Source organism: Argopecten irradians, chromosome 1 (genome assembly GCF_041381155.1).
Source record: "Argopecten irradians isolate NY chromosome 1, Ai_NY, whole genome shotgun sequence".
NCBI classification, from domain to species: domain Eukaryota; kingdom Metazoa; phylum Mollusca; class Bivalvia; order Pectinida; family Pectinidae; genus Argopecten; species Argopecten irradians.
In genome coordinates, this window is record NC_091134.1 from 11542860 (window position 1) to 11602846 (window position 59987).

General features: G+C 34.7%; 2 protein-coding genes across 3 annotated transcripts; one reads left to right on the top strand and one right to left on the bottom strand.

Moving 5' to 3' along the window:
* The first annotated feature begins 21280 nt into the window (after positions 1-21280).
* LOC138317612 (uncharacterized) lies at positions 21281-44682 on the top strand. The gene is made up of 17 exons (XM_069259400.1): positions 21281-21502; positions 23600-25367; positions 26485-26700; positions 33778-33983; positions 34972-35062; positions 35298-35388; positions 35708-36063; positions 36619-36804; positions 37514-37607; positions 38345-38443; positions 38810-38990; positions 39533-39612; positions 39959-40057; positions 41969-42104; positions 42425-42617; positions 43247-43392; positions 43706-44682. The coding sequence occupies exons 2-17, from the start codon at positions 23618-23620 to the stop codon at positions 43817-43819; spliced, it is 4038 nt and encodes a 1345-aa protein (XP_069115501.1). The 5' UTR covers positions 21281-21502; positions 23600-23617; the 3' UTR covers positions 43820-44682.
* Positions 44683-45811: 1129 nt separating this feature from the next.
* Positions 45812-58947, bottom strand: LOC138317620 (glutathione S-transferase kappa 1-like). Of its 2 annotated transcripts, XM_069259419.1 has the most exons (9): positions 58860-58947; positions 55129-55210; positions 54664-54767; positions 53642-53770; positions 51992-52027; positions 48961-49077; positions 48408-48501; positions 46513-46585; positions 45812-46482 (listed from the first exon to the last, which is right to left on the bottom strand). In XM_069259419.1, exons 1-8 carry the CDS (start codon positions 58932-58934, stop codon positions 46536-46538), a joined length of 687 nt encoding a protein of 228 aa, XP_069115520.1. In that variant the 5' UTR covers positions 58935-58947; the 3' UTR covers positions 45812-46482; positions 46513-46535. The 2 variants fall into 2 exon arrangements, with proteins under 2 accessions (XP_069115520.1, XP_069115514.1); XM_069259413.1 differs by having other exon boundaries at positions 45812-46585.
* Positions 58948-59987: the final 1040 nt, after the last annotated feature.

Sequence of the window (59987 nt, forward strand, 5' to 3'; positions counted from 1 at the left end):
TTATAAGTCCTCTCTAACATTACTAATTATGTCCTCTCTAACATTACTAATTATGCCCTCTCTAGGGTCAATGCCCTGTTTATTATAAAAAATTATCAACCGTACTACTCCTAAATACTATTGGAGGGATTTTAGCAAAAATCTTTGTACCAATCATCCTTATACAGTATGTAGATGTGCGTTAAATCTGTTTTGGAACATGATAACTCAACGTTTTTTGCTCACCTGCCCGTAGGGTAAAAGTGAGCTTATGCCGTGGTGCGGCGTTGTCGTCTGTCCATCTAGCATCAACATTTCCCTTTAAACACCTTCTTCTCCAGAAGTAGGAGACCTGATATTACAGCATGCTGGGATGAATTCAGAGCTACAAAGTTTGTTCATTCAAGGTCACAGGAGTCAATTAAGCTAAAATACTTATATGTCTTCTTGTCAATTACCAAGAGGCCTAAAGACCCGATATTGGGCCTGTTACATGCTGGGATGAAGGGCGATCAATTTTATTTTACCTTTTATGTCGCCTGCAACACAGGGACTTGTAACGTAGGTTGTGAGAAAGTCTGTTGTGTATACATGTGTGAACTATATACTATATAAAAGGACAAGGGAACCAACGACTCGCTTGGAAGAGGTACACCTGCCATCTATCTCAAAGTCGCCTGTATTCCGTCAAACATATAAATATGTACTACATATATAATACCAAATACATTCTGAAATAAATTTTCGACATGGAAAAACACAACTTCAATCACGATATAATATATTAACATACCTTTATTTTCACTATGAACGTGGAAAATGCAGTCAGATTTCCTCGCTGTCGTTTTGCTTGTCCACTGAAATCTAGTTAAAACACGTTTGAGTGGATATTGTGTACCCCATACCCGGACCCGAACTGGAAACCCCATATATACACGGTGCCTGTATACTAAAAGCTACAATATTAATGTGGTAACGGTAAAGTAAAGATTAGAGTCTCGACTTAAGTTAGATTCTTCAATTAAAATGATACGTGTAATTTCAAATAAAGGTACTTCTAAGAACCTTAACCATGAAACTTAATTTATACAGAGTCTGGGTACAGAATTTCAGTGCAGTAGACGGGTAAGGGCGAGTACACTAAAAATGGTACCCATCATCAATTACAATTATGGCGGATTATACGAACAAGAGTCGAGTGCTGGATACTAAAAACAGTGTGATTTCTCGCTTAGTTGTTGGATTGGATTAATGAAAGCGTTATCGGAAGACAGCCTATTTGTTATTTGCAATGGGAAAATATCACCAGAAAGTGAAATGAATGCATACAAAATTTTGTTACAAGGGAATATGAGTGCCTTGACCTAGATTTCACTGGACAGGCATAACGACAGTGAGGATATCTGACTGCATTTTCCACGTTCATATGATGAAATAAAGGTATGTTACTAATATATTATTTCTTTGTACCAATGTCTAAAGTTGTGTTTTTCCGTATCGAAAATTTATTTAAGAATATATTTAGTATTAAATATATGTACATATTTATCCATGTTTGACGGAATACCGTAGGCGACTTTTGTAAACAAGAAGTAGGCCATAATGTACCTCTGGGATCCAAGCGAGCCGTTGTTTTCCCTTGTCCTTGTATATAGTATATATAGGCCTAGTACACATGTATACACAACAGACTTTCTCAGTTACAACCTACGGTCAACATAGTCCCTGTGGCCTGCAACGCATATTTGGTAAATATTGCTTTATATCAATGAATCTAGATCTCGGATTGCTTTGATACTGGTAAAAATCCGTTAATATTTGCAAGAGTTACGGGACTTTAAAATAGCGAAACAGATAATTTCTTGGTTTCCATGCGATAACTAATATTTATTATCTGATTTCCACAAAATTTTGTATATTGCATTATACCAATGAAATATCTGATTGCTTTGATACTTATCAAAATCCGTCAATATTTGCAAGAGTTACAGGACCTTAAAATCGTCAAAACAAATAATATCAGTTTTCCGCTCAATAACTTTTGTATTTATTGTCCAATTTCAACCAAATTATGTACATACTGCTATATATCACTGAGATCTTTGATGGGTTTGGTTCTGGTCAAAATCCGTCAATATTTGCAAAAGTTACCAGACTTTATACTTTCACCTAGTTATTAACAATATTTTTAACTGTAAATCACTATTTTTATTATGTTTTAAACTGCTGCGCAGGCAACACATCCACATCCGTGGAGCTCTTGTTTGTTGTTTACTGGTGTGTAAATTTCATTGGTTGGACTGATATTTTAAATGACGCGTGCTAGCGACGTGTTGAAATATCTGTACAACAAATGCAGTTTACACTCCAGTAAACAACAAAAAATAATAAATCATTCCTTATATTTACATTTCAACCTACTGTTTCTTTTAAATTTAATGTTCTAATAAAATAAAACTATGTTTTTTTTGTCAACATTATACTATACTATAACAGCCAGTCAATTGATGGAATCCAGGAACAGCTGGCTCCAATTTGGCGGCAAATGTTGTCAAGTTGAGAAAGAACACAAAATGTAGTTCCATTATAACAGAGTATCTTTTTAATTCTATTGATGCAATATTTCTCAAATACTTTATTTTCTGAAATATAATTTAAGATATCAATTACATTCAAATTGTTTAATTGAAGAATTACAAATACATAAACAATATAGGCCAAATCTGATGCGCATTAACACTACTTGTGGAATTCAGTGTTCTGGTGTATGAATTCTTGCACGACAACGACTGCGTTTACACAAGTGATTTCCCAGTTGGTCATCCTCGATACTCTAGGGGTTCCGATCACTTACGATCTCTACACCCCTGGACTATCTCATCGTAAAACTGGAGGCAACAGAACAGAACAGGTAATTTAGTCCTTTGATGTACATCAAAAGAGCCGTATAACGGTACACTGTGGTTGACTGTGTGGCTTTGAAGTTGGGAGTCGCTCTCTCTGTAGTCTTCAAAGGAAATCTTTGCTGGTCTGTGATTGGTCAAATATTTTCAGCTGAGCTGCCTTCAATTTCACTATGAGATAGTCCAGGGGTGTAGAGATCGTAAGTGATCGGAACCCCTGGAGTATAGAGGATGCCAGTTGGTAAGCTTATATAGCAAAGAAAAAAGGGAAATGTAAATATCATCTTTTAAAACAACAAAGAGGCAGAGACACCTGACATTAGGCCTGTGACATGCTGGGATGAAGGACTACAATGTTTGTTCAAATGAATGACCTTGACCTTCATTGAAATTTACAGGGGTCAAATAGGCTAAAGTCTTTAAACGACTTCTTGTGAATAACCTTGAGACCTAAAGACCTGATATTAGGCCTGTGACATGCTGGGATAAGTAGGCTACCAAGTATGTTCAAATGAATGAAGGTCACAGGGGTCAAATTGGCTAAAATCTATAAACAACATCTTGTTGCCAAGAGGACTAAAAACCTGATATTGGGCCTGTGACATGTTGGGATTAAGGGCTGCCAAGTTTGTTAAAGGATTTGTGCAGCCAAAATTTTTTTTTTGATAATACGTCAGGATATTGCTTTGGATGAATGAAAAATCAAGTCCCACCCAACGAATCGTCTAGCTTTTAGCGCTATCGGTTGGTTTTGGTCGTGATTTACGGGTAGTGTCGACTACGGTTCAGAGATAATGAGCTAGGCGGTCACGTGGTCTTATGATGTCAGAGTAGTCCGCGGCTACACAAGGTAAGCCTAGTACTATACATTTATACAGCATATATACGTATACGTTAGATCTACAATTTGAGTTTTTCGAGTAAATGGTTATTCTAGCTTTATGATGTAGATATTTTCAGTTTCAAAACATTCCATTTACACCATTTCAAACATTCAAACAAGTATATATCTAACTTTAGATTAGATAATCAGTCCACTTTGATAACGATATCAAAATGATGTTCGGATCAGTCTGGACTGAGATTTAGATAGAATATTAATATTATGTAAATTTCTGTGTAATAAAAAACAGTATAATGTAACACTATCTTTTTACGAGTAAAATCACAAAAATAAGCATGAATATATCTATAATGCGTGTTTTTATTTCAAACTTCTGCTATAACGATGCAAACACGGCATAGTTTTTGAGTAAAAATAAAATGTGGACGGTTGTCAGTTATGTGATATTGGAGTAGCAGTACAGGGCCCGGCACCCATAAAAACATCTATACTCCAGACACAGATATTATTACTCAAGTATATTGATTTGAATGGTCAGCGAAAACAAGCGGTCAAGGTGAGTGGTCACGGTTGTACCACTCTCCTCAGTGTAATCTGTAATTTCTCGAATTTTTCGATGCGCATCATCGTTACAAATTTGCATGTAGCATTAGTAAGTTATTATGAAGCAAATGTGATGTTCTAATGACTTTTATTTGCATAGTATAAAGGCGAAATTTGACTTTACAAAATGTGAGTGATACGTATATATACAGACATTGAAGAGTGACCAGTGAAGCGTTAAACCTGTCGACCGTACTGAACTGTACTCTCGCTGTCAGTGTACAGGTAAATCGTGTATACAAGAGATATTATGGACCTCTGTAGTACTTTTCTAATATGGCTAAGAATAAAGAACTTTTTGCAAAATCTGTCTGATTTCAACGAAGAATTAGACGAATCAAGTATGACGTCAACTCAAATCGACAAAAACGTTCACACCTTGATAACCGAAATAGCCGGAGGACGCGACAAAAAGAAATTCAAAGAAAAAGTTCGATCTGTTTATAAAAATCAGCCAGATAGCTTATCCTATGTAAGACAAATCGTTATACGACAAGGCATTGGTAAGGAAGCCTGAAACACCTTCAGGTACACTCTTTTAAAAGGACAAATGCGGGGAAATTCTTCAGCAGTTGAAAAATATCTCGAAGATATCTACACGTTGTTCAAACTATTTAGACGGAACTGTTTGAAATAGGAGAAGTTCGTAACTTACTAACCTACAAAAGACAGGCATCGTTCAATTTGTGAAACCATGATTCTGTACTTAATGTAAGTACCTCAGTAGATGGAGTATTGAGTCAATCGCCGAACGCGCAAGTTGTAAACGACGATATACACAAATACACACACGGAGAAAGTAGTATTACAACAGAACATGGAATACAGACATTCGCTGATTTAGCAATTTACATTATTGTCGGCATGAGAGGTGAAATAATGGATCAGCTCAGTGAATATAGACAATGCAAATCGACACCTCATACGCGAGCTGCGCGACGAAATACGTGGTCTACGTGAGACAATTAGGGTTAAGGATAAGGACGATAAACGCTTTGGAACGAAGGATGGAATTTGTACAAAATACTATTGACCAAAAAGATGGAACACGGCGATAAAGGTACGTACGCAGAGGTCACTGCCAGCAAACAAACAAGTAAGGACAGATGCCTCCAAATCGAAACACAACTATGGCTATCAGTCAACATGGAACAAATTCGCCAACGAAAGAACCGTCAGTTTGTCTGAATAGAGGCAGTTCAGCCGATGAACCGTCGCGCTATAGTAACAGTAAGAGCAACAGTAATAGTGAAAATGGTGTGATCAGACAGAGCCGAGATAATCAATGTAAAAAAGTTGATAGTGAACACCGCAATTGCCCAACAGAATCAGTCTTTCTGAGGAGAAAAAGACAGTCCGCTTACGAGTTTCGCGGCGTGCGTCGTAAAGCTAGAAGCAAATCGACTCTTAATGTCACGCATTACTGCAGATGGCTCAACAGATGAAGTTGAGAATTCAGTGAAGGCATACGCGGCGGAAGGAGGGGTTAAAGTGACTATGATGCGAGTAATAAAGTTTTGGAACACAGACGATCCAAACGTATACAGCACGTATAAATGTATCCGAAGATAGTTTTGAAACGGCATTGGATCCTTACTTTTGGCCCGAGGGCGTTCTCGTACGCGAATGGGAGGATCGTGTCGACAACCGATATGGAAGCCGCGAAGGTGAATGGTCGAGAAGGAAAAATCGCCGATTTGACAATCAATATTCATGGTGAGATAAAGTATTGTTACATTGGTGTGGTTCTTATTTATCTCTCACCGTGAAGCTTCTTACGTGGAACACCTCGTGGGGTAATGTATGGAGCCTCCATTGCTCGCTGATATTTTGAGAGATACAGACATTGCTGTTATTACCGAGCACTGGTTACTTCCAGAAACAGCCTCACTTTCTCGATACTATTGACAGTAATTTTGAATCTTTCGGACGCAGCGATACACGAATTCCTATCGAATTGGAACTGAGGACGCATCCGCGAGGGTTTGGTGGAATTGCGATACTGTGGAACAAATGTTTGAAGGTATCTCCTCTTCTTAATGAAGGAAACGATCGCATTTATAGGCGCGTCGATACAACTCGATGGACAAATCGTTTGTATATGTGTTTGGTGTTTTGATGCCGTCAACTAACTTATCGATGGTTTTATATCGAGAAACTCTTCAGACTTTAAAAATGATGTTTATACCAGTTATATAGTGAACAAGGGCAAGTTATAATTCTTGGAGACTTTAATGGACACATATCTGAACGCTTCGGTAAAAAGAATATGCGCGAAACCAACGACAGAGGAGCACTCATTGAAACTTTCATCACTGAGAATTATCTCGTATCGGTCAACTCACAAGAATGGTCGAAGGGGCGGCAATGTAACGTACGTTTCATGGGATGGATTGAATAGTTCACTGATTGACCATATTTTAATAGAAGCACAATACATCGACAATGTAACACAATGTGTTATACACGACGATCATTTTCTAAACGCGTCAGATCATCTTTCCTGTGTCCTTTGAACTCCGATGCGCAATACGAAACAAGCCTCGAAAACACTTCGACTACGGCAATACATTGGGGGAAAATATCACTCAGAACAGAAAAATCGTTTACACTGAGAAAGTCTCGCAGTCGATCAAAAAGGTTATCAATAATTACGAGAAAAACTGTAATGAGCTTGACAGTTTCCGTACACGGGACATTGTCTGTGTTATCAATGATGCATCGAAAAACGCTGCCAGTTTAAGCGATATCGTAAATACTTAAAACCCTACTGGAATTTTGGAAGTGTCAGACAATATCACAGGAACATGAGGCAATTCCGTAGAGCTTGGGATAGAGAATGGTCGTCCCAGCGGTATGGAACACATACAGTGTACAAAGACTACAAGTAATTCTAAAAAATATTTTCGTAACGCATTAAAAAGAAGCAAGAGAACTTTACGAACAACAGCAGCTCGATAAGCTACAGGAGCGGCCGAAATCGATGTCGGCACATTCTACAAGGTCGGAGTGCGCGCACGTAGATGTTCAGATAAAAAAGGTTCAGGACTAAAAGTTGAATGATAAAATTATTCGTGACTCCGATGAACTGAGGGAATGTGTGGTGTGAGCATTACAGGCAACTAGCTCTACCATCTGAGGAAAATGACTTTTGATGATATTTCATAAGATCAGGAGGGTACAAATGGATATTCAGAACATGGTTGTAAATAGCTATGAGAATGAAGATGGCATTTGTGGTCGCTCAATAACTTTAAGAGAAGCTGAAAGCAGCAGTCAGAAGTATGCAAAATGGTAAAAGCCGCAGGCCACGACGGCATAGTAATCGAACATTATCCGTATATGGCGGCAAAAAGCCTACTAGAAGCGATTGTTATGTTGTTTAACCAAATACTAATCAAAGAGGAATATCCCGAACATCTTTTAAAAAGGCATAGTTATAAAACACTATTCAAAGGCGAAATAAAGATAAACTGAACAAAAACAACTACAGAGACATTACATTAACATGCGCGGTTCTACAGAAGTTATTTGAAAAAAATCTTTCACTTTAACAACGCATATCAGCTCGTTGTGCCGAAATTCAGTTTTCCACATAAATTACAACAAGGATTCACAGTACAGGAATGTGGCAGTATCATGGCCGCATTCACGGTAAAGGAATCAATCTGTCATTACATATCGAAAATGGGTCCAACGTATTCGCAGCTTTTCCTGGAACAATGCCAAAGCATTTAATAGTGTATGGATAGACGGTGCTCTTACTACACGAAAGTGTACAACTTAGTGTTTCAATGGAAAATTCTGGAGAAGTATTAAACAATTCCTTTTCAAAACGTAACATCACGCGTATTAATTTGACGGTTAAACGAGCGACGACACCCATAATCCTGTCAAGCAAAGGGGTCTGGTCAAGGGCAGAACATTTGTCCAGCCTGGGATGTTTCTCGTTATGTATAAAATGATCTTGCGCGTGACCTTGATGACCGCAAAATTTGGCCAAGCATATTCAGAGACATTACACGTTCCTTTGTGTTTTGTTAGCCGAACGCCAACACGCATTCGTATTTGGCAGGGTATATTTGCAAATCTACAAGCTCAACTTAATATCGTTAACGTCTTATGCAAAACCTGGAGGCTAAACTATAACTCTTAGCAAATCTTCGCTGATGCAATTTTCTCAACAAGAAACGAAAATGCCAGTTACCCCAACAGCAGCTGTGCTCACTTGTTGGAGGCGGCAATAAATTAGAATGGACTCAACTCGAAAGTTCGCGGGGAATTAACTATTGTTCTGCACCTTAAAGCTGACGTGGCATAGTAAACGCGTTTACCAAGGTCTTAGACGAACCTCAACAGATTTAATAAGTGTAGGTATTTATCTGAGCGGGTTTAAACCCACTAAAAAGTTGGCAAATCTCATTAAGGCATATTATCAAACAGTAATGCTCTATGGATGTGACTTTTGGGCGGATATACTACGCTGAAAATCGAATGATGTATAATTGAATACAACAATACGGTACGCTGCGCGAAGATGCCAAAGCTTTGAGAAAACATCACCCTCAGCTATAACTGCCAGGGCTATAGATCTACCTGACGATATATGGTCGGATGTGGAAGTTAGGAAACTGTATCTATGGAACAAGCTGTGTCGTGCTACATTGTAAGTCGTCTTTTGTTTGGAAAACTCTCTTTATTATTCGTTTATGTACATTTATGTTTACGCCACAAAAACTTAGAAACGTCAGCTTTATCGTGGATATCCTCGACACAATGGTGAAATTTAGCATTGAAGCCTTCTTCTTTGACTTTGTTATCTCCGGTGAATTTTATAGAGAATTTCAGTGGAAATCGTTCATTAAAAACGCAGTGACAAATTTTTACTTTGATATATGGTCGGAAAAATGTAAAAATCGTCCTAATTTATCATATTATAAGGCAGTTCACCATTTTCTCGGACCAAATCCCTTATGGGATTTAACACTGAAATTTCCAAAAAATACGTGGAAAATCTGTGAATTGGTCAAACTTTCGTACCGGGTTGAGCTTAACGATGCAATTTGCAAACTGTGCAACAAACGAGTGGACAATGACGTAAAACATTTCTTAGTTGAGTGTCCATCACTGTACAAAAGCAGGGACAACTTATATGAACAAATTGTAAACTGTATTAGCGTAGAGAAATACGTTAGTTTTGACACATTAGAGCCAGATGAAAAGTGTTCATTCCGGATTCCGAATGGCAAGAAATATGATCGTTGCTTTTTTTGATTCAATGACTTTAAAAACGTCCGTTTTGCAGTTAAATTGAAATGTTAAAACAAAAATATTTTCATTAACTTTAAAGCCCAAATTATTGGATCTATTCTGTCATAAGACAGATATAATTTCTTTTCCATACTACACATGCTTCATCAGCTGACGTTATGTGTTTTTACTTGTATTTCATTACCTTAATACCCTTTGAAGAACGGCGTTGACTCATTTCTTTGTAAGGACTGCAATGTCAAGGAAATGAAAAAACCTTCTTCCACCATTTCAATGTTCAAATTAGGAAAAACCAACAATGCTTTAAAGAATTTGAAATAAAAAATAAACTCATTTACTGACATGCGCATCTCCTAGCATCAGTGATCAGTATTTACAATTTATTTTTATCAATAAATTAATTTTTCATGGCTCCTCATATTAATTGATCTATAAAGCAAAGTGATTTTATCTGTAAGAATTCAATTTAGTCTGGCTATTTGACTTACCTATCTACTGCTGCCCATGCGCTTGTGTAGCTCAAAACACAGTCAGACGGACAATACTGTTGCCACCATGTTGATTCCATTACATTTGCTACATTTCCTATGAAAATTGAGCAAATAATTCTCATAAATGTGTTTCCCTATATAAACCATGGTAAATTTGACCATCTCCCCTGGGAAAAATCCCGAGACCACAGGGCCATGAAATTTGTAGAGGACCTTGAGACTTTTCAATCTATGAAGAGTAATTCTGACGAACAAATTGATATACAGTCGAATCTGTCTTAAGCGACCACTCAAGGGAAATTGAAAAGTGGTCTCTTATTAGAGAGTGGTCTCTTAATAGAGTAGCTCAGGTTTAGGAGGATATGTAGTTACATTATGTGGTTTTATGATTTAAAATATGAGTTGTCATTCACCCTTCACATATAAATATAATGCATTTATTAAAATATTTTAAAATAAATGTATTTTCTTTTAATTTAAACAAATCTCAAAAAATCATTTCAGTAATAATGTGGTTCTCAGTGAGTTTTATAGCAAACAATGTATTTTGTGTGGTAGGTGCACGTGGTATTAAGATCATAAGTATATGGCATTATTTAATTTATTGTAAATATTCATGTTTCATTTATTTCAATTATTTTATATCAGTTTTGTTTTTAATTATTCATGGTATTAAAAAGAATATTTTTTCTGATATCATGCTACAAAATAAATGGGAATTTGTATGATTCTAAGGACTTTTTGTACTAATAACCAGTAGTATCTAGGCATTTTCCTACGGAACCTACCGAAGCATAATGAGTTAGTTCCTACATATATGGACCTATATATATATCTATATATATGTAGGTCCCAATTTAGCACATAAACCCATGCATGCACATCATTTTCCTTAGTATGTGTACTAGTACTATGTGTACTAGTACATGTATTAGATTCCCAAAAAGCTAAGTGGCTACGCGGAAGCTTAACCATTTGTTTGGAAAGAATTTGGAAATAAAACAATGATATGATAGTATTGCAGCAATTTCAAGTGGTGGAAATGAAAACCATGATCCGCGAGGGATTTTCCGCATAATGGTACAAAACACGCTTCTTTGTAGTCAAACGTATAGTAAAACAAGTCACGTGCTTATACCTCATTCATGCCATTGGCCGAAATAAATATGGAATTGTATTATGGGTAACTAGTGATCACATGAGTGTGTGTTTACTTCCAAATATAGTGATTTCTCTGACCTGGTATTTAGTATATATAATTTGGCCTTTTGACGAAGATCTTATTTTCTCTGTGTTATATGTATCTGTTCTGAAACCTAAAGTAGGTAATAATATAAATAAATATAAACTTTGAATTCTTCGAATTTAGCCGGAAGTAGCCGATCTTCGCTGATCCTAGATTAGACGGTTAGACCTATTGAATTGGTCAATTCGCATTATATCATTTATTTACAAAACGTGGAAATATAAGTTTTATAGCTCATTTCAGTTCAATATTTTTACTAAAATAGTACATATGTGCAAGTCAAAATAATATGTATGCAATATTAATAACATTTTGGAGTCTAAATATTTTCAAATAAATCATTTTTTCCGAAGAAATGGCAAGCAAACTATCACCATATTTGGAAGTAAACACACAATCACGTGATCACTAGTTACCCATAATACAATTGTATATTCCGGCCAATGGCATGAATGAGGTATCAGCACGTGACTTTTTTTTTACTACGTTTTTACTACAAAAAAGATAGATGCAGATTTATCCCGAGTTTGGAGCTAAAACCGCGTCCCAGGAGGATTTTTTAGTCCAAAGGTTGAATCTGGCCATTTACTGTTTATCCTGCAACCATTATGACATTCAAAACGAAAGCAAATTGCCAGTTATTTACTTGGTTTCGCTCGAAGCGAGACGCTTCTTTGATGCGCGGGAAAAGATTCATTCACTATGTACTACTTTTTACTACCGTAGGAAATATATAAGCGCATTCGCAAACATTACTTAACGAAGATATTTTTATTTTGTTGAGGTTATGAGGGTATGATGATAATAGAGCACGTGTAAATTATGTAACCCCGGCTGCCGGGGTTACATAAAATTTACACGAGCTCCATTATCATTATACCCTCATAACCTCAACAAAATAAAAAATATATTCCTTATATTTACAGTTTTTCACGTAAATGAATATTATTTACTCTCCTGACAGTAGCATGTCTTTTATTAAAATACCCATATTTTTTTGCTTTCCAGTCATCGTCAACGAATTCGATTGAACAGCTGATTGGAATCGAATCATTCATATGTGCCCACCAAAAGTGGGGTCATGACCCAACGTTGCTAAGCCATCGACTATTCCCGTAACAATAGAATCGTCGCGCGTGTTGTGTTATCATTATACACTGATAATGATAATACTAGAAAGCATGGTTATTGAGTCCATGTCAGTGTAAACTGTAAATATAAGTATTTATATTCAGTGTGTAATATCATTGAAATAATGTGACAACACTGAAAAAAACAATAATTACCCATCAAAGAGTTAGTATACGGTACATACCTTTACTATGAACCAAGAAAAAGACGGTACCGTCATACGAGATTTTCGATATCGTAAAAATGACGTCATTCCGGTGATTGTGGCATCACTTTTTAGCGGGACTGAATGACGTTTCATTCACCGTAAGGTTAAAGATCGGGGTCAAGTTAGAAAACGTTCCGTCAGATGTGGAACAAATTCACGTAATCGTATTGACGGATAAAGCATTTCGTATTGACGGATAAAGCACAAGTTTATCCGGCAGTAGTTATCCGTCAGTATGTGGGACAATTGCAGGATAAATCGTTATCTCTACACTTTACACATTCAGGCATACCGTTCTCCTATATAGGACGGTGGTTGTGGGTATTTAGATTGAGGATAGGTATGGCACCATACCTGCGTTTTTGTGTCGCCCCCTACTGAGAAATGCAAATAAATACACGTAAAGGTAATCTCGTTCTCGTTTTCACATTTTACATTCTTATGCTAGAGGTCATGGTGTTATTTTTTAGAATGAAAGCTAGTGTTAATAGGAAGAAAATTATCATATGGTTAAACTCTAGGAAAGTAATTTGCTAAAACAGTAAATTGAGAACGATGAAGCGTCACAGAAAACCCTCTTTATAAGTAGACGTGAACATGCCTGGACAATATAGTAACAGGACTCTCTTATACACATAAAAAGACAAGAAGTAAATTACCCAGAAATGTGTTTTTAATTGTACATTGTAAGGACGAAAATACTAAACATGTTTGTTTGTTCGTCCTATAACAGCCAAGGTCTTGTAAGGACCGCCTCCCATGTATGCGGTTTTCTCTCTTCCATACACAATCCTCAGAATAGCGCGAGTTACTTCCCCTGAGGAATGTGGAATTTAAATGTCTACTTTATATTCTGTTTTCCTAAAAATATATTCTGTTATCTTACATTATTTTTTTCTCTTTCTATCTCTCATAATTTCTCACTTTCCTTTAATGAATACTTTATATACATTGAATACTATTAACAAAAATACTTCTCTGGTATATCACTGTATAGTGATGCCATTTACTCTCTGTACACGTCTATACATGTCTAGCAAGTAACAATATGTTATATGTGTTTACATTTAAGTGTATGGATGAATAAAATTAAATACTAATCCAGAAAGTGTGAAAGTGAAAATTTAAGTGCGTGGATGAATACAATTGATTACATATGCCTCCTCCATCCCCCCTCCTAATTTCTTGCGTATAACAAACGTCCTTGGAATGGAGGTACACGTGTATTCTACTACAACTCTAACGAACCCTTACTTATAACAGATAACACAAACAAATAACTGAATTGCAACCGGGGCGACCAACCCGTTACTGTTTTATTACACACCACTTTCTTATCAACAATTCTCGTACCTGTACAGTATATATGTATACAATATTATTCAAAAATCAATAAACTGTTTATGAACAGAATAACCTTAGAAATAGAGATCTAAATAGTCTCTGCTTAAATATACCCTACAAAATATAAATGTACACGTAACTTTTGTTATACGCATACCGCTTATCGTATATAGCCATAATAGCACTAGAATCTATGTGCTAAATTTTATTTAGAAATGGGATAAGGGTTTATTCAAATACACGTAAATTTACCAATAGTATATCATTTGCTTGAAATATGTTTCAAATGCAAGATAATTAGCCGATGTGAAAATACTTTGACACCTTTGAGTACCTTAACCAGATACCTGCTATTTTCTGTGTATAAAATACGTATAGCCAGTATATGTTTCCAATTTGATAATGGTTTCCACAAATAATCCGCATTTCCCTGGTGAAAACAAGTATAGCTCGTGGGCAATAGGTTATAATGAGCTAGTGTGAAAGTGATCATTGATTACGCTCGACACCATTTTTTACAATCAAGATAAACCAGTCAGATAACAAGAGTATTTTTTTCTGTTTAACTAAACTTTAATCTGTTTAACTAAACTTAAATCTGTTTAACTAAACTTAAACAATACTAAGGAAGATACATATTTTCTATAAAGGATTTTGAATGAGGAAAATTGCTTGCAAAGCTGCGAATTAGTAGCCACAGTTTAGAAATCGAGACCGGTAGGGTAAGAAAGATTCCCCGTTCTCTACGGTTATAAATGCAAATTTTGTAACGGCATTGAGGATGAAACCCACTTCTTTTTTAAGTGTTCCGTTAACTCTACAGTGAGAACAATTTTCTTTTAATAATTAATAGACATAAAGGTGTTCTTAACCATACATCTAACAGATTTTAAAAATTTGATCAGACTTTTGTATTCTTATGATCTACAATTTCTACAGGATTTATACCTCTTTGTAAAAAGTACTTTGAACTGAGGAAAGCTGGTTTGGTAAATGTCTAAGTTGTTGTTTTAATCCACTGACAGACAGATTCTTTATTTCCTCAATATTGAGATTACATGTCTTACACGAATGAAATTTTATAACATTAACTCGATTGAATCAAAGATAACATGGTAACTGGTGCATAAGTTACATATTTTGTGATAAACAATGCAGGGTATGTACATAGTCAATTGTCAGTTTAGTTGACATTTCAGATAAAGCGTAACTTTATAAGAAGAAAATAAACTTCATAAAGCATAAGCTCTACGTATCGGGCAACTCCGATGATGCAGCTTTCCCACTCGTCATTTTCTATTTCCATGCAAAGTCTACTACCCAGAAGAAACAAATATTGATCATCATCTTAGAGTAAGACATATTTTACATAGTCACTCACCTTTAACGTATTTACAACATGTTCTAACAATACATTCCTGGATTTCTATAAAAATAGACACTGCATCAGAAAGTGCTTAGCAATGTTATCAGTTTCTTTTCGACAAAATTTACATATGACACTATAAAGGAAAATCAACCGCCCTTCAACTTTTAGAGGTTCTGGATGACATCACAGAAGTACTGGACCATGGTACAGCGATACCGCTTATTATTTAGCAGAACTTGTATCGGTAAATAGTTTGGGTCCCTTTGATCTCCCACAAAGCTAGGCGACGATCAGTTTGCAAAACGTTTCAGATTGGCTGACCAATCAGGGTCCAGTATCAGTGTGAATGTAACAGTTTGATCGACCACTAGTTTGGAAAGCAGGCGGGGCCACTGTTCGTCGCTATTTTTTTTTTTTTTTTTTTTTTTGTTCATTTCATAGTTTGTACTAAAGAAGCAGATAATTGCACGATACCAGAAAAAAAGAATGATTTGATTTGCTGATTTTTTTCCTCTCTTATTTCTGTCTACATATAACCTAGATTTTAATCCATTTGACAATGCGTTTGAAAACTGAAATCTGTAATCAAACAGGAACGATATGTAAATGTATATAAACATTTTCTTAGGTGATCTCAAAGTAAGAATTTCTGAAGCTTTGCATGAAATATCATTGGCAGGCATGCAACATTATTATCGAAATATAAAAAAAAAACTGTTAGAGAATGTTAATATTCCAACATGTTCAACTTTTGAATATTCTGAGAGTTCCACATTTAAACTGAACGCAGAGTTTAGCGAATATGAACATTTAGATAGTATCTAAACAATTGCAAAGCAAATTGATAAAGAAATAGACTATAGGATTTTTACCGGCAAGCATTGACCCCGCCTACTAGCAAAACTTCTAGTCAATCACAGTGTTACACACACGCCGAGACTGTTCCCTGATTGGTCAGCCAATCAGAAACGTTTTGCAAACTAATCGTCGCCGAGCTTTGTGGGAGATCAAAGGCACAGGGGGCCAACTATAAATTTTTTTCAAAAAATACGAGATTTGAAAAATTATTAAAAAATCGGGATATTTACTATAAAACAGAGAAAGGGACGACAGTCGCCATATTGGATTTTTTACCCCCACCTCGATTATGACTTGTGACATCGAAAGCAACGTCCTAGTGAAGAGCGATTAGAGTGACTTCCCCTGCAATGTCATTCAATGGGTTTAGTCAGAGATATTCCGATACGTTTTAATATTCAAAATTTTCCGCGAAAACACACGTATCGGAATTTCTCTGATTTAAACCCTGGAGACCAAAGGGACCCAAACTATTTACCGATACAAGTTTTGCTAAATAATAAGCGGTATGGCTGTAATAGTATATATGTTATCTACCTGGACTTTCAAAAAGCGTTCGATAGTGTTCCCCACGAAAGACTTTAAAAAAGGTAGAAAATATTGGTATCAGTGGGACACTGCTGAAATGGATAAAAGCTTTCTTATCGGACAGAAATTTAAAGCAAATGGTAATCTTAAATGGATCGGCCTCCGATTGGGTCAAGGTCAAGAGTGGAGTTCCCCATGGCAGCATACTGGACCCGGTACTTTTTCTAATATATATTTATGACTTACCTGGGGAGGTCTCTTCAAACATCAAACTATTTGCTGATGATAGCAAGATCTATGGAGAAGGCAATACAGAAGGTGATGCCATTGTGATTTAACTGATCTTTCAGAATGTCCAAAAGTTGGCAGCTACAATTTAATGCTGCAAAATGCAAGTCATTACATTTTGGACCTGGAAATCAAGAGAGCCTATACAAGATGAAAGAAGGACATATGGAAAAAATTGGTTTGCATACAGCTGAGTGTGATAAAAAGGCCAACAAAATGTCAGGAATAAAAAGAAGGACCTTCACCTGTAGTAACCAGCAAATGTTTGTGTCTTTGATATTAATGCAAAAGAAATATCTGGTAGTGTATTATGGCTTCATATAAAAGTAGTTATTGACTTATTTTAGGTTAAAGATGCCCCATCGCTGACAAAAAGTATTTTTCACTCAATAAAAAAAGTGCAGACGGATAAGTATTTTTCTTCAGTTACAAAAGTTACTTACTTTACACTGTTACCACCTTTGAAGAGTTTGAGCTTCTAATTTTACTTCAATAATAATTAATAATTAATTGCAATTGCATACCGAAAAAAATCCGTGGCACTATATCCTATATGGAATGAAGTACTGATTTCGAATGCATCAAAGGCAAAATCAATTATTTTATATTATTTTTGTGTTAATTAGACATATATATACATGAATAAACACCAATTATTGTTCAAATGATGAATATCATTTATGCTCTGTCGACGGTTGAGCATCTTTAATATTACGTAAACCATGTAATCAAAAGAAGAAAGAAAAAGGAACTTTCTGTCACAAAATATCTCTTAAAGCTGACAATGCAAGTTAAAAAATATATATTTGAATAAAAAAATTAATGAAGTAGTGAAAAACAACCAAAACTTTGACAAAACATATTAAACGTATTTAGGTTTAGTCAATGTGTCCGTTGATGATAATGCAATCCAGTACATCGCCGAAGGGTGACGTAGTTACATTGTAGATCTGTTCAGACCTACACAGGACTTGAATACGTGAACGAGATTTTATGAGACGATAAACAACCGGATAAAGTTATGGACATCGACATAAATCTGTCCTCGGTTTCGTCAACTTGGCACATGTTTTACTTGTGTTGTCTCAATGTAAATGAAATCTATTGTATCGTACATATTGATTGATATGGACATCTTCTTACTATCAATAGTATTTGTCGTATTCATAGATTATTCACAGTTGTATCTAATGTTTGGATTTCATTGTTTTATTTTTCAAAAGGCTTATCTCATTCTGGCTCTAAAACTGACGTTCGGATTTGCTTTCCATTACTCGATTTCTTTTTAAAATCATACGATTTCAGTTCTAAATGCATGATAACTGGATTATTCGGTATAAAACATACTATGATTAATAACAAAATAACTGGTAAAGCTAACAAGTCGGTTGGTTTTATCTACTATCTTCTGAGGAAGCGTTGTCGACGCGTCCTGTTTAATCAGGGACGGTTGCTATGTTTTGGATTCTAATTTACAAAACAGTGTCGTTATTGATAACAAAACGACAGAAGAACGGAATGATTAAAATTAAAAAACCTACTGATGCAAGACACGGAAACGCTATGATTTATATATATATATATTATATATTTAAAATTTGAATGTTGTTTGATGATCAAATTCATCTGACAGCATAGTAACTACTAACACAAAAGTGTTGCACACGTACCAAATCACACAACATGATTCACCTTCACACACGTGCACACCCCACTTACACCCACACATTTACTCACAACATGGGAAACATGATGATTTTAACACCAATTTGGAGTAATCATTGTCTAAGAGTTATCTCTCATTATTGGCACATAATATTCAGAAATCTTCACACACCTACATTCATTCAGACATTTGCCATTTAGAAAGGACAGAGTAGAACGGATTGTATAATAGGGTGTGGATTACATATAGGTTTTCATGATAGAAAAATTGTAATGTATTTATTGTAATGTATCCATTGTAATGTATTTATTGTAATGTATTTATTGTTATGTACTTGGCTGCCAGGATTTGAATATATTATCATTTTTAAATCATTGCATAATTAAAAGAGTTCACACATCAAGTTAAATAAAAAAGGTGCCATTCATCTGTTTTGAAATTTTGTTTTCAAAATTGCATTTTGACCGTTTGATATATATGTGTGTATCTATGAGTGTTATGGTATGGTTATATACTTTATCAATGCGTTGATATTCAATGTTTTATGGACATTCTGTAAAATATACCGTTAAATGATTAAAACTATAGACTATCACCTGATGCATTGATGTTGTTATTGATAAGACCAAGAAATCAATATTGCTTGTTTACTATAAAAGGATTATATTAAAATTGCAAATTTTGTACTTTTTGATATTCCCACATTACAGAAACGCAATAAGCCAAGCTGCAATACCATACTTAAATAATTTGGAATTTGTGATCAGATCGATACTGGAAATGTATTGAAGTTTTGTGTTTTTTGTTATGATAAAAGGAATGGTAATATGTGTTTTCCCTCGTCTTCATTTCATTAAAAGTTCTTGCTATTTCAATTTACCAGTAGGTTCAATTTCTCTTTAATAAAAAATATTGTCTAAAAATTTAGAATTGTTCCTAGTATGTGAAATATGTAAAGATAATACAATAACTGTTTATAGTAATCTGGCGAATGACCTGAAGTGTAAAACAATTTATCCCATAACTATGCATGTTTCAAAATGAAAAAAAAAAAAAAAAAAAAATCTTAATAAAATTATTTGTCTAAGTTGTGTTCCTTCAAAATCTTTGATTTAATATCCAAAATCACTTTTTTAACGTCATGATATTTCAATGATTAAAATTTTTATTTTATATATTCAAATACTTCAACTTTATTACAAAAACGTTTAATAAGCAATAATCTTTTAAGGGGATTACTGGTGACAAATAGATGAAAATATGATGATTATAAAAAATTTGTATCTATATACCACTTATATACATGTTGTACAATTTCTTCTAATTATTCCACTTAAATATATACATATTGTACAATTTCTTCTGAAATAAAACCTTTTTTTTTCGAAAAAAAAAAATCAAAATTTTATTTTTTATTTTTACCCACCTCACTGTGTAAACACCAACTGTGTCTATCCTTGGCTATCTCCATCCCCTTTTGATATAATTCCTAGCGCATTTTCTTTAGATTACATTCATAAACAGGTAGATGATTCGACTCTCTATTAGGACAGTAAACTTGTATATATATATACACAAGAATCAACTCGGTATAAAGATATTATTAAAAGTTATAGTATTTAACGAGTGACTGTTATTTGTCATGTTTAATAAGGCACATGAGCGTGAGCACTAAAACTCGTGTCAAAATGTACAAATGAACTATAACTCGAATTTGATAAACATTATAAACAACAGTCACTCGTTGGTGAACTTATACACGTGTAATCGTGAAACCACGTGATAAACGGTACATATTATCAAACACTGCTCTGTTAACAAATACGGTGAATGGTGTCAAGATACATTTGTAAATAGAGAAAACGTCGTGTGAAATAAGTCCAGGTGACCGATTAAGCACATGTATCAGTAACGATAGGCATTTCACATTGATATCAAATGTATTTCTTCTATCACCTGACTTGGGGTGAAGTATTAATATAGATTTGTTAGCTTGAATGCATATTAAAGTTGTATTTCTTGTAATTTTCGCCATCACAAACTCTCACAAATCATGTATAACAGTGTGTGAAAAAATATGCCAAAAATACAACAAGTCACAGACCATACAACTTTAACGCTGTAATGTAACATTTATTTTATTAAGGTTTATGACATTTATATGTTTATATGTAGAAAGTAATCTAAAGATAAATGCAGAACTGGTATTAATTGGTTCAGAAGTGTTACTGTGTGACAATAAGGAGAAATTTCTCAAAATTTTCTGCAGACAATAATTATTTATTCATATTTTGAAAATAATACATCAAAAGTTAGAAAATATCACAACAAAACACGAATCAGACTTCACATCAGACACACATCTTACTGTTTGTGTTAAGTTATAAGTTTGAATGATGCAAAGCGACCGAATTCGAAACCAAATCTTCAAAACATTTTTATTAATATGGGAGTGTGAGAAAGGCGAACACATTTAGCTGCGATAGCTACCTGGTCGTATCTACGGGTTTCAAGTTGTTATCTATTTGTTTGGTGACGTTTGAGATACGATTATAGGCAGGGCCGTATCGCGCCATATACTCACAACACAGCACGCTACTTAAGTATTACTCTACGGACATCCATCTTTGGACATCCATCGAGAGGTCATCATCTGGCTTCTGATACAGGTGCTCTGGACCTGTTAAATATCACACATATCATAAGCAGGGGGATATACCTAATACAGACACCGACTCTTAACCACGTGGAGTGAACTGGTGACGTAACACAGGTAAGGTTATTGTTTCTCATCATGTTTCATAAAATTTCAACATTTCAAAAATCTGTAAACTTTTGGAATCCGCTATATCGTGTCTGTATCATGTATATAATGTGCAATTTGTGGAATTGCCTCGCGCTGATAAGATCTATGGTCTATTGATTGGATATTTTCTGCTACAATTTACAAAATGTCCAAGAATGTCGAGACCCACCCAACCCATGTTAATATTGTGTAATTATACATCGCACGTAGACTTTCAGAAAATTCACATGAAGATGCTGATATTCTGACTTCTCCTAGGTATAGTTTTCTTTCCATGAAGATAAGCAGAAATGTGCAGTATTGAGACAGAGTAACATTACAAAATTTGATCCAATCACCTGTTTAATGTGTAAATAATGTCATGTAATTTATTCTCTATCTAAGCGATTTTATACAGATGATATTGTGACGACAGTTTTGATCCTTCCGTGTCAGATAATTTATATGAAACATTCAACAAATTTAAATACAGTGGACCCCCGATAATCCGGACGCCGATAGTCCGGAAAACTCACAATCCGGACGGAAATGCATTTGCGTTTCGTTTCTCCTATTGTCACCAGGATTGACTGTTAATACATCGGATCATGTAAGTTATTGTTGTTTGATCTGAACACTGGTGCGTTTTGCCGTGTAATTTTATAACAAGGCCAAAGAAAAAATTTTAATTTTAATTAAATTCAATTTTAATTTTAATTTTCAATATAAACACACGCGTATTTGTCAATGTGCATTGGGGTTTCTTGTATGTATGCTTTGGTCTTAAAATAATTGATTTTTTCTTGTGTGTTTTATGCCATCTATGTGATATCTGTTAGGAGATTAATATAAGTCACCAAGGTTTCATACATGAACTTAGATTAGTTCATTTTTATCAATTTTTTATTGATAAACTTTGTCTTCCAAAGCTTGACCTGACAAACATGTATTTATATTTTGCGTGATCTATTTAATATATTAGATACCAGTCAAGGCCAGTTACAAATTGTCTGAGCTATTTGAAGCAATTTGTCAAATAATACCTATGACAAACACTAGACTTCTTTTGTTTGTAGATTTTATACACACAAATAAAAAATAAAAAAAATAAAAAAACTAATTTGGCGGTCATTTGAAAGGCGAGTTTCTTACATCAAATACTGGTTAGAAACACGTTTTTTTATCTTCTCAAACTCAAGCGATGAAATGAGAATATAATTCTCTCTTATGTAGATAAAAACTATTTGAAATCGAACTAAATTATATTAAAGAGCAATACAGTATTACATTTTCCGCCCGTTGTCAGTATGATGTGACCGGGTGGGGTGTGTTGCTTGGTGTCTTCGGCGGCATGCTTCAGTGATATAGCACTATAAAAAGGGCAACAGTTCCACTATACAAGAAGACAACACGAACATACCGCAGTCTCCCAGTACACTCACCTCGCACAACATACACGCAACACACCGCATACATGGGAGGCCGTCCTTACATGACCATAGCTGTTAATAGGACGTTAATAAATCAAACAAACAAACAAACAAAAAGTATTACATTTGATTTTCAAATAAAATATGTTCAAACTAAACAGAATTACAACACCACAGGCTCCAATTAAGCTTTATTTTGACCAATCAGGGCATTGATTTCGTTATCATGACAGTAAAGTGTTTCCAAACTATTACTATCTTATTCGGCATACCCTATACCTCATATGTACCAATGCTTTACTCTATACAATGCATCCTACAGGTATGCACAAGCCGCAAAATATTAGCGATGGATGACACACATTAGAATCTCTTAATAAATGAATCATGAAGAATTCAATAGGGTTAATGATTATTGTAAAATGATATGTTTTAAGAATCTGGGATATTCGACGGAAAAAAAATTACTGTAACGTTAGTATTCATACGTATATAAGAACGCACTGAAAACAATATATGTGACTGTGCAATATCTTTAACGTTGGCGATATCACTCCTGCAGAAAATGTTTTCCGATGTAGTAAGACCCTCATTCTTGTTAAAAAATACGTAAACCCATTCACTATTCTACCACACATTTTGTTTTGTATTAAAGGTTGATGTCGATGATACAATGAAGATCGCCGTGGGACTAACTGTCATCCTTGGGACTTTGCTTCTTATGAATGGAAGCTCAGTGTCCGGCCAAGTTGGTGGTCTTTCGCCGGATATACTCAAGACATTAAACGATTCTCAGGTTGTTCTCCTGTTAGCTGACACACTCTTACAGAACCCGATATTGCTCCACAAGCTTGAACCCATTCCGTTTTCTATTGGACCTGTAATGAGCGAGATCTCAAAGTTGCAGCCACCGGTGTCTAGTGCTCTCGTACCGTGGGTCCTAGATAGTTTGCCTACGTGGCTGAACAATCCACACTTTTTGAAGGGAGTAAAATCTTTAGTAAAGAATATCAATGAAGTGAACACTACAGATTTATTGGCTACCAGGAATTATACCATATTGATGTACGGCATAGTGGCTCGCACCAACTATACCAATGTCATTGGAGATTTTCTGTTAGAAGAAGGGACCTTTGGTCTTGAGCCACATATCGCGGCAAAGATTGTACCGTGGGTCCTCGAAAACATTGCTGGATTCCTAAGTCACGACGGTCCTGCCGCAGCGAAGATTCTTGTGGACGAACTAAATGCCATGAATCTAACGGGACTAGAAAAGGCGGATCCTGCTACAGCAGTTACTGAGATGATACATCGACTAAACTTCAGCGATATGTTGGGTAAACTCTACCAACTTTCGTCAATAAAGGGAATCGCTCATAGTGCTTTCCGGCTTATAGGTCTCGATCCCGTACTTGGAGATACATTGTTACCGGAAGTGATTAATGGATTTGTAGAAATTGCCAATTTAACCCTGCAACAAATAAACCAACTAAACCTTACTGCTATGGCCGATTTGTACCACAAGAATATAACAGATCCGGATTTATTAAAGACAATCAATTATCTGGACATTTTAAAATCGACTTTTCTTTCTAAACTAGGACCTGTCGTGTTGACGTATGTTCGCAATAACTCAGAGGGGTTATTGAAACTGTTTGTGGAAGAATTGAACCTAGTATCAAGGAAAAATGTGGTCTTTTTCATATTCAACAAACCAACTTTAGCCAATTTATTGCTGAAATTCGATTGGGGAGAATTTTTGACAAAGTTTTTAGAAAGGTTCGGGAAACCAGTATTCGACCTTGTAGGTTTAAATCCTATAATTGGGAAAGTTTTGGCACCGGTCATCGCAAAGGATATCCCAAATATCTTAAAGTTCACCATACAAGACCTGAATAGGATAGACGTGACTCTGGTTCAGAATCCCCCTAATGGGACAACTCCACTTGTGGTTATCGTAAAAGAACTTGATATAACCAATATTCTTCACGAATTTATCAAGCTGAAAGGACTAGAGTGGGATGACGTCATGGGGTTAAATACTGCTACGGCTCTAATGTTGTTAGACTGGACATCAGTGAGAGTTATAGGATTCCTAAAGAACGAGACATACGATCTATTTAGCAGATTTGTGGAGGAGGTAAAACTAGTAAATACATCCGGACTTAATCCGTCCAACCCAGAGGAATATGCTGGAGGAATTATGAGTAGACTTGCCTGGAGCAGTCTACTAGCCGATATAATCGGGGAACAAAAGGACCTGCTATTCTCACTCCTAAATCTCAACTCCCTACAGAACTTGGACACTGGATTGGTTTCCCGTATCATGCAGCCAGTGCTCGGAGTATTACCTAATGTACTTACGGTCGTCTCTGACTCATTGGCAGACGCTAACTTTACCAGTATACCAACTAACGCAAGTGGTAGGTATTAAACAACACAATATGGCTAAATTATCGATATTCATTGTAATTGGCAAAAGACATTTATTCAAAGAGCAGAGTTTCACTTACAGCCAAAGACCAAACAATCAAAGCCTACTCTTATACGTTATCTTTTATTTTGTTATTAGAATTTCCAATTTGGCGACAACAGGTATTAATAACCGTAGTGTAACAAGTTGAGACTAGCATTTATGTTCGACCAGGTAATTCCTATAGTAATGATATCAGTAGCCTACCTTGCAATGGTCCAATACTTGCTTTGATCCAGAAATAAAACATTTCACAAAGCACAGGTACAAAAAACGATAGACCCTAGTTCAAGAAGAAATAGTGGATAATACTAAAATGAGTTTCGGTCAACGTAGCTCAATAATGGTTAAAACCTTGTATAACCTTCTCTATTATGTCTGAAAGGTTTCAGATAGTTCTATTTGTGCTATAATTCTTATTATAAAAAAATCGAAAATTTTCCTTGTAAAACATGTCAACATTAGTTAAGAATAACGTTAACCCTTCCAAACAGCTGCTGCAGATTCTCAGAATGCTGAGCAAATCGGTCTTTCATAGAACTTCAAAGTGCTTCGGTGACATTCAACAGTATTGATGATGTATTGTGATCTGCTAGACGATTTTTAGTGTCATATATACCAACAAGAAACACATGAATTCTATTAATATTTTTTAATATCGCTAGCCGGTTTTTAAGCGGGTCAAAATATTCGCAATTGCAACGTTTCACAATCAACGGTATGTTCATCGTTAGGGCAAAAATATCATCTCCGCGAAAATAACAGCCAATATGATATCATGTTTAGAGATGCCAACAGTTTTCAGTTTTTGAAACGATTCCAGACTGCCAACAAAATATTTTTTAAAACTACACTGTATATACAAAAAAAATATACAGTACATATTTTGAAATGCAAGTACTTTATATAACTCATAACATATTAGAATAACACCAAGTGCTCACAGTATTATTTCTTTGCCATTAATGCGTAAATATTACAGTAGTTTTACACATAGAATAAAAGGAATAAAAAATCGTCAGCATCTGATATGGCGTATAAAATGTCCTTTTATATATTATTTGTAGTCATGGATATTGTTCGCCAAGTAAATATTCAAACGTTATGGCGTGACGTCATCAAGATGATTCTTCCACCAGTGACTGCTCCTAGTCCAAATCCAAAGTACAACTTAAGAAAAGCTGTCTTAAAAAGCACCCAGGTGCAAGAATTCCCTCCAATGTGTGGACCTGATTCTCGCGAGTTCCTGATGAATGCAATCAGCGAGACATGGGCAATGGAAAGTAAGTACTACTACCATGCAACTGTACTAAGACATCAGGTCATCGTTAAAAAGTAAGATTTTATCTATCATAATTATTAAAAACAACTACTATTGAATTAAAACGATATAAGTAAAGTTTTCTTTTGTAATAATGAATGGTGTCCAATCTTAACTAATAGCTGTAAACACGGACATTGTGGTTCGCGTACAATACTAGGTATTCGACAGAAGATAGACCTTACCTGTACCTGTCCAGAATTTTACCTGTCCGGTATGTTACCTGTCCATAATGTTACCTGTCCGGAATGTTCCCTGTAAGGAACTTGGACAGCTACAGGAGCATACATGTATTTGATTTTAAAGATGCTGAACCGCCGACAGCTCAATTAAACGATACTCATCATTTGAACAATAACTGATGTTTAATCGTGCGTGTGTATATATATATATATGTATCTCATTAATTCAAGAATACATGTAAAATAATTCAATTTGCATTTGGTACATGCGAAATCAGTAGGGCATAGTGTCATGGATTTTTTTTCGGGACGCAATTCATTAATTTCAATATTTTTTTATTATGAAGTAAAATCACTAGCTGAAACTTTTTAATGGTGGTAATGATGTAATGTAAATGACTTTTGTAACTGCAGAAAAATACCCATTAGTCTGCTAATGTTTTTTTTTTAAATATGTAATACCATTCGACAGTGGTGTAGCACTGGTAAAGTGAGGCAAACGATGCATTGATATCGCTAGCAGATAATAGCATATAGAAATATATTTTTTTGAAAATAAACATAAATAAAATAGGTTAAGAGATAAAAATATTGAGATCACTCGGAGATGCATCTGCACCAAAAATGTAGTTTTGATTGAAGCAGAATAGGAGGCGCGGAGGCGGGCTATGTTACGGAAGAATCTGCTAGAACAACACCTTTTATAAGAAATTTTCCAGTCAGGATCAATTAAAAACAATAGATATACTTTTTTTATCTATTTGAGACCAAATTCATTATAATTTGCATCGCTTAGTCGTATGTATGAACAAGCGCAACAATTAGACAAAGTAAAAAGTAGCAAACAGAAATTAGAAATCAAATGAATGTTTGACTTGAATAAAGTCGTGTTTCTCATGCACAATATTTTTGAATCAAAATGACCATTTTTTAAACATTTATCTAGAAGACACTATTGGTATTGATAAAGCAAAAGTATCATCGATCCTCGTCACATATTACAGTGGCTTTAACTAGATAATAATACAACTCAGGCTAGCTTCAGATCCTTTGAAATCTTTTTCAAGTTTTGCAATGAAAATTAATAAAATGAATGAAGCATTCAGAGCGCTGACAAAGATTTTCTATAAATAGCAACAATGACCTTGAACCAACAACCATGACAACCTCTTGTTAAAGATATCTACGATTAACATGTATGAGAAACGGGAAATATACATTCGTATAGTCAGACAGACAGACAGACAGACAGACAGACAGACAAATAAACAAACACATATTATAAAATGCAGCCGATGTGACCTGCAGGGGTCTGGTTTCTCATATAAGTTTAGGAATACATAATGAAGAAAGACACAAAAGTAATATATCTAAACAGTCCAATATAGGGCATCAACGTGACATTACTGATAATCTAATTTATTATTTCCATGTTATTTATTATTCATATAAAGATTTATTTGAATATGTGCTCAGTATTGGACATTTTGTTTGAATGTGTCGCCAGTATTGAACATTTTGTTTGAATATATGCTCAGTATTGGACATTTTGTTTGAATGTGTCGCCAGTATTGAACATTTTGTTTGAATGTGTCGCCAGTATTGAACATTTTGTTTGAATATGTGCTCAGTATTGAACATTTTGTTTGAATGTGTCCATATTGAACATTTTGTTTGAATATGTGCTCAGTGTTGAACATTTTGTTTGAATATGTGCTCAGTATTGAACATTTTGTTTGAATGTGTCCCCAGTATTGAACATTTTGTTTGAATATGTGCTCAGTGTTGAACATTTTGTTTGAATATGTGCTCAGTATTGAACATTTTGTTTGAATTTGTCCCCAGTATTGAACACTTTGTTTGAATATATCCCCAGTATTGAATATTTTGTTTGAATGTGTCTCCAGTATTGACCATTTTGTTTGGATATGTCCCTAGTACTGAACATTTTGAAATAGATACTGAAAAGAAACCTTTTCGCTATTTGAGTATATGGTTTATCAAACATCATATCTAAATTAGTACAAACAGATATACGGTTAGTTATACTACAACTATAGTTATACTAGTTCGATTTTAAAACGCTCTTATTGTTTTACTTTCAATCAAATATTGAATGTTTTCATTAAAAACAAGACATTCGGCCATGAGGCTTCACCCATTTGATAATAAGAAAATATCTAAATACCATTTATGTTTTAGGATACTTTAAGGGAGATTAATTGACCTATATTCACATTGTTGTTCAGTTACTAAAAAGTCGTTTAGATATGATATGATATAAATACTCCCATTATCATTTCGACCTGGTTTAAAATCATGACAAGATATCAGCGGTTATGAACTGATAGCCTCGCTACACTGTATGACAAGGATAGTTATCATATTTGTTTATCGATATTTCATCTGCAGTGGAAATCAAATAGCATGAACTCTCCCAAAATCATTGTTACAAGTAATATAGGTTGTTAGATATAGAAGGATTAGGACCTAAATAGCATTGGTCGGTCATCTATGTAAAATCAATGTCAGCTGCCAACATCAGTCATACAGACAGTTGTAACAGGTCCCTGTAAACTCTTAAACAGGTTGGCGATGAAAATAAATGATCTGAAATCATTACATATAACTAAACCAGGGATAATTCTAACAATACCGATTGGTATGCCGAACACATGAACCACACTAGTCATCATATTCTTACTTTTATTGTTCATCGTTTACATATTAAATGTAGCAGATAACATATATTGTAAACCAAGACATTACTTTACTAGAAAGTGATATTTTATCTATTGACTCTTATGATAAGAGAATCTTGTAATATACAACGTATTGGATTCATCAGCAGTTTTAATCAATAGAAGCAATTTGAGCAATGAACAACAATAGTATGTCTCTTCTATATACAAGATGTCAAAAAATGATCAACTATCAAAATTGTTGTTAAAAAGTAGTTAAAATCAATATCGATGAAACCATCTCGATAAGTCTCATAATGATATTAAAACGGTATAAAGCTAGTATATTAATAATCCAAAATAAAAGGCCAAATTAAATTCGAAGTAAAATCAAAAATCATTTCTATGGATTTCTCAAATTCGATTGATGACGTTTTCGGTGTAAGATTTATTATTGAAAATAGAACACTGGTTTAAACGGAGAATGTAATAACGGTACCTGTACAGGGGTCAAACCGAGATCGTTTATCACGATAACATTAATCTATTGTTTATTATCAGTTTGGTTTGATAAGCTTTAACATTTAAGATAACATCGACGAACAACAAAGCAGAAATATTGGTTTGACAAGTAACACGAAGGAAAATAAGTCAAATACTTCATGCAGTTCCGGATGTAGTGTGATAAACTACTTGTTGACCATTGTTCCCGTGAAATCGACCGCCACCAAGTACCTTACCCAAAATGCCATTTTTACTGTTATCTTAAATCTCCAAATTCAATCTTATGAGATTTCAAACCAAAAACACTTGAACTTAGTAAGAAAATTCCGTCACCTTTGTCTATTTTCTTTATTGATGCAAAATCATCTTCATCAAATTTAACTTCCACACGAATCATCCAACTTCACTAAAATCATAAATTTGTAGCCACAAAAATACTAGAACAAGGTAAAACAGTTGTACATATTTTTCTGAGTGATGTAAAGAGTAACTGTGTGTCAAATTAATAGAATAAGATTAACATCTATTAACTTAAAGCACATTTTTTTCAAAACTCTGAATTCTACCACCCAAATATCAGAACTGGTTAAATATTATTCGTAATCTGTATTCAAATGTTCTGATGCTACAAAGAAAAACAAAGTTGAAAATCAATTGTGATTAAGGTATTAGTTGTGTACATGAACATGACAATGTTGATAAAAGTGTGTATGCATCGGAGCTAACATTAGGTATTACAGTTGACACGTTAATTGCTGTGTAGCTTGCTTATTTTGACGAAATATGCGAAAAATAGGGTACAATCATGGTATAATTGCATATATTTAAACTTTTCGTGTCGGATGTTTGAACAATATGAAACATCTGTTAAAACATTTCCAATCACGCGCATTAAGGCGTGATGCGTATCCTTCAACCTTAGGTGAACTTAAAACAACAATGGGCAAACATTAAACATCCTTGAGACATTTGAAGATAGGAAACAAACAAATCTTATGCATTGTCTGCAGAAATACAGTGATACAGACGGACAGGAATGTTGACGTTTATTTCTTCGACAACAACCCATTAAATCCCAATAGTCTACATCCATTCAATCTCAGATATATGAACAATATGAAAAATCTTTTTAAAAAATTTCCAATCACGCGCATTAAGGCGTGATGCGTATCCTTCAACCTTAGGTGAACTTGAAACTACAATGGGTAAACATTAGACATCCTTGAGACATTTGAAGATAGGAAACAAACAAACCTTATGCATTGTCTACAGAAATACAGTGATACAGACGGACAGGAATGTTGACGTTTATTTCTTCGACAAATACCCATTATATCTCAACAGTCTACACCCATGAAATATACTGTTTTATAGTAATTAAACATAAGTGCCACGTATCACAATTGTAACATGTAGAAACCAATCTGGATTGTTATCCACTGAACAAAGATAGCAGTGGGCCTGTGGTGAGATTACATTATCCAGGATAGGTTAAAGCACACTGCCCTATGCAAACGTCTGATTGAATTATTGAATGTTATAAGTTGTTTACCCGTTGGGTTGCCAAAGTGTTAATTCGGTACCCGAAAACGACACACTCTATTGAAAAAGTAGCTTTAAACTGTTACATCTAAATAGTGATTTTCTGGCTGTGTCGCGTGTTCCAATATATTAAATGAGTACGACTTATGTCGCGCCCAATAACTTCATAGAAAAAGTTCGTTATTTAGCCACAAAGACATGTAAATACTCGGATTTGGTATATTGAAGCCCTATGGATGTGATGAATCACAGTCACTTATGACGTTATACACAAAACCTTAAGCAAGAGCCAGAAGACATTTAATATGATTCTCATCAATAACTAAATGAGGTTTGCATTTTTCGAGAAGACACCACATACAGAAATATGTAAACAGATTGACATAATTTATTTGATGAATGACAAACTTTGCTGATTCCAAAATATTTTTTCTAAAAACCAAGAACAACAAATTGCCAACAATTGTCGAATGCCAACGATATTTCATTCCGTATGTATTACATAGTACATACAAGCCTAAGAGAATTTACAATTTAAGAAAAATATCTGATAGCGACGAATTACCTAACAGTAATTAAATCTCCAAATTTAATAGGCGTCGTCAAGATTTGAATTTGTACAAAAACCGCATCCAAAATTTATTTACTGATGGGAAATGAACTCTATTAAAAACCTTGCACGGAGACCCTTTTAAAAGAATGTTTCTGATATAGCATCAATCACTTTTTTGTTGACAACATATTTTGGTAACAAGGGCTTCCAGATATACAAACGTTGGTGAAATTTTTATTGGAATTTTTAAAAATGTGTCTTAATTTTATCAAAACTAACAAAAGGATTGCTAGCTAGGTTGCTTGCGATGAGGTAAGATTTAAAGGCAATATATTTTGGTATCTGTATGTTATCAGGGGTTGAGTTGTACCGAGGCACAGGTACTCCGTCAATGTTATGTAATTCTGCAGAAGGTCACCTTTACAAGCGTGTGAACCAAGTGCTCAATCATTAAAAAGCATTATACATGCTTCAATTTAAAGTTCCAAAAGAATAAAATTAAATAAAGAAAGAAAGTTTACGAAAACAAGCTTATCATTGCTGGAACATTTCATATATAAATATATTGATATCAGGGTACTTTCCTGAACCTTGCATCATGGTACTAATTCGATATTTTCCCTTATTTAAAGTTAACGACTTTTAATGAAACCACCGACTTTGATATGGCACCATACGTTTTTTTAAAGATAACCTATTGTAGTATTGATCATTTCAAATAGAATTTCCTTTTCTAAATAGAAACTACCATGGATTCACTAACTTATGGTGTCTACATATTTGATCTAATCTCGTTTAACAAGCTGCCATGCTTTTCATGTGAGGTGTCGACTGTTAGATAAGACATTGAAAAGATATACAGATTGGGGGGGTTGTTGTGTTGTTTTTTCAATTATTAACGGCGTTAAAGAAATGAAATGCTGTTCGCTTTGTTGTACTATGTCAGGCTCCCTCGGTGCTTCTAAAAATCCATGGTGATTATATTGTTATACCTAGATTCAGAGCCTCGTTTCCAAGCATGACTCATGTTAGAATCTATATGTCGAGGACAAGCACGCATCTTATGCTCCTCGTCAATTTGTCTTCGTTGGAATCGAAATTCTGTTTCTATTTACGTATATTTAATCGTTTGTGGTTACCAAAGAGTTGGATTATAATTATCTTATAGTCTCTATTTTTTGGTGCCGGGTGCTTATTATTGTCATCACCAGATACTTTACATGGCCGAGTGACTTGTGTTTGGTCTGTGTCTCTGGTAGCATGCTTCAGTGAGAAAACACTACAAAAAAGAACAAGAGCTCCACGATTACAAAGTCACAACACAAACATACCGCTGTCTCCCAAAACACGCACACACTATATACACGCAACACACCGCATACATGGGAGGCCGTCCTTAAATGACACTGGCTTGTTGATATGACGTTAATCTCAGCAACCAAACAACCAACATAGTAATACAAGTCTCGCGGGATCTCGGGTTCTACAATCACTGTGACGTACCTTTGAACAGCTGGATGATGTTGGTAAACAGGACAGGAGAAAACAATTTACGCACGGTAACTTGGTTTTTTCAGTGTTGGACGCCGCAGGTAAACCAACGCCTGGACTACTGAAGGGAAGTCTACATATGATGGGGAATTATGACGAGTGTGTGGCCATTAAAGCCAACCTCTTTACAGAAGATAATACGACACGTACTTTTGGGGGCCGCTACTGCCGAGTGGCTTTTGATTTACCCAAGTCACTTCTGGTGTCCTTGGTACCAAGTCTGGAGAATCAGGTAAATGTTAGATACAGGGAATGTGGCACATAGACGTAAAGCACGATATATTTTATCAATTTTCAACCTGATTAACGTGAGTATTTCAATTGAATGGTCTGGAAACAAACAATAAACTTAAAAAAACACATAGACTTCATTTTCCAGGCGGAAAGATCGTAGAGGAAGATGTCCTATCTCAACTCTAAACTGGTCATGCACAATAGAACACCTTTTATTGCACTGTGTGAATTTTAAAGTCATCAGAGATAAATACTTCCATGTGTGCGACATTCTAACTCTTTTTCATGGTGGGGAATTCGATTATATCTTTATTTATCTAAATTAAATAGGCTTATATCATAAGCTATGCATTTTAGTATTATATCATCTTTGTTTTCGTCTTACCTTGTGTAATATGATCGTTATTTTACTATTATTTGTATACACACTTGTATACTTTTTACCATAAAGTGTGTTTTAAAAGTAACCATTTTTTATATCAAAGTTCGGATCTAAATGACCATGGCTTTCGACGGGCCATTTAACAAAAACAAACAAACAAATATGTCTATCCTCAATTCAGAAGTATTTGTTAACTGTTAAAAATAACATATCGATGAATTAATGTTATTATCTTATTTTGATTCTTTGTTAATTTTAAGGCATCCCCAATGTAAAAATGAAGCTGAATTTTGTAGATGAACATGCTCTAAGACTAATTAATATAATATAGTTCTATAAACACCCACACAATCGATAACTAGTTAAGATAACATCCATATGCAGTGATATTAATAACACTATTATATGTATTCTTTGTATGTAATATATGTCAAGTAAAGTGCATTGTACAGTGCATCAGTTACATGTACTAAAATGTAAATTTTGTTTTAGCTCCAAACATTTCGTGTTTATTATTAAATTTTGTTCTCATACATAATTCCATAATATTGCTAAAGAGAAAGCGAGTTTTTGATTAATATTGATATACTTGCTATTACACCAGAAACTGTACGGCATGAAAACTACTTTGAGTCTGGGCGTCTGTCTGCCCGACAGCTGTTCCTCAGGAGATGTCGTAGATTTCTTCGAAACTGGTACGTAGTTTTTTTTTTTTTTTTTTATCATAATATCACTTATTGCTAACATGAGATTATTCTAGCCGTTATTTTGGAGTTCTGCAGGACTAAACATATGTAATATGGACTTAGTACCAATATCAATAAGAGTAGATGTAGTACAGTAATGTATACTACATGTAGTAAACAGGACTTATACGATAAATAGTTCATCCAAAAGTGGGAACCCTCATTGTGCGGTACATACTTACAGGTGTAGCAGCAGGACTCGGGTTAACCCCCTTGAGTGTAACATGTGACGAATCACTAGATCTCGCCAGCGATCAAGACGCCATACTAGTTTTGTAAGCATTTTTTTTTTGAGATTATTTTTGAAAGATGTCAATAAATTGATTGATGAGTCGTATTTGACGATTGATTAAATTCCATATTAATAGAATAATTTTGTCGATATACTGATTCAATATTTCAGAATGATGAAAGAACATTGTACTATCGATATTGTTTTATTGCTATTTTAAGTTACACAATTCATTAAGCCTTTTGCAGTATCGTCAGCTGTGTTTGGTTAATGAAAATAAAACCAACATCTGTTATTTATCGCCACAGAATGATTCTTGCCTGTCAAAATCACAGAGGAATTTTGTCTTTTAATTTTCGCAGAGCGATTACAGCAGCCATAATACTGCTCGTCATCATAGCATCCGTTACACATATCTGTAAATGGGGTCGACGAGAGTCACGTGACCACATGAGCGGGCCACATAATTATGAGGACTACCACAATGCGGGATTTGTTGACGCTTATGAGTCGCTGCCAGATCCTGCCGACTCAGAAACAGACTCAAAGGCGACAGCAACAAGCACCACGACGACTACATCCTTCAGCAATGGTTCCACAAAAGGCCTGGTTTCTGAATCATCCAACATTAAGGCTACGCCAGAATCGTTAGGAAATGGGATTTCTAAGTCTAACAGATTCGATGACGTTAGCAACCCAAAATTTGAGAAGAAACCAGGTAAACTAATATCCGATTGGTAGTATTCAATTTAGAAGAAAAGTGCAATGATTTTGCTTGTTCAGAAAACTTATGTATTTTCTGTCTATTTTCTTTTGGACCTTAAAACGAAACGCAGACCTAAATGTATGGGTGAATGTGAGGCTGCAATGCCGTGTATATTATAATTTTTCATAATCGTCTCTTGTGCTAGGAGGATGAAAGTAATAACTTAGGCGAAGCGACATTGCCACTGCACTTACTATTTGGAATAATCATTGCACATATATATTAAAATGTTGTAATATCAGATGGTGATATAGTCATCAATGATAATCGAGAAGTGTGATTACCTACGTTACATATAGCACGTCAAAGATATGGAGACCTGTAGCACAATTTTATTACAAAGGTTTCAACTAGATATAAAATGGGATTCTGATAGAAATTAATTTAGCTGTTGAATGAAACTTTAAGAAGATATTTATGTATAATGTTTTAGGATTAATCAATATATCGATTTTGAGCAAGAAAAAACACTATGCATGATCTGTATAATATATGTTTGATTGACAGATCTCGGCAAGCGAATCGTGTTGAGTTTCTCTGCAATACAGAGTATCAGACAGCTAATGACGTACAGACGTCAGTCCGACGCTATTGATTGTATACACGGTATCCGTACTTTAAGTATCTTGTGGATCATGTTGGGCAACACCTATATCTACAATATTCTACCCATCACTGACAGCCCTCTGGCGGGTAAGTAATGTAATCGTCAAAGGCCGTCCTCTGGCGGGTAAGTAATGTAACCGTCAAAGGCCGTCCTCTGGCGGGTAAGTAATGTAACCGTCAAAGACAGTCCTCTGGCGGGTAAGTAATGTAACCGTCAAAGGCCGTCCTCAGGCGGTAAGTAATGTAACCGTCAAAGATCGTCCTTTGGCGGGTAAGTAATGTAACCGTCAAAGGCCGTCCTCTGGCGGGTAAGTAATGTAACCGTCAAAGGTCGTCTCTGGCGGGTAATATGTGTAACCGTCAAAGGCCATCCTCTGGCTGGTAAGTGATGTAACCGTCAAAGGCCGTCCTCTGGCGGGTAAATATTGTAACTGTCAAAGGCCATCCTCTGGCTTGTAAGTAATGTAACCGTCAAAGGCCGTCCTTTGACGGGTAACGTCAAAGGCCGTCCTTTGACGGGTAAATATTGTAACCGGCAAAGACAGTCCTTTGGCGGGTAAATATTTTAATCGTCAAAGGCCGTCCTTTGGCGGGTAAATATTGTAACCGTCAAAGACAGTTCTTTGACAGGTAACTTTTTTAACTGTTACATCCTACAATATATTTGACGATGATATCAATGTCTCCTCTAGATTACGTACATAATCGTCTATCACCAACGAACCTATTTCGAGAACTTATAAAAGCATAAATATCTGTCCAAACCACAGTTTTACAGAATTCTGATGTGTTTCAGTGGATATGCTTGACACTTTGGATATCATGAAAAGGTTCACCTTCCAAGCTGTCATGGGCGCACATTACGGTGTGGATACCTTCCTCATGATCAGGTAGACCATAAACTGATCCCGTCTACAGATGTAGATGTGCGCTTTATTGTAATAGACTTTAAACAATGATGGCAGAATTCTAGCAGATAACAGCGAGTACTAATTATTTTGCTCAATTAAGATTCATTAAGCAAAATGATTTTAAGTCTGAGATGAATAAGATGAATTATATGTTTTAAACCTTCACAATATTGAATTGCTGAAATATGAACAAAAATGCACATTTGTAGTTTTTATTTTAATTAATAAAAAACCCAAAATAGCGAACACATGTAAATATTTACATTTTCATTGCAGTCCAACTATGTAACCTTACTAAGCGCAGTTTGCATTCATAAAGCCTATGAACCACCGCCGCTTATCATGACGTCATTATTATTGTGACGTCATAATTGTCGTACCAGCAATCACGGTTCCGTTCTTGTGATAACGAAAGATGTATTCATTATAGATGCAAAACCCTTTTGGAATTCATTATAAAATAGTAACCAAATATAAATATAAGCATTGAACGTCTTTCAGTTGTCATTTATAGCCAATATGAATGCCAACTGAACAGAACCATATTCAACATGGAGCCCTAACGCGCCTAATGTTGAATTTGTCTCTGTTCAGATGTCATTCATATGCTCTTTTTGAATGCCAACTGAAAAAACAACGTTTAGTGCTTAAATGTATGCGCATAAGAATGACAGTACGTTTGACTACAGACCACTATATCCTCTGTTTGTTTCCAGCGGGTGTCTCATCACATACAGTATGATGTCAAGATTCGCCAAGTTCGGAAAATTCAAGTGGAAAACTTTGCTAAGTATCGTATTTCAGCGATACATCAGGTAGTCACTAAACATCTTAATTTACTGGTCGGTGCTATACTATGACATCATTACTTTGTTGTTGATAGTGTAAATATTTAAGGATTCTAAAGTATAAATTGATTGTTCCTTATTGGTACTCTAATTACGCATGATAAAATTTCAAATAGAAGCAAGTTGATAAAAATGCAATTGTATGATTATCTCAGGTGATAAATTAATGATAAATAAAGTTTACTTAAATACTTAAATAAATTAGTTTCTCAGTATTTGTTTTCGTGTCTTTATCCAAAACACAACAGGAAAGAAAACTACTTAAAGTTATGGTCTAGGTCATGGTCTTTAACATATCCTTTTATGATATAATCAAATGGCGTTTTGTTGCAGATTGACGCCAGCCTACATTATGGTACTAGTCATCTTTGTGTATTGGTACCGTTATCTCGGTACAGGACCCAGCTGGCCTGACAAAATCATGGTTGCCGAGAAGTGCCGAACAGACTGGTGGCACCATCTTCTTTACATCAATAACCTTGTTGGTGTCCATGGAAACGACGCCTTCCATCAGGTAGGATGATGTAAACAATATTTTGTTTATTATTGTAACTACATGTATATCAAGCTTTGTATTATGTCAAAAACGTTGCTCTTATAATGATTTTAATGGTAATATAAAATAGCATTACAATAACAATTGATTCGGTATTAATCTGTTGAATTTGATCACAGGTGTCCTGTTCTATATTTAAAATTATCTACATATATAGCGTCTGGAATAGAGACCTTTAATGAAACGATTAAGATAAGTGTAATCTTACGAGATTTGGTTTAAAAACAAAGAAAATTAGAGACAAATTTTTAAAAAGCCCACACGAATCTAAGATACTTTTTTATAACTTTTATATATGATATTTAAAAAAGCCCAGTTAGTTGTTAGTGCTCTCTTATAAAAGATATGAATATTTCTATCAATGCAAACGACCGGCGGCTAACGATAGCAGATCATAACGTTACAGCAAATGGTAACACGTCAAATTGCTGTAAGTGTTTATAGTGTCTTATTGTAAACCTTTATCTCTATAATGCTCATTTTATTATTGTGTATTTCAGTGCATGACTTGGTCCTTTTTCCTAGCCTTACTAATGCAGTTTTACTTGATAACACCAATATTACTTCTCATGGCAACTTTGTAAGTACAGCGATGTAATTGATACGATTTAGTTTAGTAAATATTTTACCTAGTGGGTTTACGGCGGGTGTCATAGTAATTCCTCTGGAATACTTAACCTCTTTGTTGTTTTCAAGTTAAACAAACAAATCAAGTTATACATTTTATTTCGTTCATAATTTCGTTTTCATGTCGTTAATAATTTTGTAAGTGTCTTTATACACACCAAAATGCGACCAGAAGGGAAATTACATGTAAAAAAAAAAGACAAATTATGCTCAATTTAGGTATATCACATACATTTCCATATATATGTACTAACGTTGACTGATTTTAAAGTTTAAATAAAAAACAACTTGATGTACAGTTCGTTTCGCCTGGCCGGGACAGTTTTGATCCTGTTAATGGCAGCTGGTATCACCTCCGCGGGAGTGAAAGAATATGAATATGGAGGGGATCTTTTATCGTAAGTAAAACAAGAATATGGAGGGGACCTTTTATCGTAAGAAAAACAAGAATATGGAGGGGATCTTTTATCGTAAGTACAGCAAGAATATGGAGGGGACATTTATCAAAAGTAAGAAGGGGATCGTTATTGTAATTAAAACAAGAATATGGAGGGGACATTTATCAAAAGTAAGAAGGGGATCGTAATTGTAATTAAAACAAGAATATGGAGGGGACATTTATCAAAAGTAAGAAGGGGATCGTAATTGTAATTAAAACAAGAATATGGAGGGGACATTTATCAAAAGTAAGAAGGGGATCGTAATTGTAATTAAAACAAGAATATGGAGGGACATTTATCAAAAGTAAGAAGGCGATCGTAATTGTAATTAAAACAAGAATATGGAGGGGACATTTATCAAAAGTAAGAAGGGGATCGTTATTGTAATTAAAACAAGAATATGGTGGGGACATTTATCAAAAGTAAGAAGGGGATCGTTATTGTAATTAAAACAAGAATATGGAGGGGACATTTATCAAAAGTAAGAAGGGGATCGTAATTGTAATTAAAACAAGAATATGGAGGGGACATTTATCAAAAGTAAGAAGGGGATCGTTATTGTAATTAAAACAAGAATATGGAGGGGACATTTATCAAAAGTAAGAAGGGGATCGTAATTGTAATTAATACAAGAATATGGAGGGGACATTTATCAAAAGTAAGAAGGGGATCGTTATTGTAATTAAAACAAGAATATGGAGGGGACATTTATCAAAAGTAAGAAGGGGATCGTAATTGTAATTAAAACAAGAATATGGAGGGGACATTTATCAAAAGTAAGAAGGGGATCGTTATTGTAATTAAAACAAGAATATGGAGGGGACATTTATCAAAAGTAAGAAGGGGATCGTTATTGTAATTAAAACAAGAATATGGAGGGGACATTTATCAAAAGTAAGAAGGGGATCGTTATTGTAATTAAAACAAGAATATGGTGGGGACATTTATCAAAAGTAAGAAGGGGATCGTAATTGTAATTAAAACAAGAATATGGAGGGGATCTTTATCGTAATTAAAACAAGAATATGGAGGGATCTTTATTGTAGGTAAAACAAGAATATGAAGGTGTCTTTATTGTAGGTAACTGAAATAATTATATAAAGATAATCTTTAAATATCATAAGTAACTGAAAAACGATTTAGGAGGGAATCTTTATTATAAGTACATGTAACTCTAACAAGAGTATCGCGGGATCTTTATTGTAAGTACCTGAAATATGAATATGGAGGAGTAAGAAAATGGAGTGGATATGCATGTTTTTTTTGCTACATCTAATTACTAAGAAGACCTGGATATAGAAAAGATAGTATAAGATACTGAAAATGCTTATGTAGTGAGTGGATAGACTATGGTAAGTCACTAAAGTATAAATATGGAAGCGAATATGGAAGTTGTCATATTTTACAGAACCAAAACGATATCTATTGTGAGTTACTGAAGTGCATGTACCACACCGAAACTAGCAGATGTTTAGGGGATGTTGTGTTGTGAGTTACTGAATTACCACACCGAAACTAGCAGATGTTGAGGGGATGTTGTGTTGTGAGTTACTGAATTACCACACCGAAACTAGCAGATGTTGAAGGGATGTTGTGTTGTGAGTTACTGAATTACCACACCGAAACTAGCAGATGTTGAGGGGATGTTTTGTTGTGAAACTAGCAGATGTTGAGGGGATGTTTTGTTGTGAGTTACTGAAGTACCACACCGAATCCGTATAGTACTAGCATTGTCAGATATCATGTGGGCTTAAACATAAATGCTTATCTTTTAATCTTTGTTATTGAAGCACCACATAGTAAAGTACGATGTCGGAATGACTTAAAGTGAATGTAGTATTTTCAGAAGTCTGATTGCTTTCCTTCCAGGATGATCGACGATAACGGAGACTACTGGAATAACGTATTTATCGCCCCCTGGTGTCGAGTCTCGTCATACTGTATAGGAATGATGCTGGGTCTAGCCCTACTCAAGTTCAAAGAAAGAAAAAGAAAGCTGCCGTTGGTATGCAATTTTCAATTTGTTTTATAAAGCAATGCCTTTTTGTCCAATTGAAGGAGTCCACTTTAGGTACATCTATCAGGTGGCCAGCTCAATGTTTTATCGTTAACATTATATTACGATGTAGAAATACCCTTTGAATACTACATAATTGTACTAATAGATAGTTGAAATCCATGTACATTAAGATAATTATTGCCAGCGTTGTTATTTATTTTTACAAAAAAAATCACCATAAACTGATTTCGATTTCATACTGCATTCTTTCTTTTTGATTAGTTAAAACAAACAGTTCAAATTTGATTTTTATATTTTTCAATTAGTGGGGTGCAATTATCGGCTGGGTGAGCGCTATTGTGATCGGGGTCTTTGTTGTGTACGTAAACTACACCAAGTACCAACCCGAGCTAGAGGAGTGGACCAGAGATATGGAGGCAGCTTATGAAGCTCTTGGACGTCCTCTCTGGTGTATCAGTGTAGCCTGGGTCATATACGCCTGCTATACCGGCCGGGGTGGTAAGCTTGTGGTTTTATATCTATCTAGAACATGGTGTTGCAATTCACAGTTATCCTTTTATACATATATGATATAGATATACTACAAAAAATCGGAGAGTTCATTAAATAAATCGTCATGCAGTTAATTTGATGTAGGCGTTATACAGCTCCATAACAAACACTGATCGAGTCAGTCTGCAGTGATGGATTGAATCCATTCTCTGTAATATAACAATAAAACACCGCTGTAATAAACAGTTAAAAGCATCATAACAAAATTAAGTCGACTTCATTATAAAGCCAATTGGAGTATTCCTTATAAGCAAGATATATATCATACTAATACATTCTAATAATGCTGAATTCATTTCTTATTCAAAAATAGAGAAAAAATATCAGAAACAATTGACACTTTAATATTGATGTAATTAATTAGAAATTAAGTACAAAGTTTTGCCTGAAGACTTCCACATTTTTGTATGTTTGTATAAATACAGTAGAAATGTCAGTAGGTCACTTCATATATAGAAATAACTGTATAATCACATAATTGGGCATGTATTGATATATCACATGCTGTAATATTATTTTTGATTGAATAACAATATGTATGAATCGGATAAAATTAATATTTTGATTGTCTTCAGGGTTGATCGATGCCTTCCTTTCCTGGCGTGGGTTTCTACCCTTATCTCGTTTGACGTTCTCCGTGTACCTTGTCCATCCTATCTGGATGGTGTTTTATATGTACACGGACCGAAGTCTTATTTATCTCCTTCGAGACTATAGCATGGTAAGTATATACTATGAGGTCATAGTATATGGTAAGTTATAATTATCTCCTCAGATAATATAAGAAAGTAGAAAAGAGCAACTCCCCCGATACTAAAACATGGTAAATAGTCTCCGAAACTATAGCATATCTCAACATAGAAATTGTTAAATTTTAACTGATCGATCTCCTTGTAAGTTCAAAGAATTACTGAACAGTTTGCAATAAGAAGAAAAATATGCAGTTTAAAGACGTAATATTGACATTTTAAATATTTTCTGACAAACTTTAAGACGGATATTAAATAGTGATACACTATCCATTTTCCTTGCAGACATATCTGTTCCTTGGACACACTGTGATGTCGTTCGCCATTGCCTTCGTAGTGGCCGTTGTGTTCGAGAAGCCATTTTGTAATCTTGCTAGAGCAGTCTTTAAGAAGAAGTGAGAAAATTTAGACAAACCATGAGCTTTGATGGAGTTTGACCCAATTCAACGTGCTTCTCCGTTGATGCCATGTACTTCAATTTCATCTTATTATTTCCACTATAGAGCTTGTGTAATATGCATGAGAATGCATGTATTTAATCATGAATCGAAAAATGCATAATAGAATGTAAGTATATTATTGATATAAAACGAAACAATGAATTTTCATGCTTTTATTATATTTAACATTGCAAATTTTCCATTACGTTTTGGAATTCATTTTCGTTAGAGCCTTCGAACTTATAAAATACTATAGATTCAGTGTAATATACACCATTCTTGGTGACCTAACTACCATCTCATTGTAATAAAATATAATTTGTCATTTTACTACATTTGCTAATTTATTTACATGTTGTTCATCATTTAAGCATTTGTGTCACTATTTTTAACTTCATCGAGGTGTGAAAGAAATTTTGTTTGCAAACTGTGTGAATCCGCGTAGCAAAAACATGCCGACAAGAACGGCGAATACTGCATGTCAAGTACATTTGTAACTAATGAAGTGATAAGGATAGTATACTAATAGGGACATAGTCTCATTAAAGTCGTCACGTTTAACAGTTATCATTCATCATGTTAATAAACACATAATCCTTTCGGGAGTGATAAAAGAGGTGCGAGTATATTGAATCGTATACAATTAATCTAGATATAATATTTTATCAAATAATCTGATATTCATACATCAATGTGACACACCAAGCCATCAATTATCTAATCAAAGAATGTTATGCCATATTGACTAATAGACAGCGAGCCATGTTATATTGAACCATCGCCTTGTGAATGATTTGTGTCCTAATAAACTATTAAAATATATATTTGCTGTTTTATATTATATATAATACTCGTCATACCTCGTCATTAAAATGGCGGTTTTAGGTTATATGATGCAAATATGGCATTTAGGAAGGCATTTCAATCAACTCAAAACTATTACATAGTTTGAGGAACATTGAACATGAAATGGAGACTAGATTTGAGAAAAAATATTCAACCGCTTTATTTGGGGCATAACATGCAGATTTCTTTAATGGACTTAAGACAGCGAGCCATGTTATATTGAACCATCGCCTTGTGAATGATTTGTGTCCTAATAAACTATTAAAATATATATTTGCTGTTTTGTATTATATATAAATACTCGTCATACCTCGTCATTAAAATGGCGAGGTTTTAGGTTATATGATGCAAATATGGCATTTAGGAAGGCATTTCAATCAACTCAAAACTATTACATAGTTTGAGGAACATTGAACATGAAATGGAGACTAGATTTGAGAAAAAATATTCAACCGCTTTATTTGGGGCATAACATGCAGATTTGTTTAATGGACTTAACTCATAATTTTTTTTCATAAAAGAGTATCGTCACTATGTTCAGATGACATTATATATATAAATATATAGATAAATATGTAAACTGGTATCGATTGGAACGTCTCCATATATGCCATATTTGCTTATTATAAATCTATAGCCGCCATTTGTATGACAATGTCGAAACGGATTCGATGCTTAAAGGTCATGCTATTGACAATTATTAATATACTAATGGCATGGTCATGTATTGACGGAAATATGAACCAAACCCAGTGGACTAACTAAATTGAAATATATATTTGTTGCATATTTTGCCAAAATTTATGAACAACTGAGCAATCTACGAATCAACGGTAATATTTAAATTTTTTTCAGATGCATACACGGTTTACCAACAAAGTTTTGTTTATGTACACCTTAGAAGTGATATATAGGTATAAAATAATTTAAACAGGGTCTAAAATCTTTAACCTTTAAACACGATACATCGAAAAATTCTACAGAGTTGAAATGCAAATACCGGAATCGTCAATATAAATTTAAATAAATGAAGTACTTTAAATGTAAAAACTACAAGTTAATTTTCAAAGTTGTTTTATTAAAAAATGAAAAATAAATATTCATATTCAATGCACATCAATGATTTAATCACGTCAATACAATAACAATAAACATTCAAACAGATTTCTCACAAAAAATGTTTTAATGAATCACAATTCCATAGTATATCTGCTTATAGATAAAAAAAACCCATATGTCTTCAATGACAGTTAGTGAATACAAATGTAGGTATATTAAGATATTCTATAAATTTCGATGATTCTGTCTTCATTATAGATGGATTAAGATCTCAATAGTGAGATAATCTTCCATTGTCATTATAGTTATATTCAATCATAGTATTTGAATAGATTTTTGCAAAATTAAACAAGATTAAGATGAAGGCTTAGACGTTTTGTCAGGAATAAACATCAATGTGTAAGTGAGTATCAATAATCATGTTAAATAATACATCAAACTCCTATCTATTACATTGTAATTGAATCATTCCACAATCACACGTCATTCAATACAACACTATTTCTTGCAATATATATATAATTTCAATCATTAACAATTTATCATAATGTCGCACTGAAAACAACAGAGTTATATACGCTTCCGGGTAGGTTGGAATTGTGATGTTTTGGGTTTGAGAGCAAAACGTCATATTTTTCTGTGAAAACGATACGGGTTAGCTCAGAAAGTAATGATGTCATAACAGATACCTACGCGCAAAATAACTCTATATTACTCTATATCACTTTATATAACTCTATATTACTATATATAACTCTATATATATCCAGCTATAACTTAGCTTTTGACAGCTCTGTGAGCGGGCCCATCCACTCTTCGTCTGAAATAAAACAAACATCATATATGTAGTGCCCTGCTAATACTGACGTAAGTATAAGTAATATTAACGAAATGTCGATAATGACACGGTTAGAAGCTAGATGGAAGTAGTTTTAACCTTTTTTTCATACATGAAATTATAGTTATCTGCACATTATGCTGTTGCCATCACTAAATACTGTAGTATACTTAAGGGATTGTTAATCAAAAGATAAACTATATATATATATATAGAGAGAGAGAGAGAAGTTATATAACGAGTGGTTCGTGGATATGGAATTTATTCCAAACGAATGAATACGCTATAGCCGAGTACTCGTCATTTGGTGATGTAATGTTGATTGAAAATTCCATTAGTAGAGCTCGACAAGATGCTGATTTAATTTACAATTTCTTTCCAATTATGAAAATGATGAAAGTTTTGTTATACGTAATCGCCCAGATAATATTTTGAATTAAAATATAACACAATATTATTAAACTTATTGTGATATGTCTTAGGATATTAGATGCCAGAGGTTTAAATATTTGTTTTCAAATGATTTAACATTTAATGCTATGCGTACAATATATTATTTAATCAGTAAAGAATTTGATTGTGTGTAATTTTAATGCACAATTGAGCTATGGTCCTGTTTGGATTGTAATAATTCAAATATTCACAAAAAATCATATCAAATAATATCTATTATGTTGAATCATTTGTTCACCAGGTGGTGTTAGTAACTTGTTAGAATAATTGAACCAATCGCAATGATAGGGTCTCTTTCATAGCATAAGGCTTTGCCGCACTGTAGGTACATATTTTACGCTAAAGCCTTAAAATAACTTACGATTGTGGTATAAATTCTATATTCGAAAACTATGAGTCATTTGATCAGTTTCTAGCACAATTACATCAGCTAATCAGGTTCAGATTTGCCAACATATGTATATTTCTTTCATACCTATACATGTGTAATACTGGCTGGTCCAGGGCAATACACTCATGTCGCCTGAGGCTGTATTGCATGGCCACCTAGCTATGCAATGAATCCTCGTGACGCCACGGCGTCAACAAAATCTCTATTTTCTCGGTAAAATTTTAACATTTTTTACACCAATATGACTGGTTTTACTATAAAAGATGCAAACAAAGGAATTTGTGTTGAAAGTATCACGTAATTTTTCATGTATAGAAAATTGACTTCCAGTCGTGGATTTCTTCGAATTTATTTCAAAATGGCTGGATATTATAGTTGAAAAATTGCAATAAAACGTCGAGGTATGAAAGAAAAATACTCTTTCATAACTGGATATGATGGATAGGGATATTCTACCCTCAGGATCACAAAATGTTGCAAAACCCTCAGCAAGCCTCGGGTTTTACTACATTTTGTGACCCTCGGGTAGAATATCCCTATCCTTCATATCCACATATGAAAGAGTCAATATATAAGGTGTAGAATTCCTTTCTCCATAATCTTATAAAGATATTGTTGATGTAAAACTATCTTAATTAGAAGAAACTATAGGATATTTTTCACTTATTTAATGTATTTTTTAATTTAAATTTCAATTGCTGCTTGAACAATGATAACGATTAACTACTTATTGTTGAGCCATATACAAATATGCATATTGCACGACTTATTCCCGCTTTTAGATGACGGTCAGAACACATCAATATGACGTCATCCGCTCCTTAATGGCATCGGTAAAGTGGCGAGGAAAGAGATCACAGACAGAATGCGTACAGAGTTTTACACAAAATCGACAGCTGCAATATCTATTTAATATTTATTGCAATAGAAATTATCATGAATAGAAAAGGTTTAACTTACTTAATATTTTGGCTAAGATTGGGAATCTGTCCGATCCAAAGATCATTTCTGGTTTGTTGTTGACATGAGCGACAATAATAGGGGATCCAAAAGCCTGTAATTATAAGAACACAGCATTACAAAGTTATACAAACCAAAGAGACCTTCCAATATAAATTCTTAGAAATCAGACCTGGTTAGGTGATAAAGTAAATGAGACCTTCAAATACAAAATCTTAGAAATCAGGCTTGGTTAGTTGATATAGTAGATGTGAGAAGTGAAAGTAAATAGTGTTGCAAGTACTAACGTGACATGATAACGAAATGATAAAGATTCCTTTTCGTTAAATTAGAACCATAATACATGTAAACAGATGTGATCTTGATTTAAATCACCTTACAAAAGCTATTGAAGACGGTAAGAAGGTTTGGTTGTTATCGTGAAAAGAGCATCAAACGGAAATCTAGATGCAAACTGTTTTCATGAATTATGCCATCTGTTATAACCTAGTATCATAATTGAGGTAGGTTCAAATCCTGCTGGCGGTCGCAAGGATATATGATTATAACCTACCCCTAACTCCAAGGCCTCTGTAGTGTATTGTTTCAGTCTATCTTTCACCGTCTGGTCCTTTGTCTTCTGTAGACATTCCTCCATGAGGTTGGTAGGGAAGTTAATATCTTTACAAGTCTACAAAGGCAAAAACAAAATATACTTGTGATTTTAAAATATCAATTTATGTTATATATCTAAACATAAATTATGTCAAAACAAACAGAAACCAATTAACTCTAAAAATTTGACTTTGTGTACTACAATAATGTAGGTATACAAAATGTTATTAAATTTGATGTCATAAATATATCGGGTGTATAGATCTGGCAAAAGTTTGGGAATTAAGATATTTTACAGACTTATTATTAATTGTTATTAATTGTGTCTTCTGCAGATATATTTTTGACTAATTTAACTAAACATGCATGCATAAAGAACAAGAGATCCCAGAGGGATATTTGCGCCCACCAAAGAATGATCTACATCTGACAATGGAAAGAGGGATCTTTTCTCTGCTTTTCAAACTTTTTCAAACATACTACATATAAAATATGAGACAGATCGCTTCAGTACTTCTGAGAAATACATGTAGCGGTAACAAACTTCAACAATGAGCCGCAAAGCGGTGATGATGGTGGGCTAATAAAAAACTAGGACTTTTACAGTGCATAAATTTTCTGTCGTAACTAAAGTTTCCATGACATCATTCATGTTTGTTCATGCATTTGAATGATTTTTAGAGTTTAATTCAACACACTTTATAGTTTTCAATAGATTACTGAAAACAAGAGGCCCATGGGCCTTAACGGTGATCTGAATAGAAGTGGCAAACAATTAAGGCAACAAAAAGAAATCTGTAATAGAAGTTCAGTTTCTGATATATTTGACGAATTTGACCTTGAATGAAAGTCAAGGTCACTCATTTTAATATACAATGTACATGTTAGCCCTACATGCCACAAGTCCAATATCGGGTCTCTAGGTCTCATAGCTTTACAAAAAAGCCCATTGGGCCTGTAGCGTTCTCTTGTTTCAAGCTAAGAACACAAGCTAGCGCTACCAACTTGAAGACTTTAGAATTAAACTGAATCTATTCATTTTTTTATTTCTACAGTCGGATTTTAAGGAATTTGCTATATTTCCCCTATTGAGCCTCGCGCTCCAGACCCCTGGGAGACCAGACCCATCATTTATACAAAATTGGTTCCCCGTCACTCAAACTAGTGGCCATTTAAAGGATTTACCAAATTTGATTACAATCCATGCTGAAATCAATGACTAGTAGTGATTCAAATGATTTATCTCTATTTCCCCTATTGGGCCCCGCCCCTCCTGTCCCTAGGGGGTCAGAGCCAGAATTTATACAAACTCTATACCCCTTCCACTAATGATGTTTCTGGCCAAATTTGGTTACAATCCATGCAGAACTCTAGGACTAGTAGTGATTTAAAGATTAACCTCGATTTCCCCTATTGGGCAATGTCCCTCCTGCCCCTGGGGGTCAGAGCCAAAATTAATACAAGCGCTGTTCCCCTTCCCCCAATGATACTTCTGGCCAAATTTGGTTACAATCCATGCAGAACTCTAGGACTAGTAGTGTTTTAAAAGAAATGTTGACGAACAGACAGACGACAGGCGCTGCGCCATGACATAAGCTCACCGGCCCTTCGGGCCAGGTGAGCTAAAAAGCTTCAGACCAAATTAGAACTAAATCCCTTCATTCCTACAGAAAAAGAAGAATTTTAAAATATTTGCTATATTTTCCCTATTTGGCCCTGCCCCTCAGGCCCCTGAGGGACCAGACCTACCGTTTATACAAGACTGATTTCCATTCATCCAAGGAAGCTTCAGACCAAATTTGGTGAAAATTCATTCAGCTGTTTATGACAAGTAGGGATTTTTGTGAAAATTTAACGGATGATGGATGACAGACGACAGTTGACGGACGTGCGCCATGACAAGGTGAGCTAACAAGAAGTCGTTTTAAGGATTTTAGCCTATTTAACTCCTGTGACCTTAAATGGTGGTCAAGGTCATTCATTTGAATAGACTTTGTAGCTCTTCATCACAACATGTCACAGGTCCAATATCAGGTCTCTAGGCCTGTTAATTATTTACAAGAAATCATTTAAAGATTTCAGCCTAAGTGACCCATGTAACCTTGAATGAAGGTCAAGGTCATTCATTTGAACATACTTGGTAGCCCTTCATCCCAACATGTCACAGACCTAATATCAGGTCTCTATGCCTCTTAGTTATTCAGAAGAAATTGTTTAAAGATTTTAGCAATTTTAACCACTGTGACCTTGAATAAAGGTTAAGGTCATTCATTTGAACAAACTTGGTAGCCCTTCATCCCAGCATGTCACAGGCTAAATATCAGGACTCTAGACCTCTTCGTTATTCACAAGAAGAAAATTATAGATTTTAGCCTATTTAGCCCCTGTGACCTTGAATGGCAGTAGTCAAGGTCATTTAAACAAACTTGTTAGCCCTTTATCCCAGCATGCTACAGGCTCAATATTAGGTCTCTATAGGCCTCTTAGTTAATCACAAGACGTTGTGTAAAGATTTTAGCCTTTTTGACCGCTGTGACCTTGAATAAAGATGAAGATCATTCATTTGAACAAACTTGTTAGCCCTTTATCTAAGCATGCCACAGGCCCAATATGAGTACCCTGGGCTTTCGGTTCTTGAAAAGAACTTGTTTAAAGATTTTAGCCTTTTTGACCCATGTGACCTCGAATGAAGGTTAAGATCATTCATTTGAAAATACTTGGTAGCCCTTCATCCCAGCTTGCTACTGGCCAAATATCAGTGCGATGGGCCTTTTGGATATAGAGAAGAAGTCATTTGAATTAAACGTTTACGAACGGCGCACAATGACGGACGGTGCATGATGAGTATAGGTCAAAATTTTCACCCAGCACACATAATTTAATTCAGATTCGTGGATTTTTGTATTACATTAGGCATTAACACCAATCACCACCAATATAATTTATGACATAGTGACACAAGTAATATAACATTAGCAATTTCAACATACCTCTCTGATGCCCTCCTCATCAGAAATCCCTTGGTCCTGAAATATTGTGCAATCGTAATTATCAAATTGTTTCTTTTTAAGACTTTTACTTTTATGAGGAGTGTAGAAATTACAGTTACATCGTTATTTTATTAAGACAGTTCTAAAGTAAAGGTGAATTAAGAACTGGTCAGAAATAAGGAAAATCTGAAAATGATTTTAGACTTTGGCTAGAGGTAAGAAGATTTGTAGGACAAGTGATACAAAGTCCCATGATAACTATTATTGAAGCAGATAATGTGTCAAATTATAGACATTAATGTGTTACAACATTTTACCAAGTTTAAACAAAATGCTATTGTGTTATAGGCCATTTTACAAAACCTGTGTAGTGAACTGGTAATCATGGCAACCGAACTTTTGACCATTGAAAACCTGCATCCACATCAACACAGAGTTTCTAATATTGGTTACCAGTAATTAAATTGCTTCAGTAGTTTATGAATTATCCTGAAATTTTTTGTCTATGGCCAGATAGATGGATGGAAAGACAAGCTGAAAGATGATAATAATTTAGCAAAGAATGAAAACTTACTTTGATACTCAAATGATATAACTACATAAAAGTATATATATATATATCAAACAAATGCATGAAATACTGGTATTTAAGAAATTCTGTCTTTTATTCTCAGCCTCCAAAATTACATAATGGTAGTTTCTGTTATCAGAAAAATTCAGCGAGAGATCACAGATGGATGTTAGTGGCCACCAAATATTGATCTACGGTATATCTGGCAATGGAAAGAGGGATCTTTTCTCTGCTTTTTTTAAAACTTTAGTAGTCAAACAAGAGATCCCAAGGAATCTTGGTGCCCACCAAAGAATGATCTACGTCTAACAATGGAAAGATGGATCTTTTCTTTGCATTTCAAACTTTTACTAGACAATACATCATATGAAATTTGAGAAAGATCATTTTAGTATTTTCTTAGATACATCTATATAACTGTAACAAACATCAATTGTCAAAATCTAAAATGGCGTCCTGTCAGCCATCTTGTTCACTGATCAGTCCAAAAATGTAATATGCACAACTAGGTACCTATGGGAACCTGCACATGAAATTTGAGACAGATTCCTTCATTGTAATTTTCTGAGTAATAGCGGTAACAAACTTCGATTGTCAAAATCCAAGATGGTGGTTTATCAGCCATCTTGTTGGCCGATTGGTCCCAAAATGCAATGTGCACAACAAGATGTCCTAGAGGAACCTACATGTGAAACTTGATAAGGCCCTACAGTTCAAAATGTCAGAGCTTGATCAAAAGAAACTCCTTCAATAAATGTAGCATTGATGACATTATTTTTTTTAATTTTATCAGTATATGAAATAAATTTTGTTTGCAAAATATTGTGAGAATTCACTTGATCGATGCTTATACATATATATATGTAATTAATTTTTCACACTACTTGATAAAATAATTGTGACGTCACAATAACATCAGGTTTTTGCGGCATTCTCAGATTTTTTTTTCCCTTCATCATAGTATCAAGAAAAAGAATTTGCCAATTATTAAGTTGGATTTATCACGAAAACAAAGAAAAAATACTCTTACAAGTCACGGTTATTGTTGATGAATGAATTCAAAGCTAATGATCTGTTACCTTATTCCACGCTCTTATCCAAAACTGTCTAGATAAATCTTCTACTAAGTCTGGTCGCTTTATGTCGACAGCTGTTAGAAAACGCTGTGGCATCAATGTTCCCTTAATAAACATCACTTCTGCAGGATTCTGGGAAAAGTAATATAAAGCAAAACGTTGGAGGTGAATGATGTGATGTGAGTAAAATAAATCTTTTCTGGGTCCAGTTTCATGAACATTCCTTAACTTTAAAGAAATCCTTAACTGAACATTTTTCCTTAACTTTTGTAATGCTTTCCTATGTAGAATTTAAAGTTAATGAATTCCTTAAAGTCAAGGAATTTTCATGAAACTGGGCCTTGTGGTTAATGTGTGATGGGGTAGGTACGCATCATCTAATCTTATTTCTGCACTTTTATCTGCTTTCTTCTGCTAAAGCTATTCCGAATCTGCATATTACAGAGTTATCTGTACTTGTGGATAGGTATTGATTGTGATGTCATGTGTTTGAGAGCGTAACGTCATACGTTTCGGAGAAAACGACGTTACTTGCGCTCACAAAATAATGACGTAACAATCAATACCTACCTGCAAGGGAGCTAACTCTGTAATACGCATGAAAGACGGAATAGTATTGAGACAAGTCCATTTCTAAGATTTTCCATTTCAGGTGCCTATACTATTACAGTAACTAGCACTTTCAATTCATTTGGGTGTGAATATTTAGGGGTAAAATACTTATTCCCCAGTTTGTACCAATATTGTCATAATAAAAAACTCTTGTTAAATATGAAAGAGGAAAAATTATTTGTTTATTTTCCTGCACAAAAGTGTCATCTAGGAACTTTTTTGTCAGATGATTAAGAAAATTCTGTCAAGTTTTCAGCTGAAATGAACATGATTTTAAGGACTTTTTAATGGGTTTTTTCTCTTGTATTTGAACCAAGAAAAATGATTTACCAGTCAACAAAAATATCACGCATAGTCCTCACTTATAGCCTTAAAGTATGAAATCTCACAGCAATCTCGTCATACATACTTACAGCAGGAGGAATAATTGGAATGTTGTAGTAGTCGCCAACCCGACAGAGATCATGTGACAGCATATATTTAGCTTTGGCAGGGACTAAGCCAGGAGGTTTGTTATCTAAACAATCAAATAACAAATTAACACAGAACTTAAATCATATTTAATGTTTGCTGCATTTAGTTTCATGAGTAATTTATATAATATAACTATGAATCAAAAATTGTGAAGTAATTATAATACCGCATGTGATAAAATCCTTTCGTCATGTATGAAGATGACTGTCACTTCTCAAGGTTTAATGAAAAATATTTTAATTGACATGATTTTATCCATTCATTTTTTCAACATAATTCATTTTTTCTCATCAAGGTCTGTTTTCAAGGTCACTTCTAATTATTGATTAAGACACATTGAACTCTGATTATCTAATATCTGTTCAAACAATTCACAGTACATCTTTGACCAATATTACATTTACCTGCCCCAGCCATTATTCCACCCAGAAAGAAAGGTTTTAACTTCAGGTCAATATTCCATTTGGTTTTGTAACGACACATAACCTGAAACAGAAAGTCAAAGCAATGAAATTTATTGTACATTTAATGTCTACTTTAAATGTTATTGTTTTTTATTATCCATCTCCTCATCCTCATCATCAACATCAGCCCCATCATCACTGTCGTCATAATAAACATCATCATCATAACCATCAATGTTGTCATCGTCATCACACACTCATTGTACATATCCTCTTCCTCCTCCTTCTCCTCCTCCTCATCATCATCACTGTCACCATCACATCATCATCATCATCATCATCATCATCATCATCATCATCATCATCTCATCATCATCATCATCATCATCATCATCATCATCATCATCATCATCACTGTCACCATCATCATCATCATCATCATCATCATCATCATCATCATCATCATCACTGTCACCATCATCATCATCATCATCATCACTGTCACATCATCATCATCATCATCATCATCATCATCATCATCATCATCATCATCATCACTGTCACCATTACCACCATCATCATCATCATCATCACCACTGTCACCATTACCATCATCATCATCATCATCATATCATCACTGTCACCATCACCATCATCATCATCATCATCACTGTCACCATCATCATCATCATCATCATCAGCATCATCATCATCACTGTCACCATCATCATCATCAGCATCATCATCACTGTCACCATCATCATCATCATCATCATCATCATCATCATCATCACTGTCACCATCATCATCATCGTCATCATCATCATCACTGTCACCATCATCATCATCACTGTCACCATTACCATCATCATCATCATCATCATCATCACTGTCACCATTACCATCATCATCAGCATCATCATCACTGTCACCATCATCATCATCATCAGCATCATCATCACTGTCACCATCATCATCATAATCATCACATCATCATCATCATCATCATCACTGTCACCATCATCATCATCGTCATCATCATCATCACTGTCACCATCATCATCATCACTGTCACCATTACCATCATCATCATCATCATCACTGTCACCATTACCATCATCATCATCATCATCATCACTGTCACCATCACCATCATCGTCATCATCAACATCATCATCATCCACTTCATCATCATCACACACTCATTGTACCGTCCTCTCTCCTCCTCCTCCTCCTCCTCCTCCTCCTCCTCCTCTCTCCTCATCATCATCATCATCATCATCATCATCACTGTCATCATCATCATCATCATCATCATCATCATCATCATCATCATCATCAACTTCATCATCATCATCATCATCATCATCATCATCATCATCATCATCACACACTCATTTACACATCATCTCTTCCTCCTCCTCCTCCTCCTCCTCCTCCTCCTCCTCCTCATCATCATCATCATCATCATCATCATCATCACACTCATTGTACACATCCTCCCCCTCCTCCTCCTCCTCCTCCTCATCATCATCACACTCGTTGTCCACATCCTCCCCCTCCTCCTCATCGTCATCATCATCATACAACACATACTGAACAAGTTAAAGTTGTTTTACATTAAAATAATTATACTGTGACTTATACAGAAACCATTAACTGTGCTCTATAGCTGCAGTGTAGCAATTGGTGCAAGAAAGGAAAAACTCACTAAGATTATAGGTGGGTTTTTTTCAATTATAGTTGGGTTTTTTTCACTTTGGCTTGCCATATACATCGCTATATTGTCAAAAAGTATGGATTATGTTTCTTATAGTTTGCAATTATATTGCCATTGCAAACCTAGCTGTGTTACCGCCTGATTTGGCAAAATTACATTAGATAGCATTCAGATAGCATAGAAATATACCTCCTGAAATTGCAACCATACCGCCTCTCCTAAAAGATAATGAAACCACTGAATTGTACATGTATGTTCTAAGTACATATATTTTCATTTGTGTACATTAATTACAAAAATGTAACCAATATACGATATTTGAGAATGTATATTCCTTATGTGCAAGTTTTGATAAGTTATTATACACGACACCATCTAATATGTCATAATGTGTAATGTCTATTGACAGTTATGATATGAAACAGCCCTATAACAGGTCCGGTAGCAACGCTAAATCTGGCTATATACTGTAGCTAGATTTGACTACTTTATATATAGCCAAATCTGAATACACCGAGCTTTTAAACCCAAGCCTTAGCTCTGGTTATTTTCGTTGTTCTAGGCCTACACAACGACAGCACTTTGTGTTATGTATATTTCTTGAAAATCGGAGAGTTGTCTACCCTTAGCTCGTTTTACAAATGTAGCTATGTTCTATTCTATTCTACCGTATTCTTGCCTACTTCAACAGAATGAAGATTGTGCAAGTTCGGTGTGGCAAGGCTTGTGTGTGAAGATTAATTATATTTGTATTTTGATGGTCCAGTCTTGAAGGAGGAGAGGGTAGCACTTGTTGCAAATTCGGAAGAGAGAGAATTCCAGTTGTATATGATGCGTGGGAAAAAAGATTCTTTACGTGTGGGGGTTTTACAGGAGAGAGTTTGGAAAGAGAGTCTGTTTATGAAATATTTTAAACATGGTTTTCAGACGAGAATCCCAGCTTCGGTCCACCAGGCTGCGCCATTGCAAATGGTCCAGCATGTTGCCAACACTGGATGTATTCCTGTGGCGACTGGTTACAAATCTGGCGGCCCGGAGCTGTACCATCTCAATCTGATCTATGTTGTTTTTCACATGTGGGTCCCATACTGAACTGGCGGATTTCAGCTTTGGACGGACCAGGGCGGAGGAGGCCTTTTCCTTGATCTTGGTGGAGGAGATTTTCAAGTTACGCCGGAACTGTTCGCACAGTTAGTAATGTTACGAACATGTGCCCCCCCACTTCAGGTATGAGGTAGTTGTGACACCCAAGTACTTAGCCTGGTCTACATGCTTTAGTACCTGGCCATGAAGCTGGTAATGATGCAGTATGGGATTGCGGGATTTATGTATGGACAGAACTTGGCAATTATCAGGATGAAACGCCATTCTCCATCTGCTTTCCCAACTGGCGAGAATGTCTAGGTCTTTTTGCAGAACGATGGCATCACTAGTGGATGTAACTGTTAAATACACTATCGTATTGTCTGCAAAAAGCCTGACAGAGGAGGAGATACCATCAGCAATATCATTTATGTAGAATAAAAATAGGCTGGGTCCTAGGACTGACCCTTGAGGTACACCAGACTTAACAAGTACAGTGCCAGATGATTCACCATCTAGTACAACAGTTTGTGATCTGCCAATAAGGAAGTTTTTGATCCATGTATTGGTCTTACCTTGGATACCATACTGATGTACATGTAGCTTATGGACCAGGAGATGGTGACTAACCTTATCAAAGGCTTTACTGAAATCCATGATAAGTACATCAGTTTGTTTACTTGCTTTTTGAATTACAACAATTCTTGTAAAAAACATAGATTTCAAATAATTTTGAAAAATCGTAAAGTGTCACGCTCGAGTGCGGGTAGCTACGTATATATACTGTTGTAGCGGAAAAGATATCACATTCTGAAAGTGTCAAAGGTCGGACTCGGGGCTGGCTAGATGCGGAGACATGAACTTGTTACTCAGTACAAACTGGTGTAAATTAGATTAACATTAATGATGTACCTAATGCATTTTTTACCTCAAAAGCAATCCAGGAGTACGGTGACACAACATCGTAAAATAGCTCAACAGTCTTTCGTGTGGGCGCAGCCATTTTGTAATTGAAGTGAAAGTAGGGTTTTTATAAAATTAAAATCTGTATACAAAGTATGTATACGAAACGAAATGACAATTTAAAAAAAATCCCTATCGACATATAAGATAAGGCGTTGTCAAAGCAATTTTCTTACAAATACCCTATAAACAAGACAACATTATAGCATCGCTAAACTAGAACTTTATGTACAATCATGCCCTATGATTGTATGTTACGTAGGGCCACACGTACTGGGCGTAACGATTTACCCAAAACTACCGAAAACCACCCAAAACTAGCCAAAACTTACCCAAAATATTTATATAACTTCTCATAAAGTGAGTAACATTTGCGGAGTCTAAAAAGATTTTTTGATAATCAAAGAAAAGAAAAGCCGGAACGTACTAGTTTGCAATATAGCGGTTACCTCCCTTTAATTTGAGACTTACCGTCGATCAGTTCCACCTTCTGTTGATTATGACGTTATGAAATTCACATCAAATGATGAACGTTATAATCACCGGATTGTGGGACTTATCAACGTTTATGTACTTTACCCATTTGATATTCAAAGAGTAGTAACTATGCTACAGACGAAGGACTACCTCAAACAAAAAAATTACAGAACATCAGAGAACAATCTGATTAAAATACAGATCCCCGTTATACACAACGTAGTGTAACGTAGTGTTTATTGGGGATCTGTATTTTAATCAGATTGATCAGAGAACAGCTGTTATGACATTAATTCAGTATAGATTTTAATATATCATTATCATAACATAACAAATTTGAAAATTTGATATTATTAATTAAATGCTTAATTAAACTTATATCAAAATTGATACGTGTACATCGTCATATAATGAGATAAACGTCCTTGTATATACTAAATATTTAAAAAAAAAAATTTGAAATCTATCAAATATGATACATAAAACATGAATTTATATAATTTTTGTAACAACACGCAATGCATTAATTATTAAAAACGAAGTTACAACTAATAATTTGATTACCATATGATGTACATGTATGGCACATCTGTAATTAAGAAATAAAGTTAAAACT

Bases quoted from the DNA above. Each gene is read 5' to 3' on its own strand.
- LOC138317612 (XM_069259400.1), top strand. From the start codon at position 23,618: ATGAAGATCGCCGTGGGACTAACTGTCATCCTTGGGACTTTGCTTCTT. The intron at 38,444-38,809 runs GTAGTCACTAAA...GTTTTGTTGCAG, and splicing joins GTATTTCAGCGATACATCAG to ATTGACGCCAGCCTACATTA. The intron at 43,393-43,705 runs GTAAGTATATAC...TTTTCCTTGCAG, and splicing joins TCCTTCGAGACTATAGCATG to ACATATCTGTTCCTTGGACA.
- LOC138317620 (XM_069259419.1), bottom strand. From the start codon at position 58,934: ATGGCTGCGCCCACACGAAAGACTGTTGAGCTATTTTACGATGTTGTG. The intron at 53,771-54,663 runs GTAAGTATGTAT...TACTTTTCCCAG, and splicing joins TTCCAATTATTCCTCCTGCT to AATCCTGCAGAAGTGATGTT. The intron at 48,502-48,960 runs GTAGGTTATAAT...TTATAATTACAG, and splicing joins CAGAGGCCTTGGAGTTAGGG to GCTTTTGGATCCCCTATTAT.